The sequence below is a fragment of the Lolium rigidum genome, chromosome 7 (assembly GCF_022539505.1).
Source record: "Lolium rigidum isolate FL_2022 chromosome 7, APGP_CSIRO_Lrig_0.1, whole genome shotgun sequence".
Taxonomy (NCBI): Eukaryota; Viridiplantae; Streptophyta; class Magnoliopsida; order Poales; family Poaceae; genus Lolium; species Lolium rigidum.
In genome coordinates, this window is record NC_061514.1 from 65,044,830 (window position 1) to 65,115,429 (window position 70,600).

Consider the following 70,600-nt stretch of genomic DNA (forward strand, 5'->3'; position numbering starts at 1 on the left):
TATGGATCATGTTGACCTGTCTGTGTGGCTCTGGGAATGCTTCGGCTGGTACATACTCGTCTCTTTCCATTGGTTCGTACGGCTCTGGTACATATGGTTCTGGCGGATGTCCGTAAGACCTTGCCCTCTTCTCCATCATGTGAACTCTTGATATAGCTTCGGCCCTAAGATCATCACAGAACTGTCGAATCTCCAGGAAGTGACGACAGTTCCTCAACAGGTGGCTGGATTTCTCTCGACCATCCTTTGGATCACTGTAGGAGTGGAGGTAACATGGTGCCTCGAGTTGCTCCGTAGCCGAAAGGTACGGAGAACGGGTGCGTCCCCTGATTGATGACGTGTCGTGGCATCCTTGTTCGAACTGGCGAAGGTGAGCTGCTGTTCTCCCTTCCTCCTCGCGGTGCGAGCTCTTTCGTCTTTTCCTCTGTCCTGCCATGACGTCGAAACTTCCTCGGTTGCCCTCTTGTATGCTCCTGGGTGGAACCTTTAGGGCCGCTGTTGGAGGAACGCCCTCCTAAGCCGCGACCTTCGGGTCGGATACGCCGTCCCTAGGGAGGCGAAGAAAACCTCCAGAGTCGATGATGAAGTGGACACCACCGAAAGTAGCATCCATGTCGCGAGATGATCTCTCAGGGATCAGGTGAAGTGTTACACGATTCGGCACGAACTCGAAGGACCCACAGCGGATCGAATCTCTTGGTTCAGCTGGTGTCGGTGATTCGAGTAAGAACGCCGCGGACGTGACTGGTACTGCCGATGACCTGCCTTGTGCCGACAGGGTCCCCACAGACGGCGCCAATTGTCGAGGGTGCTCCTCGGCAATGCCCTCCGATAGGGGCTTAGGGTTAATGGAATCCTGCAAGCTGACACGAGACATCGGTTCACAGACAAGCGGGGAGAGCGATTTACCCAGGTTCGGGGCCCTCGATGAGGTAAAACCCTTACGTCCTGCCTGTCTGTTCTTGATTATGATGATAATGGGTTACAATGGGGTGCCGAATAGTTCGGCTGAGATCTCGTCGAGATGGCTAAGCGCTAAGGTGACCTAGCTTTAAGCTTCTGTTGGCTAAGATCGCTAAGATTGATTGTGTCCCTCGACAGCCCCTCTCCTGGCCTTTATATAGGAGGCCAGGTCTCAAGAGGTCTAATCGAATACGACTAGGTTTACAGTAGATCTATCTCCAGACTTTCCTTGTTCGGCTCCTTCCGCGTCTTGTACTTCAAGGAATCTTCCGTTGCACCGTCCTAGCGGCCCATCTTGCCGTCGAGTGCCTTCATGGGCCTCCAACTAGGAAATACAGGATATGATAACATTGGTTACCCGAAGGGTAATTCCCACGTCAGTGCATGTAGTCATTGTAGAGTTCAACATGAGTGAAAACTCTATCGTGGTTCAGGGTTTCATGGCCTTGGATACATCCTATGAATCTTGGTATGGCACACTTCTGATTTTCATATAGAACGAGAGCAACTGCGAGCAAGATCTCTTCATCATCATTGGACGACTTGTCCAAAGATGAGTCAAAGCACTCGTTTGAAGATGAATATTTTATGTTCATCTTCCTATGTGTAGAAATAACATTGAAATCACAATCACCATATATGCGAAAAAGTAGATATCCAGGAACTTTGATGGGTATTTTTACCTAAAAATGGTGGCTTCCGCAAATGGTCGAACATGCTGCATCCGGAGCACAGACCAACAAAGTTTGAGGCATCGGAGGTGTCTCAGGCTCCGTGCGGCCAGGGCAAGGTAGACTTCTGGCGGCAGTGGTTGCGATGGTCAGAGGAGGGGTGCAGTGGTGGTTCTTGTGGCGGGAGAGGTGAGATCGATAGTGCAGCGGCCGGGGCGTAAACGGCGAGGGAGCAGACGAGTGCACCTCTCACGAGGCCCAAAAAGCAGAGATTGACGGCGGCGAGTTCTAGTATTTTTTTCATCGGTGGCGCGACGCGGGGATGGCGAGGGAGGGGTGGTGGCTGGTCGTCAGAGCAGTTGTGGTGGTCGGGGAGATGGAGTGTTTGGTGGCGAGTAGGGACTGTGTGCGTGAGGCTTACTAGTGGGGCCCGTGTGAACCAATTCAGACAACAAAAACGGACCACCAGCCCCCATTTCCATCCCAAATTTGGGGACAAAATGGGGGCTTTCAGCCTGTCCGCCTCCTCCCCGGCGAACACATGATCGGGGCTGCCGTTGGGAGCTGATGATGGTTACTAGCAGCGCTAAAAATATCTTCATATGTTGGGACTCCAAGTGCAGAGTGTTGTACAATATCTTCTCCACAAGGATTACTCAGGGGTTTATATCGAACTCTTGGGGAACTGGACAAAGAGTATTCTCTTCTCCCTTCTTCTAGCAATCCTGCAAGTAAAATAAAAGCCTTGTGTCCTGAACTCCACCGTGTGGTTGTCAAGCACAAGGTTTCGCGTAAGTAAATAGACACAAGTAGAAATAAAGCAAATAAAACTAGACTAGGTAAAATAACTAAGTAAAAAACTGTAAAGAGGTTGATCGTTTTTGGTATTTTGGATGCAAACAAGAAAAGTAAATATTTTTGTATTTTCGGATTAAAATAGTGCAGTAAAATAGAAAACAAGATAAAAACAATATAAAGGTGTTTCTTATGTAAAAAGTGGACCGAGGTTCATGGGTTCACTTGACTATTCTCTCTTTAAGTTGTAGTGGATAAATAACAATTCATCAATGAGATATGAAGGTGCAGATAATAATATGCGTAATATCAGAATTAATATGGGCATCACGTCTCTCCTATACTCCACAAAAAATAAATTTCATCAATCTTGTATTAAGAATTAACAGAGCATAGTCACAAGTACTTTAACATGAAGTTTAAATATCAAATATGCTACCTTAAACAAACAAGATCATCACTAATGTTAGGTGACGAAAATAGCACATGCATTCACTTTATCCCTAGTGAGGTAGCAAAAGAAAAGGCAAAGCCATAATAGATCTTGAACATATTGTCACTATCGAGTCATTAAAATCATGCTACTCCATCTAATACACACATCACCACACACACACTCTTGTATAGATGTTGGATCAGAACAAATACTTAAGAACGTGGTATATAATATGCATATATCAATACATCTTACACATAATATGATCAGATCTCATAGCACAATATCATAGAATAAGGATCCACCACATAGGTATTACAAATATGACCATAATCATGTTAGGCAGCTCATATGGCAGTAAGAACTAAGAAGAACATGAGAGAAATAGATCAAGCTACTACCACAAACCCGTAGTCCAGAGGTGGATTACTCTCCCTTGATCATGGTGATGATGATGAGGACGTTGGAGAAGGTGGAGATCACTCCGACGGTGATCCCGACGGAGTTTCCCCCTCCAATCTTCTCTGTTGCAGCCTCCGTTTTCTTGTTTCTGTGTTTCTGCGACTCTCTCCTTCCAAGAACTCTTTGGGGTCATATATATAGTGAATTTTAGGTCAAAATACGTCGGTGGATGAAAGAATCAGGGCAATCGGACGATCGATGGCCGAAAGAGGTGGCGTGGCACGCCCAGCAAGGTAGGGAGCGCCACCTAGTCTCTTTCGGACCTCAGGCCTCTCCAGTTATGCTTTCAGGACCCAGGGTGCTTCTCCCGATGAAAAAATGATGCTCCAAAAATCCCACGTCAATTTGACATCGTTAGGTCTCTGAAAGTGAAAAATACGCAAAGTAGAGTTTTCATGTTTTGCAGAGTTATAAGCCAAATAAAGGGGATCATTGTTAAATCCCCATAAATCAATGTAAAACATGACATTATCATCATATATGTTGAAAATATATGGGAATTCAATATGATAAAGGACAAAGTTCATGTATGCATTTTACATGCATCAGGAGCCCAATATGCCTATATGTACGCCTCACGAATCATTTTGGACCAACAGGGCGAGCTTGGTGAGCCCCCTTGGAGATGCTCTTAAACAACTAGAACTCGAGAGCCCACATCGATTCATGCCAAATAGATGGACCCTTCACGCCGAAGGCATAGTTCCGGTTTCGAAGGCGAGACCCTGAGGAGGAAAAGGGAAGGACTTGCGTCGACAAAGGTCTTGGCGACCGGACCACGCGGCGCAGGTTATCTGACATGGGCATGACCCTTCGAGTGCCCACTGTTAACCTACCTGGTGCGGCGTAAACCATAGGACCACCTGATGACTTGCTAGAGACCACGAGGCACAAGATGATCTAACAACAATGAAGCATTCAAGGGTCATATTCCTGGCGTACGGAACAAGGACTTGCTCAAGACAGGTAATCCTAGAATCTATCTTCAACTTAAAATCGACCCGGACACGATACCTATGACCTAACCTCATATATAAAGGTTAAGAGGGTCGTCAGGAGAGGGATTCAGATAGATGGCAATCTACACCAAAAATAGCCATCACGTTGACATTGTAATCTTCATCAATAGTCAGCATCCGACAAGCATGAAGTAGGGTATTACCCTCCGGAGGCCTGGACCTGGGTAAATTGTGCCTTCTCCTTGCTTGTTAGATGGTGAACTCGCAAGCGCGCCTCTTTCCCTAAAACCTAAGTCCATCAATCACGGGCAATTGCCGGGAATACACCACGTCATCATCGTCGTCAGACACGACACAAGGCGGCGGCTCCAATGACTTTGCCGTAGCATAATTCGAAGATGATTCAGACAAATTGTTGTTTCTTTGAGTCAGCGTCGATGGCTCTAGAGGAATTTTTACGGTGACCCTCGTCTTCAGTGGTGTTCGTATGGTTTGCGTTTGGTAGCTAGGGTGGTTGTGCGTGCACTTGCGATGGTTGTGTTCCATGACGAACATCGAGGATGTTTGTGTTGGTTTTCCGCTAATTAACTGACTAACTCTCTTCTGCTTATTAATAAAAAAATGTGAAAGTCTTTTGCCTAGTTGTCTTAGAACAGTGCAACACAACCAAAGAGTTACACTTTTTGACTCAAAAAATGCAGCGCTTTTTTTTCTTGTGACCGGGACATAACGAATTCCTTGTCAACAAAACCGTTTAAAAAAACAGAGACTACTGGACCTGGCTGGCTGGCTGCTTGTCGACGAAAATCAATCAACCAAACAAGTGAAAATCGTCTAAAATGGAAGCCCTGCGGTGGACGGAATTAAGGTTTGGAGTGCCCACGGCGGAGAGGTTGCGCATTGATGGGACGTGTCGCCGCGATTTCGGCACCAGCAGGTTCGCGTTAACATCCACCCTCACCGTGCACCCACCGCCGCCATTACTCGGCGCACGGGCCCTCCGTTTCAGCTTCGAAATTTTCCTCTCCTCCGTCCTCCGTCGCGCTCGCCGCGCACGTCGCCTTTCCGATGAGGACACGGGTTTCACGTACCCAAAAACCTCTCTCGTGCCTCGTGCCCCAGGCGCGCCTGAAACTGAAAAGGATACCAGTTCAGCTCCCACGGGATTGTTCGTGTCAGATGCTTCACAGAATCGGAATTTTGAACCTACTCCAGACAGTACTTGAAAGAAATAGTGCCGGTGTGTGAAAGAACATTCAAAAAAAGTGCGGGACAGAACAAGGGAATCCAGCGGATTCATCAATATCAGGCAAAGATCGACGATTTCTCGGAAGCAATCTAGCTACGCTACCACATTGCTGTAGAAATTTTGCTGCCACGTATGACATGACGCGGGGGGGGCCGCTACACGCGCCACGCCGGCGGAGGCTGCGGGCGGCGGCGAGGCGGCGTCCTCTGCCTTGGAGCCGCCGCCGTCTGTCTGCAGGCGTGCTGCTCCCGTGGCTGCGGGTCGGCCGCGGCGAACACCTCGTCCCAGATCTCGGCGAAGGCCCTGAGGATGGCGTCGTGGTGTCGGGGCGCGTTGAGCGCCAGGAATCGTCGCAGCAGCTCGCGGAGCTCGTCCCCCGCCACGATCCCGTTCTCCACGATCATGTTGAGCATCGACCGCCGGAAGTCGCCCAGCGGGTCCTCCGACTGCTTAACCACCGCCACGCTCCCGTCCAGCCTGTAGTTGTTGGTGTTGCCGGTGCCGTCGCAGCTCCTCGCTTTCCGGTGCTTCGGCGGCGTCGACGCGCGCTTCGTCGAGTCTTCTATCTTCTTCTTGGCGCCCGCATCATCCTCCTCGGTCTTCGCGCGCGGGAGCGGCTCCAGCGGCGGCGGAGGAGGCAGCGGGCGAGGTGGCAGCGGCGTGAATCGCGGGTCTCCTTCCTGTCCGTTGACTTTGTCGACGCTCCTCGCCCTCCGATGCTGCTGGGTCAGAGATGGCGGCTGCGGCCGCGGCGGCGAGAAGTCTCCGTGGCCTTCTTCTTTGATGCTGGGCTTGTCGTCGCCGCGCACGACTCGGCGCTGTGGTGGCCGGAGAGGCGGGGGCGGCGGTGGAGGAGGAGGAGGGGACGGCGGGGAGAAGTCCCCGTGGCCTTCTTCTTTGATGCTGCTGGGCTTGTCAGCTCGACGCTGCAGGGGGCGCGGAGGCAGCGGCGGTGGCGGCGGTGGGGCGAAGTGATTCCTCTCGGGGCTCTTGCGCGCGCAGGACGATTTGACGCTCTGCTCGAGCTCCCGGAGCTCCCGCAGCAGACCAGAGAAGCTGGGCGTGGTGGCGGAGCTGGGCCGCTTGAACTCGACCTCGTCGCCGTCGCCCTCGGCCTCGGCGTCCTCCCAGAGGAAGGAGGAGGAGGAGGCGGAGGGCACGGTGAGCGTGCCGGTGGACCCCGACCCCGACGGGTGCGTCCTGGCCCTGCGCGACGTGGCCGTGGTCGCCGTGGACGCCTCCGTGCCGGACCGCGGCGAGGAGGCGGCCACCGCCACCGCCACTGCGACGGCCTTGGGGTCCTTGCAGCCGCAGCCGAGCGCGAAGCCGACGCCGCCGAAGCGCTTCCTCGCCGCCACGCCGTGGCTCATCCCCTCCGTCGCGGCAGTCGCTCACTCGCAGTGGTGATCCTGGACGGTGGCCGTGGCTCACAGGGATCTTGGACGGTGGCCGTGCTTATATTGCAGAGGCGCTGGCATACAGCTGCTCTCACTTCCGGGCGGGTCAGCCTAGTTATGAAGCGAATGACGAAGAGTTTGCGAAGCTGCGTCCTGTACCACATGTACCGGCTACGCGCACACTCGTAGTCTCATACAGTGTACCACTATACGTGACGACGTACACCGTCCGTTACCCTTTCGCTTCAAGACAGGATCAGCAAGCTAAATTCCGACGGACAAGGCCGTGAACCCAAACAACTGCTGCGACGAACAATAAATACGCACAGCACCAAGATTAGCTGACCGGCCCCGCTCCTCGTCGTCGCAGCTCGTCCTCATTAATCCGGCCAGTGAACCGTATCCTTCGGCCAATTGTTGGACAGGTACAGGGGAACCACCTCTACAGAATACGTGTACAGTAGCGCCCGTCGCACGCGCGTATGATACGATACGATTGCCCGCTCGCATGTGCAAAAGATGGTCCTTGCCGTGAAGAAGCATAGATGGATGCGCATTCTTCTGCGATGGCGCAGGGGATAGATAGATTGTGTGCTCCGATTGTTCCTTCTTGGGGTCGGATCAGGTAGGAATGGAATGGAGAGGGTGAGCCGCCTTTTGCGAGTTTTGGACGCGCTCCCATGTGCTCTTTGTTTGGCCTTGATCGACCGAATCTTCCCAGCGTACGTGTACCCTCTACAGGTACAGGCTCAATAGTCAATCCAATTATCGAATCGAAGTGATTCTGATTTTTGAAGATATTACTATCTTAATCAGGCTGTTGATTGCAGATTTTGTATCGGCTAACGGCGTGTGTCGGTCCACTCTCCAGTGTCATGGACGGCCCAAGACTTTGTCAAGGTTATTCAAAACAAAAAACAAAAAAAATACAAAGACAACAAAATAATGAGAAAACCAGGGTTTGAACCTACTCATCTCCACATACTCAAAATACCATCATTGTGTCAACTCATGGATTGAATTTAATACAATGTGAACGGAAATATATAGTTGTATCATATAATTTGAAAAGTTTGACAAAAAAAATTATATGCACATCCATATCCATGAATACATGTAGACCTGCGCATGGCCGATGCAAGCTTAAAAACTGACCAACACCCAATAAACTACTGAGGCTTGTATTGGAGCAGTCCGTGGAGATGCTCTTGATCACAAGGCCGTTGATTGCACATTTTCTATCGGCTAACCGTCTCCCGTGTCACAAATCCTACTGGTACTAGCCACTAGGATTCGTTGATTGGCCTACGCATGTGTACACATCGCTCTCGCGGCATGATGACCTCGTCCAATGCACTTGCGGTAAGAGCATCCCCACTCGTCTCCCCGACAAGGTTCCCCGAGTGACAATTTTTCCATCCGGACAGCGTAATTCGGTCCAGTCGCGCCCCCGGTTTCTCGATTTCGTCCGGATTTGGGCCTAAATTCATCCGGCGAGCCCATGCCATCCCCGGTCCCCCGAGGCGCGCTCGGGGACTCCGGACGAAAGAATTTGGCGCGAAAGGGGCTTGTGGACCCTTGTAGTCGGCGACTGGACCGCCAAATCCTGTCGATTTCCCTCCAATTTGCTTGCATATGCCCATTCTCTCCCGCCGAATTTGTGTAGCCGTCTCCATTCCCCTCCTCCTCCTCTTTCTCGTCCACCACCATGCCGCCGAAGCCGAGGAAGTCGCGACCGAAGAAGGAGCGGCCGCCGGGTGTGTCCAACGCACAGTGGGCGGCGGACGAGCTCCGGCGACAGATCGAAACAAGCGCCAGGGCGGAGAGGGAGAAGAAACTCAACGCGAAGAGGGCGGCATTGGCGGCTGATGGCGTGTAAGACACACGTCCGTTGGAAACCCCAAGAGGAAGGTGTGATGCGCACAGCAGCAAGTTTTCCCTCAGTAAGAAACCAAGGTTATCGAACCAGTAGGAGTCAAGGAACACGTGAAAGTTGTTGGTGGCGGAGTGTAGTGCGGCGCAACACCAGGGATTCCGGCGCCAACGTGGAACCTGCACAACACAATCAAAGTACTTTGCCCCAACGTAACAGTGAGGTTGTCAATCTCACCGGCTTGCTGTAAACAAAGGATTAGATGTATAATGTGGAAGATGATGTTTGTTTGCGAAGAACAGTAAAGAACAATTGCAGTAGATTGTATTTCAGATGTAAAGAATGGACTGGGGTCTACAGTTCACTAATGGTGTCTCTCCAATAAGATAAAGCATGTTGGGTGAACAAATTACAGTTGGGAAATTGACAAATAAAGAAGGCATAACAATGCACATACATATATCATGACGAGTACTATAAGATTTAATCAGGGCATTACGACAAAATACATAAACCGCTATCCAGCATGCATCTAAGCCTAAAAAGTCCACCTTCAGGTTATCATCCGAACCCCTTCCAGTATTAAGTCGCAAACAACAGACAATTGCATTAAGTATGGTGCTTAATGTAATGAACACAAATATTCTTAGACAAAGCATCGATGTTTTATCCCTAGTGGAAACAACACATCCACAACCTTAGAACTTTCTGTCACTGTCCCAGATTCAATGGAGGCATAAACCCACTATCGAGCATAAATACTCCCTCTTGGAGTCACAAGTATCAACTTGGCCAGAGCCTCTATTAGCAACGGAGAGCATACAAGAACATAAACACCATATATGATAGATTGATAATCAACTTGACATAGTATTCTATGTTCATCGGATCCCAACAAACACAACATGCAGCATTACAAATAGATGATCTTGATCATGATAGGCAGCTCACAAGATCTAACATGATAGCACAATAAGGAGAAGACAACCATCTAGCTACTGCTATGGACCCATAGTCCAGGGGTGGACTACTCACACATCGATACGGAGGCGATCATGGCGATGAAGAGACCTCCGGGAGATGATTCCCCTCTCCGGCAGGGTGCCGGAGGCGATCTCCTGAATCCTCCGAGATGGGATTGGCGGCGGCAGTGTCTCTGGAAGGTTTTGCGTATCGTGGCTCTCGGTACTGGGGGTTTCGCGACGAAGGCTTTAAGTAGGCGGAAGGGCGGAGTCGGAGGGCTGACAGGGGCCCCACACGCTAGGGCTGCGCGGCCAGGTCCTGGGCCGCGCCGCCCTAGTGTGGCGGCGCCTCGTCGCCCCACTTCGTTTCCCTTTCGGTCTTCTGGAAGCTTCGTGGAAAAATAAGACCCTGGGCGTTGATTTCGTCCAATTCCGAGAATATTTCCTTTGTAGGATTTCTGAAACCAAAAACAGCAATTTTCTCTTCGGCATCTCGTCAATAGGTTAGTGCCGGAAAATGCATAAATATGACATATAATGTGTATAAAACATGTGAGTATCATCAATAAAGTAGCATGGAACATAAGAAATTATAGATACGTTTGAGACGTATCAAGCATCCCCAAGCTTAGTTCCTACTCGCCCTCGAGTAGGTAAACGATAACAAGGATAATTTCTGAAGTGACATGCTATCATAATCTTGATCAATACTATTGTAAAGCATGTGAGATGAATGCAGCGATTCGAAGCAATGGTGAAGATAATGAGTAAACAAATGAATCATATAGCAAAGACTTTTCATGAATAGTACTTTCAAGACAAGCATCAATAAGACTTGCATAAGAGTTACTCATAAAGCAATAAATTCTTAGTAGAAAGCTTTGAAACAACACAAAGGAAGATATAAGTTTCAGCGATTGCTTTCAACCTCAACATATTTATCTCATGGATAATTGTCAACACAAAGTAATATAACAAGTGCAACAGGTAAACATGTAAGAATCAATGCACACAGTTGATACAAGTGTTTGCTTCTAAGATAGAAAGAAGTAGGTAAACTGACTCAACAATAAAGTAGAAGATAGGCCCTGTGCAGAGGGAAGCATGGATTACTATTTTTGTGCTAGAGCTTTTCATTTTGAAAACATAGAAACAATTTTATCAACGGTAGTAATAAATCATATGTGTTATGTATAAGATATCCTATAAGTTGCAAGCCTCATGCATAGTATACAAATAGTGCTCGCACCTTGTCCTAATTAGCTTGGATTAACATGGATTATCATTGCATAGCATATGTTTCAACCAAGTGTCACAAAGGGGTACCTCTATGCCGCCTGTACAAAGGTCTAAGGAGAAAGCTCGCATTGGATTTCTCGCTTTTGATTATTCTCAACTTAGACATCCATACCGGGACAACATAGACAACATATAATGGACTCCTCTTTAATGCATAAGCATTCAACAACGAGATAATATTCTCATAAGAGATTGAGGATTAATTGTCCAAAGCTGAAACTTCCACCATGAATCATGGCTTTAGTTAGCGGCCCAATGTTCTTCTCTAACAATATGCATACTCAAACCATTTGATCATGAAATTCGCTCTTACTTCAGACAAGACGAACATGCATAGCAACTCACATGATATTCAACAAAGGTGTAATAGTTGATGGCGTCCCCAGAAACATGGTTACCGCTCAACAAGCAACTTATTAAGAAATAAGACACATAAGTACATATTCTTCACCACAATAGTTTTTAAGGCTATTTCCCATGAGCTATATATTGCAAAGGCAAAGGATAAAATTTTAAAGGTAGCACTCAAGTAATGTACTTTGGAATGGCAGAAAAATACCATGTAGTAGGTATGTATGGTGGACACAAATGGCATAGTTTTTGCTCAAAGATTTGGATGCACGAGAAGAATTCCTCTCAATACAAGGCTAGGCTAGCAAGGTTGTTTGAAGCAAACTCAAGTATAATATAGTGCAGCAAAGCTCACATATGAACATATTGTAAGTATTATAAGACTTTACATCGTCTCCTTGTTGTTCAAACACCTTAACCAGAAAATATCTAGACTCTAGAGAAACTAATCATGCAAACCAAATTTTAACAAGCTCTATGTAGTTCTTCATTAATGGGTGCAAAGTACATGATGCAAGAGCTTAAACATGATCTATATGAGCACAACAATTGCCAAGTATCAAATTATTCAAGACATTATACCAATTACCACATGCACCATTTTCTGTTTCCAACCATATAACAATGAACGAAGCAGTTCAACCTTCGCAATATATGAACATTAAGAATAAAGCTAAGAACATATGTGTTCATACGAAACAGCGGAGCGTGTCTCTCTCCCAAACAAAGAATGCTAGGATCCGATTTTATTCAAACAAAAACAAAAACAAAAACAAACAGACGCTCCAAGTAAAGCACATAAGATGTGACGGAATAAAAATATAGTTTCACTAGAGGTGACCTCGATAAGTTGTCGATGAAGAAGGGATGCCTTGGGCATCCCCAAGCTTAGATGCTTGAGTCTTTTTAAAATATGCAGGGATGAACCACGGGGGCATCCCCAAGCTTAGACTTTTCACTCTTCTTGATCATATTATATCATCCTCCTCTCTTGACCCTTGAAAACTTCCTCCACACCAAACTCAAAACAAACTCATTAGAGGGTTAGTGCATAATCGAAAATTCATATATTCAGAGGTGACATAATCATTCTTAACACTTCTGGACATTGCACAAAGCTACTGAAAGTTAATGGAACAAAGAAATCCATCAAACATAGCAAAACAGGCAATGCGAAATAAAAGGCAGAATCTATCAAAACAGAACAGTCCGTAAACACGATTTTTTTTAGGGCACTTAACTTGCTCAGATGAAAATGCTCAAATTTAATGAAAGTTGCGTACATATCTGAGGATCACGCACGTAAATTGGCAGATTTTTCTGAGTTACCTACAGACGGGGCGGCTCAATTTCGTGACAGCAAGAAATCTGTTTCTGTGCAGTAATCCAAATCTAGTATTGACTTTACTATCAAAGACTTTACTTGGCACAACAATGAAATAAAATAAAGATAAAGAGAGGTTGCTACAGTTGTAACAACTTCGAAGACTCAAATATAAAACAAAAGTGCAGAAGTAAAATAATGGGTTGTCTCCCATAAGCGCTTTTCTTTAACGCCTTTCAGCTAGGCGCAGAAAGTGTGAATCAAGTATTATCAAGAGACGAAGCATCAACATCATAATTTGTTCTAATAATAGAATCATAAGGTAACTTCATTCTCTTTCTAGGGAAGTGTTCCATACCATTCTTGAGAGGAAATTAATATTTAATATTACCTTCCTTCATATCAATGGTAGCACCAACAGTTCGAAGAAAAGGTCTTCCTAATATAATGGGACAAGATGCATTGCATTCAATATCCAAGACAACAAAATCAACGGGGACAAGGATATTGTTAACCATAATACGAACATTATCAATCCTCCCCAAAGGTTTCTTTATAGCATTATCAGCAAGATTAACATCCAAATAACAATTTTTCAATGGTGGCAAGTCAAGCATATCATAGATTTTCTTAGGCATAATAGAAATACTTGCACCAAGATCACATAAAGCATTACAATCAAAATCATTGACCCTCATCTTAATGATGGGCTCCTAACCATCTTCCAACTTCCTTGGAATAGATGTTTCAAGTTTTAGTTTCTCTTCTCTAGCTTTTATGAGAGCATTTGTAATATGTTTTGTAAATACCAAATTTATAGCACTAGCATTGGGACTTTTAGCAAGTTTTTGTAAGAACTTTATAACTTCAGAGATGTGACAATCATCAAAGTCTAAACCATTATGATCTACAGCAATGGAATCATTGTCCCCAACATTTTGAAAAATTTCAGCGGTTTTATCACAACCAGTTTCAGCAGTTTTAGCAGTTTCAGGCAATTTTGCACGCTTTGCACTAGGAGTAGAAACATTGCCAACACCAATTATTTTACTATTGATAGTAGGGGGTGCAGCAATATGTGAAGCATTATCATTACTAGTGGTGGTAATAGTCCAAACTTTAGCTACATTATTCTCTTTAGCTAGTTTTTCGTTTTCTTCTCTTTCCCACCTAGCATGCAATTCAGCCATCAATCTAATATTCTCATTAATTCAAACTTGGATGGCGTTTGCTGTAGTAACAATTTTATTATCATTATCCTTATTAGGCATAACTTTCAATTTTAAAATATCAACATCAGAGGCAAGTCTATCAACCTTAGAAGCAAGAATATCAATTTTATCAAGCTTTTCTTCAACAGATTTGTTAAAAGCAGTTTGTGTACTAATAAATTCTTTAAGCATGGCTTCAAGACCAGGGGGTACACTCCTATTATTGTTGTAAGAATTCCCATAAGAATTACCATAACCATTACCATTATTAGAAGGATATGGCCTATAGTTGTTACCGAATTATTCCTATAAGCATTGTTGTTGAAATTATTACTTTTAATGAAATTCACATCAACATGTTCTTCTTGGGCAACCAATGAAGCTAAAGGAACATTATTTGGATCAACATTAGATCTACCATTCACAAGCATAGACATAATAGCATCAATCTTATCATTCAAGGAGGAGGTTTCTTCAACAGAATTTACCTTCTTACCTTGTGGAGCCCTTTCAGTGTGCCATTCAGAGTAATTGATCATCATATTATCAAGAAGTTTTGTTGCCGCCCCCAAAGTAATGGACATAAAGGTACCTCCAGCAGCTGAATCCAATAGGTTCCGCAAAGAAAAATTCAATCATGCATAAAAGGTTTGGATGATCATCCAAGTAGTTAGTCCATGGGTAGGGAAATTCTTCACCAAAGATTTCATTCTCTCCCATGCTTGAGCAACATGTTCATTATCTAATTGCTTAAAATTCATTATGCTACTTCTCAAAGATATAATTTTAGCGGGAGGATAATATCTACCAATAAAAGCATCCTTACATTTAGTCCATGAATCAATACTATTCTTAGGCAAAGATAGCAACCAATCTTTAGCCCTTCCTCTTAAGGAGAAAGGAAACGATTTTAATTTTATAATGTCACCATCTACATCCTTATACTTTTGCATTTCACATAGTTCAACAAAATTATTAAGATGTGCAACAGCATCATGAGAACTAACACCAGAAAATTGCTCTCTCATAACAAGATTTAGTAAAGCAGGTTTAATTTCAAAGAATTCTGCTGTAGTAGCAGGTGGAGCAATAGGTGTGCATAGGAAATCATTATTATTTGTGCTAGTGAAGTCACACAACTTAGTATTCTCAACAGTACCCATTTTAGCAGTAGTAAATAAAGCAAACTAAATAAATTAAATGCAAGTAACTAATTTTTTTGTGTTTTTAATATGAGAACAAGACAGTAAACAAAGTAAAACTAGCAACTATTTTTTTTTTGTGTTTTTAATATAAGAGCAAACAAAGCAGTAAATAAAGTAAAGTAAAGCAAGACAAAAACAAAGTAAAGAGATTGGATGTGGGAGACTCCCTTGCAGCGTGTCTTGATCTCCTCAGCAACGGCGCCGGAAAAAGAGCTTGATGGCGTGTAAGACACACGTCCGTTGGGAACCCCAAGAGGAAGGTGTGATGCGCACAGCAGAAAGTTTTCCTCGATAAGAAACCAAGGTTATCGAACCGGTAGGGAGTCAAGGAACACGTGAAGGTTGTTGGTGGCGGAGTGTAGTGCGGCGCAACACCGGGGATTCCAGCGCCAACGTGGAACTCGCACAACACAATCAAAGTACTTTGCCCCAACGTAACGGTGAGGTTGTCAATCTCACCGGCTTGCTGTAAACAAAGGATTAGATGTATAGTGTGGAAGATGATGTTTGTTTGCGAAGAACAGTAAAGAACAATTGCAGTAGATTGTATTTCAGATGTAAAGAATGGACCGGGGTCCATAGTTCACTAGTGGTGTCTCTCCAATAAGATAAAGCATGTTGGGTGAACAAATTACAGTTGGGCAACTGACAAATAAAGAAGGCATAACAATGCACATACATATATCATGATGAGTACTATGAGATTTAATCAGGGCATTACGACAAAGTACATAGACCGCTATCCAGACATGCATCTATGCCTAAAAAGTCCACCTTCATGTTATCATCCGAACCCCTTCCGGTATTAAGTTGCAAACAACGAGACAATTGCATTAAGTATGGTGCGTAATGTAATCAACACAAATATCCTTAGACAAAGCATCGATGTTTTATCCCTAGTGGCAACAGACACATCCACAACCTTAGAACTTTCCGTCACTCTGTCCCATATTCAATGGAGGCATGAACCCACTATCGAGCATAAATACTCCCTCTTGGAGTCGAAGTATCAACTTGGCCGGAGCCTCTACTAGCAACGGAGAGCATGCAAGAACATAAACAACATATATGATAGATTGATAATCAACTTGACATAGTATTCAATATTCATCGGATCCCAACAAACACAACATGTAGCATTAAAAATAGATGATCTTGATCATGATAGGCAGCTCACAAGATCTAACATGATAGCACAATGAGGAGAAGACAACCATCTAGCTACTGCTATGGACCCATAGTCCAGGGGTGGACTACTCACACATCGATCCGGAGGCGATCATGGCGATGAAGAGACCTCCGGGAAATGATTCCCCTCTCCGGCAGGGTGCCGGAGGCGATATCCTGAATCCCCCGAGATGGAATTGGCGGCGGCGGCGGCGTCTCTGGAAGGTTTTCCGTATCGTGGCTCTCGGTACTGGGGGTTTCGCGACGAAGGCTTTAAGTAGGCGGAAGGGCGGAGTCGGAGGGCTGACAGGGGCCCCACACGCTAGGGCCGCGCGGCCAGGGCTTGGGCCGCGCCGCCCTAGTGTGGCGGCGCCTCGTCGCCCCACTTCGTTTCCCTTTCGGTTTTCTGGAAGCTTCATGGAAAAATAAGACCCTGGGCGTTGATTTCGTCCAATTCCGAGAATATTTCCTTTGTAGGATTTCTGAAACCAAAAACAGCAGAAAACAACAACTGGCTCTTCGGCATCTCGGCAATAGGTTAGTGCCGGAAAATGCATAAATATGACATATAATGTGTATAAAACATGTGTGTATCATCAATAAAGTAGCATGGAACATAAAAAATTATAGATACGTTTGAGACGTATCAGCGGCGGCGGACGAACAAGCGAGGAAGGTCTCCATGGCCATGAGCATGGGCCATCCTCGCGGCGGCGGCGGCGCCGCCATGTTCCCCGGCCAGTGGCCGATCCAAGGTACAACCACTTCCCCGTCGGCTTTCTCCCCTTCGAGCTTCTCGCCGTCGTCGCCTGCCATGTTCCAAGAGGCGACCTACGGCCAAACGTCCAGGTTCACGTCGTCGCCGCCCGATCTCGCCGGCGGCAACCTGGACGAGGGCTTCTCGCCGGCCCTGCGACGAGGGCCACTCCCGTTTTGTGCGACGGCGGCACCGAACGACGAGGTGATGAACGAGATGATCAACTCCGGCTCCATGGCCGCCGCTGCGACCCCGGGGTTCTTCACGCAAGAGGAGGCGAGGGCGACATCGACTGTCGCGGCGCGCAACCAGTACGTGGAGGATGTGGCCGACGGAAGCCAAGCCGTCGAAGAAGAAGAGGAAGAACCAACTCAAGCCGGGCTCGCCGACGCCAACCTGCCGAAGGCAAAGAAGAAGAGGAAGAAGGACTCGCCGCCGGCCGAACCGCGCATCAAATGGACGCCGAGGGAAGAGAAGTGCCTCGCTGAAGCTTGGATGACCGTGTCCATGAACGGCATAACCGGGGCGAATCAGAACTACGAGACATACTGGCTTCGAGAGAAGCAAGAGTTCGACGAGCGCAAGCTCGTCGATCCCTACTTCAACAAGACGATCATGAACCAGGGAGACAAGGCCATGTCGACGCATTGGGGGATCATACAGACGGCGTGCAGCAAATGGCACGGCATACAGGAGGAGGTCAAAAAACTGCCGGTGAGCGGCGAAGACTTCGAAGCCAAGGTATGCATACGCCGTGGCTCCTCCGTCGACCCTGCATGTACTGATCGCCGTGAGCTGACCCATATCGACGCCCTATTTTGTCGCAGATGCGCCGTGCTTTCGACATGTACCACGACGACACCGGCTTGACGTTCAAGTTTCTCAACGTCTTCTCCCGTATCGAGAAGTGCGAGAAGTGGACGGAAACCCGCACGAGCCTCTCGAAGAGCAAAACCGAACAGTACAACCCCGACGCTCCGGCGCTAGGTTCGTCGGATGGCCGCCCGGAACTCGGCCAGAAAAAGCTCAAAGATCTGAAAAAGATGGGCAATCCAGCCGAGAGGCTGCATGCGTCGTTCGACAAGTGCTGGGCCGACGCGAGGACGCACGCCGTCGGGAGGGACGACAAGTTCGACGTCAGGTGGAGGGAGATGCTCGCCAACCAAGGCGCCCGGATCGCCCTGCTGAAGACGACGGCCGCGGCGAAGAAGAGAAACACAGAGTTGGCGTTTCTGATGGGCAGCAACACATCCCTGATGGACGAGGAGACGAGGATTTGGTACGAGGGTCACCGCACCGATATCCTCCGACCCACTCCGGCCAGTGCTTCGCCCTCACCGCCTACGACGTCGACTGTCGCCGCTTCGACGTCGACTACGGCCGCCGCGACATCGGCCGCCGCTTCGACCACGGCGTGTGACGAAATTGGGCCGTCAGACACCGCCGTGCCAGACGGACTGCCGACGCCCCTGTTTCAGTGTAATTTCCCTCCGATCGCCGATCTGTGGCTGATCCTTTTGCTGACCTGGACGTATTTGTAGTGGGACAACGTTTTGTTTGAATTTCAACTTTGTCCGGCGAACTCCAGGTGGACGACTGGGAATATGGTTCTCCCCACGAATTAATTTGTCCAATCCGACAGTTGTTTCATCCAGATTTCGGTGTGAGGAGGCCAAACGAGTGGAGATTCTCTAATACCTTGGTTCTCCAATCTGAAGAACAGCGGGCCGGTTCGGTAACATCGTCATCGCTTTCGTTTCCGATCATGTGAAAAGGCAGACACAGGCGTAATAAAACCAGCTTCCATCAGGCAGGTCGAGCTCCATTCACTGCCACCGTCCGCCAGATGAATACTGCTCGTAGCCAGCGGCGAGCAACGTGAGATTGTACGAGCTCCATCAATCTCTCCGGTCGGTCAAATCAACCCAAGACCCATAAAAGTCCCTGAGCTGCTGCAGCAGCTCTGCTCCCAGATCTACCATCTTCCTTGAGCCGGCCGCATGCAGAGATTGTGCTCGATTGCTTCTCTACCAACGCGGCCGGATCCTCCGATTCAGTTTGACCCCTATATATATTTGACCCAAATCTCATGATGACAAAAACGGATAGTTAGAAGTGTTGTGACGGAAAATACCATGATGAACCCGGGTTCACGTGCATCCGTTTTCTTTAATATTGTAAAATATGCTATTTGACAATCTTAAAAATAAAATAATTTTTATATGTACATATTGTATTGATACTTACTTGTGTAAGTTTTGACAGATAAATCTGCACAAATAAGTGTCAAAATAGGATATACATGCGTGCAATTTTTCAATTTTTTCTGAAACTTTGAAGCAATTTTGGATTTTTTTCATAATAGGATGCACGTGCACCGGCTTGGGTCATAATTCATAAACCACGAACTACATAATCATTATATATTTTAATTTAGGTATCAAAAAGATGCATATATGTGGTGCAAGTCTGGAAATTATAGCGTACAAAATAGTATCATTGAGCTATAGGACCGTATGCGTCATGAATAAGAACACAACTTCTCTCTTATTTTTCTGCATAGAGAATATCATTTTGTTAACTTTGTTAGTAACCAATGTGTAACATTTCACATTCATGATTTCTTTCAACCTTTTCTCAAGTTAAAAAACAATTTGTGTTTCATATACCTAGTTTTTCAAAAAGAATTAAACAATCCACATGTGTAGAATGATAGATAGAAAAAAACCAAAATGATTTATTTTTGTCTATATGAAAAATCACAAATAGATATATGTATCGTTTTCATTTTGTGAACGACATACATGGTAATATATTTCGCCACTTTCGTGGTAAATCATTCTGTCATTCCCAATGTCCAGTTCGTAGGACATTTTAGAAGTTGCAAATTATAAAACCACATCACATAACTGGTGTAGGGTTTATTTTAATTAATTATAGATAACGTGTTCTAAAATAATTTCATGAGGGTTTAAGTCAAAATTAAGCACCATAGTTCAAGGTTTAAAATATACTTTTCTTAATACATAATGCCATGTATGCCTGGCTTGCATGAGCATTTACTATATTTTACTCTTTACCAGTTATGAGAGAACGATACAAATATAAATGAAATATTAAGTGTATGAATTGATTTTTGTGCTTTTGCCTTTGCAAAATACTACAATGTTCTAAAATATGCAACTTTTTATAGGCTAATGTTCAACGCCGGATAGTTTAATAATTGTCAGCACTAGTGTAGCTATGTAGAAGTTGTGGGGGGGGGGGGGTGGGGGGGGACCCCCAACTTTTAGAAAATTAGTGAAGGGAAGGCTTTTATTAGAATTTTTTGAGCTTTTTGCCCCCCCCCACCCCCACCCCGGATTTCCTGGCAAGCTCCGCCACAGTCCAGTGACTATCAGCATCGACCACACAAGGAGATTAGTCGATTAGATTTCCTTTTTATTTTAAAAGATAATTTACGACATGTGCCATTTAGTATCAAACAATTACAGCTTGATTGTCATTAACAGAACTAGCTCCATCCTATAGAGGGATGAAATCAAATATGATTCATATTTGCACTATGTACAACAACCTAGATGGTACTAACAAATTCCAACAATAAGTTCCCCGTGCTTATACATATAGACATATAAGTGGTACTGATCACAAATGAACCTCTAGTTCACGGAGTTCGGTTACATTTAGGATTTGCAGCGATTTAAAATGCCTTTTTGAATTTTTTGTCCCCAAGTGAATAGGGCTTGTGTTGTGTGCTTCATTATAGAAAATCCACGTTCTAAAATGACAAATGACTAGGGACCTGGATCTACAAAAATGTGTTGCTGCTCCTCCGACATGCATGTCCTTTAGTAGCATCATTCTACTACTAGCGTTTGACTATATCTTGCCGATCTGAAGAGCAGTTCGGTTAGGTAACCAAAAGACACTATGATGGCATGCACCACATGACTTTATGCTAGTGGTACGAACGGAAAGAACATCTATATAGGATATAAAATTCTTCCGAGTCGTCCTGCTGTTCTACCGTGTGTCCGCATCTGCACATTTTCTCGCGTCCACTGCGACGGATCCCTGTTGCGCCCATGATGGTGCCTGAACGTCGAAGAGGATAAGCACGACTCAACGTTGCAGGTAGTAAATCAGCATGGTCAGTTACTCAGTTAGCCTTCTTTAGCCAGAGCAAACACTGGCCTGCGCTCGTGTGCAGTGCATAATTGCTCTGGAAAGCTAAGCAACCCATGCTGCCATCGCATGATGGTGTTCAGTCAGCCATTGACTTTTTTTTTACAGGCCCGTCTAGAATTTTTTTTATTTGTTGTGAATAAAGGGCAATTTATCTTTTTAGGCGAAGGGAAGGGCGGAAGGCCCAGTCTCCAATTCACTGAAAAAATAAAGTATGCCAACTCGGGCCTGTTTGTCGTGTTTTCCTTTATCGAACCGTTTAGCCGGCCCAATCACCACAGACTAGGCTCGGCCTGCAGCAACATTTTAATTCATCGTGCTTAGCCCGTTGAAATCCTGTTCGCACTGGGCCTCCCCTCCCCGGCCCAAAACTGTCGAGCCGCTGATACGGTGCTCGGCTGCTCGCGTACAGCGGTGAGCGGCGACGGCTCCAAGCCTCCAACCCACCCGTCTCCGCACCGGCTCCGGCCACCGCAGCTGTCCCATCATCACCATGGCTAAGGCTCCGGGTCGTGCCGCCTCCGCCGTGCGGCTCTTCGACGCGCACTGCCACCTGCAGGACCCCCGCATCTACGCGGTCGCCCCTTCCCTCATACGCGCCGCCACAGACTCCGGCGTTGCCCGGTTCGCGGTCAACGGCACCTCCGAGGTACGCTCAGCTCTATCCCTGCGACCCTGCCTCTGTCCGAGAACGCAGGTAGCCTCTCCTCCCTGATTCTCTGCTTACTGGCTGTATGCAGAAAGACTGGCACCTAGTGAAGCAGATGGGCCAGGAGCACCCGGCCGTCGTCCCCTGCTTCGGCCTCCATCCATGGCAAGATTCCCTGCCCGCTTCTCCCGGCGTACCTGCTGCCTATGCTCTGTGGTTTTTGAAACACTGAATTTGGTAGGTGTGTGCCGGAGAGATCGCCCGATTGGATGGATTCGCTCCGGCAGTTCCTCTCAGAGACTCCGGAAGCGGCTGTTGGGGAGGTGAGCTTTATCGGTCAATTTAATACTCTTCCAGGTTAATAGCTAGCAATAAAATTGCGGTAATACCTAATAACCTGATCTCTGCAAAGTGCAAACCAAAGCTTTAAGTTCTGTAGTAGTCTAAATTATGATCAACTTTTTCGAAAAAGCAAATTATGATTATCTAATTTTGCAAGTCATATAGTTTTAATGTTTTATCGGCAATACTCACTCCATTCCGGTTTATTAAGGTATTACACAGTTTGAGAAAAAAACTTTGACTACTAATTTGGTCAACAAAATATAAGATATATACCCAAAAAATTATACCATTGGAAACTTATTTTGAATATCTCATATTTTATTGACTAAATTAATAGTTACTTTTTTCCTCGAAATGTGTAATATGTTAATAAACCGGTATGGAGCTAGTAGTATTGTATCTTCCACATCTGCTTTACTGTAATTTTAAAGCTGAGAAGGCATTTTCTGAATATAATGTATTAGGGCCTTCAAACTTGGTCTGAAATCAGGGCCTCATATGTTTCTTTTGGCACGAGCGATTATGAGATTTGTTCAATTATAGCTTGTTATGTGTCACTGTTGTGCAGATTGGTCTGGATAAGGGATCACATGGAAAAACTATTGACTTTGGAGAGCAGGTTTGTTAGCATGGACCCATCTGCACCTCATGTTGCATATATTTTACAAATAAATTCAGGTACATAATTTGATGGATATAGCCATTTTGATGGAATAGGGAAAAATGTAGTTCTATCATCAAGATGTTAGGTTAGCAATTTTCAAATGAATCTTGGATGAATATCTAATTAATTTAACAATATAATCATATTTCATATATGCTACTTTACTCAATAGTTTAAATGAAAAATGTGCAGACGACCCCATTGATATTTGGATTCTGTTAGGGAAGATCAATAGCTTTAAATAATTTATTAACTCTAACGAGGGAATGATAGCACAAGTTACGGAAATACTTCTGTACTTACACGCATGGGTGTAGTTGTTTCCATCACCATCCGTTTTGCTTTGAGATTCGGGTAAAAGGAGGAGAGAGAGAGAGAGCTATTTTTCCACCTAGCACGACAAGCCGGAATCTTGAGGAATAAATTGACGGCACATACCACACCCACACCCAGCGTGTGTGTACAGAATCCACTCTCCGCACGTTATTGTTGATCTTATTGGCCTCGTCGTATAAAAAAATATCATAGTGGATGGGTATTAGTTAACCTCTAAATTCTAATTTTCTTATGATAGATCATTGACATCAAGGTTGGTGTTAAACCTTGTTGGCATTGCAAAAAATGATTATAATAGAACTAAAAATTGAATAAGAAATTGGCGAGAATTGCTAGCAAAATGTTGAATTCTAAATAATATTTTTCAATCATACATGCACGAAAAAACCCAAAAAATCCCAAAACATAGAATTTTTTATTGCATAAGTAGATATACTCTCATTCTATGTATACTTTGAAGACAATGCATGGTATGAGGACAAGTTGCTAATTTCGAAGGAAGAAGAATCATGAACAAAACAAATTTTTAATTGTTATGAGAAAGGGTTTGATTTAATTAAAATTCAATTTACTCCAACGTCGGTTTTTTCCTATTTAAACAAAGAAGATTACAAAACATATATCAGTAAATCAATGATGAACAATGGTAGCGTTGTATACAAGTAGTAGCATTAAAGATCATAATTTAAATTTGTCCCATGTTTATTTCTGCTTTACTAGAAATTTTAGGACAAGTATTGTACAAATGTTGAAATGTGTCTTGCAAGAACGTGAATCCAACATAAATCTTATCCCGGGTAAAGGTAGACGATTCGGATGACCCATTCTGACGAAAACATTCTGACGGAGATACTCTTGAGCGACGGTGAATATCCCATCGAAGAAAGAAAAATCCCCATGATGGACCTTGAATAGCATATTAGATTCCTGTCATGAATGACAACGACATTAGAGGTCATATTAGGTCTTCAGCGAGATCAAAAAATCAGAATAGATACACGTCAACATTAAATTCCCCCGACGCAGTGATATGCTCCGGCCTACATCACCATTCACGCGAGCCAGTATTATGGAATTGACAAATCTTTGAACGGTTCTTCTATTGTTCCACCCCTATTCAGAATAACTAGGGCATAAAAGTAATATCGTCAGTAACATCTTCATGAAAGAACTACATTTTCCCTATTCCATCACTGCAAACTTTAATTGTGCTGTTTTATTTTTAGACCTCAATAACGGCAGCATAACAATATTTAACTCAGGTTGAAGTATTCCAACGACAACTTGAGCTTGCTAAAGAATTGGAGAAACCTGTTTCTGTTCATTGTGTACGTGCCTTTGGTGATCTTCTGGAAATACTAAAGTAAGGAATATTTATTTGGTCTTTCTTATCCTTTTGTTTCCTGTATCTAGCTATGTACGGGAGGTACGGATACTTTGTTTGTCTAAGTTAAAATTGCAGCCTGTAGAAAGTAGATTATCCATGATATGGCATACACCAGGTTCTTAGTAGGTCTAGACTTTTTTTTACACACATTGCAAAAACCTTGAAAGCAGTGCTCGTTCTAGATAGAAATGTCATACTGAAATTCAGGCTCCATACTTCTAATCTACTATTGTGGATGCCATGTAGTTTCACATCTCTTAACTGTGTAAAACATTTTTGGCTGCATGCAGGCGAACTGGGCCTTTCCCATCAGGTGTGCTGTTGCATTCTTATCTGGGGTCTGCAGAAATGGTGCTCGGCCTTGCAAATTTAGGTTGTTACTTTTCGTTGTCAGGTTTCCTTACAGGCATGAAATCCACGAAGGCAAAGAAAATGCTCAAAGCAGTAAGTAGGTTATTTCCTTTTTTCCTGGGAGTGGGTATGTTAAGTCGATTATGCACCATTCCATCTCACAAGGATTTAACAATGAATTGCATTTATATTTGTCATAGATACCCTTGGACAGAATTTTGTTAGAGACAGATGCACCGGATGCATTACCAAAGTTGGACAATGTTTCTCTAGTAACAGTCCCTGTGGACACTTCAGATGCGGATACTGAAAAGTGTGACATCGATTCAACTTCTCCGGCAGTTAGCACTTCAAATGAGTCCCTGAACCATCCATCTAACATCCACATTGTAAGATTTGTGCTCTGATGCTTTTGACTGATAGTTTGTTACTAAATCTTCATGGTATATGATATTTCTTGCTCCGCCTTGTCGCATAAGCTCCTTGCTATTTCTCCTATATTGAAACAGTTTCCTAATGATCAAAATATTCTTGTCTCGACTAGTGTACTAAGGTGTCTATGAAGAACAAAACCTTTCTAGGGTATACGCAGTATTTTCTCTGAGTACTATTTCAGCATTAGCTTATCCTGTTTGGAATAATGTCATTGTAGTGATTAATGTTTAGAGATGCACAATTGCCTGTGAATGTATGTGCTGCTGTTTTTCTATTGCTTTAGTGATCCACTATGAGCTTTTGAGCTCATGGCAGTCTGGCACAGTGTCACTACTCCGTGCGGCTTCCATCTGTCTAAGAATGGCTTGTTTACTTGATACAGTTTCCCTCAGACAAATGAATGACGGATCAAGGAAATTATTCTAATGAATTGTGCCTCATTTCCATGTTCTTTTCAGGTTTTGAGTTACGTGGCGTCACTGCTTGAAATGCCAGAGGCAGAACTCGCCGAGTTGAGCTACAAGAATGCTAGCAAGCTATTTTCCTACCCTGGATCAAAAGTTCATCTCTGAAGCCAAAACTCTCTGATTGGGGTGGCCATCCAATATGAACCATGATCTTCTGAATCCTGGTTTGTCCTGCCTCTGGATATTGCCTGTATATGTGTATTTTGGTCGTGGTTAGTCTTAGACTAGGGAGTAATCAGTGAAGAAATAAGAAGGCGGCTAATAGCTACTTCTGCCATGTTGCCAAGTTCCTTTACACCGGGTAGTTTGTACTTTGCCACTCAGTGATGACTGTATAACAAATTTGGCCGACAAACCAGCTAGTGTTCCTATACATGTACTGAGCCATCAGAGTCTTATGTATTCTGGATTCTGGATATGGATGGGATGTCTAGCTTGTATTGCACCCTCTTGTCATGTCGAGTAAATCATGGAATCTCTTATCACAGACCGTGTTGAGCATTGTGCGCGGTGACTGGATCCGAACCTAACAATAACACGTCATCTGCTTAATCTAAGATGACAAGATAACAATAGGCTTGTGTAGTTGTGTGATCCTCATATGATAGGTTAAGCCTCCCTAGTTCCAGTTCCAATACCGAAGCCTTATCGTTAGTTAATCTACCACCTACCTAAGATAACGCCCATTGTAGAAGTAGAACCACGAAAGCATTGGCTGAGTGGAAACTGTCCCTATCCGGCAAGAGAGAAAAGACATTTTCATTTTCCTGGGGCACATTTGCCGATCAGCTCACATAATGCACGTCCACTTCCTGATCTGACCGACGAGACTGCGCCGACCACGACCAATGGAGTGTGGCGGCGTAGGATTCGGCACACGCTCGCTTTAGACTTTCGGTACTATGATCGATCGAAAAGCTAGCACTCAATCGCCGCATGCATCATCAGTGGAGGGGAGAACCTATCTTGGAGATGTTTGCGCGTGAACAAGAGCAAGAACACAACGCCTGCAACCTGAAGCAACAGTAGTGCTGATTATATGTGTACTGTCTACATATCTGGTTCTGGAATGACCAGGATGCAGCAAGCAAACTAATTATACAAGTATACTACGTGTGGTACTGTGCATGGAAGAAACGAGTAGCTAACTAAGCTCCTGGATGTTCACTGGGCGTGGGAGTCGTCTCGGCTGGGCGGCGGCCGCAGCGGCAGGGGTCGGAGGCGAGGAGGGAGAGCCAGGCGAGGATGGGGGTGCCGAGGAGGACGAGGCCCGCCGGCACCATCCAGAGCCTCGCGTGCGACGAGTGGAACGCCAGCGCCCACCACACCAGCAGCGCGGCGCCGCCCAGCCCCACCGCCACCAGGCACGCCACCGTTCCTGCCATGGATGATAACGGCGACGCCTTCGCCATGGCGCCGTTGGCCGCTGGCTTTTGAGGCTCCGCGGCCGCTCCGTCCATGGAGCTAGCCGGAGACTGGATTTACCTGGCACGGCCGGCCGTCAGTCACCAGATCGATCGGGTCCAAGTGTTGTATGCATATATAGCCGCGTGGCGTGGCTGGTATGGAGACTGCACCGGCGGCGGTGTGTGCTCGACTACTCGTGTCGCGTGCCCATAGAATAGGCCGACGTGCTGGATTACATGTAGCATACGCTGCTACTTGCTCGTGCAACTTCTGCAGACTGCAATATTCCTGTCGCTGGTCTGCTTTGTTTATCTCGTCAACCAACCAAAGATCTTCTTTCCGCCCTTCAGAAAAGACACAAAATCAGCCTAGAAATTGTTCCTCATAAAAGTCGCCGCCACCAGTCGCATTCTACACGTTAAAGACGTGCGGTCCAATCTAGTTTTGCCCCATAGAAAAATGTTCAAGATGACGATGAAACTACGGCCAGCCAGCCACACAGACATTCCATGACTACACGGTGGTGCACGCACAGAGATCTCTTCCTTCCTTCATTTGTGCTTGTCCTGGAACAAGGCGCGGACGTTGACGGGCGACGCATCGGCGGCGCCGCCGTCGACAAGCCTGCCGGCGACGATGAAGTTGACGGCCTCGGTCGGGTGGAACGCGTCCCAGAACACGTACTTGGAGCGGTCGTCGCACAGGGTGGAGCTCGCGTTGGCGATGCCGATGCACAGGAACGGGGGGAAGCTGCCGCCGCAGCAAGGGTCCAGAGCGTTCTCGAAACCTGCAGCCCATACATGCCACAGATCCAAGGTTCATTTCAGTTCAGAGAATGCGAGACTAGTGTACTCAATTTCTGCATTTTTTGCTGCTTTGCAAATTGCAACACTGCATCTACGTACCGTATTGGCGGTGCTGCTGGATGATCTCCATCACGATGTCGTGCGTGTTCGTGTAGACAATCACGCTCCGCGGACCCAGCTCCTGGTTCAGTCTGCCGACCATCCTCTTCAGTTTCTTGTTGTAACCTTCGCAGAGCTTGTTCGCGGCCGCTGAGCATTCCCCCGCAGGGATGAACTCCAGAGCACGAACGTAGGGTATGCAGCCCAGCGGCCCGATGTCGGCGACGACAAATTTTCTAGCCCCCAGGTCGTTCAGCCGCTTCATTTTGGAAAGAAAATCGCAAGATCAGCTTCAAATGAAAAGCAGACTGAAGAAAATTCAGTAGCTACCTACGACACTCATCAGATGGTACTAAGAAATTAGTGGCACTACCTTCAGATAAAATGCCAACTTAGAAACCAAGGCATCCTGGAAAACTGCAGGATCAGGCTTCTGTCCTCCGAAGAAGGGTACTGAAGGTGAGAGGAACTCCAAAATGTCATTGGATCCAGCTGCTACCGTGAACATCGCCTTCTCTAAAAACTCCGCTGCAGCTTTCTCTCCCATGGTCTCCACTATCTGCGCTCTGGTCTTCTCAAAGTAGCTGATTTGCTGTCCTAGTGGCACTCTTCCAACCTGCCAACCAAAACAAACATTCAGAAACAAAGCCAGCTGCAGGGAAGTCATAGCTAGTCAGCAATTCACATACATAAAAAGAGCCGGTCTCGTCGAAAATGCCAGAAGAACCAGAAGCATAGTTGACTCCACTGCTGGTCACTCCAGTGCTTGAGTTCGGAGCCAAGTAGGGAGGAGCAAAGTTCTCCTGCCCCAAGGCTTCACCTGCGAGCATTGCACAACGAGGTGTTCGTTAGATCAGGCATGGACAATGCAAACACAGCTTCTCATGCAAAATCACACTTGATATTACCCATGACATCTGCAATGGTCCTCCCATTTGTGAACCTCCCGGTTGGCTTGCCACCGGAGAACGAGAAATCGACGCCGTATGGCGGGGCATTGGCCTTGGAGAGGGTCACAAGATAGTCATTGTTTCCTGCATCGACGAGGGAGTCGCCGAAGATGAAGAACGCTTGTGGCGATGCTGGAGATGGGAGAAACAAGAGCAGCAGCATTGTTGTGAAGAGTGGAGAGCAGCAAGAGAGAGGAAGGACGGCCATCTTACGTATGCTGCAACCGTGGGACGTTTCTAGGATTGCATATATCTCGTGCACTGGGCACTGGCATGCTTGCTGTGCCTGCATTGTACCATTTGACATGGTCATTGTTTGACAGCTTCAAGAGAAGATTCGAAAAGTCCCCACTGGACTGACACATTAGATCTGCATGAAAAGATTTTCAGTTGGGAGCAGTACAGGCCAGCAGTCAGACACAGTTCTCAGCATGTTAGGTTAGTCGTCTAAAATAAAGAAATGAAATATGTTTACGCGGCTATGCTGACAATAGAGAATGGCACAATGCATCCTTTGTAGAAAAGAAAATGAGCTTATCAAGACAATAGAGAAGGCACCCCTCCTGAAAAGTGGCATAAATGTACATCCATTTACTGACACTAGTTGCATTGTCTTGCAGTGTTATACAACAGCATATATCTGTCAATTCATGTAAAGAACAATGCAGACATCACAAGCTTTTCAGGTAAACAGTAGAGTCAAAGTTCACTGTGACTTCCATTCACTTATAAGAAATTAAGTACAACATGCAATCTTTCCGACATCTTTCAGACGTTGCCGTCAGCAGTAAACGATTATAATGTACACTGAAATCTGCAGTACCTACGCACTAACTGGCTAACCGTTTCTACCCACACAAACTAGAGGAGAGGCCGACCAACTAGACAAAAAGGCGAAAAATAATTCCATTACCAATTACATACAATCTCACTATCATATCATACCCAAGCTTGTCTTGCTTCTCTGGTAGCATCAAAGGCAACCACGTCTGGAGCCTTCCTCAGGGACCTATTCAGCTGAAACACAGGGTGCCTGCAAAGCCTCTCAACACCTTTCCTAAAACTAAATCTTTCGAACAAGCCTTCCGCATTTCTGTTAGCAAATTCTTTTCCGGAACTGTTGACTCGGTTATTCGAATCATTAGCAAACGGAGAAACACCACTGTAACACTTATTGTGGTCCATATCACACTTGTTCTCTTGTCCTTCTAAATGATTTTTCGAACTATCATGGAGGGCTTGTTCAGCTTCAGATAGGAACCGGTCCGAAATAGCCTTGTCAATCATCGGGTGATCAACACTCTCCTGACTTGTACGAATGCACGGTTTCTGCAAATTCTCTGGCATCTGAGTTTCATCTTGGTAATTTGGGGAATCAGAGCATGACTGCAACGCCTTGGGTGCTGCAGCTGCCTCTTCTCTTCCCTTTAAGGTCTTAACGATCAAAGTCCTGAGGAAGTTCATCACCTGAACTGCATGCATCAGGGCAGTTAATGGATCGGCCATCTGCAAGAGAAATACCCTGGGATTAGTGTATTTGTGCGTGCAGGGTATGCTCTGCAGATACTAAAAATGAATATTTCCAATAACCTGAGTCATGTTCGGTGCAAAAACCATAGCGATGTTTCGAGCATTCATCTTGTTGTAGTTCTCAAGCTCTACAACATCGGCCATCAAATTAATTGCCCAATCAAGCAATGCTGCTTGCACTGGTGGTAGCATACAAGCAAGGAGAGCACACTCCTCTTCTGTGTTGCAGTGAATTACTTGTTCTGGTGTCAGTGAGTCCAATATTCCTGTTGGAAGTTCCCGAAACCATGCCTACAAAAGAGAACGACAGATCACAAAATGATGTGTAAGAAAAATTGTCAAATAATGTGTTCAAATAATGCATACATCCAAGCCATTGCCCACAAATAAAACCTTATTCATTTTCAGTTTCATGCTGTTATTCAAACTTAAATGTGTATTATTCCTTCCTGACTATGTTCGAGTTGCAAAAAGAAGGGGACATCTAATGCACACGGCATATCTATCTGCTAGCCTCAGGTATTTCTTGAAGTTGAAAATAAAAAGAGAGAGATTGTTGCAGTTAGTAATACTGTGGAAGTTCTCAGTACCTTTATCAACCCAGCCAGGCAGTGTAAGTCAACTTCATCCGGAACCACGCCACTGTTCAATTGGTCCCTGACACAGACCTCTTCACTATTTTCTCCGTTAATTCTGAAGATCCCTTCAATCTAAGAACACAGTGGATATACATAAGTATTCTGAAAGCTTGAAACTGACATTTCAATTGCTGTTTTTTATTAGCTTGCAGCTGGACATACCTTAAGTCCCTCTCGTAGATACAATTCCCTCTGCATCATCAACAGTATTATGGGCACACTATTTCCTCTTTGATCATATGAACATTGCAAAGAAGTTGGTGAAACTCCGAACACACTTGCACTGCACACAGAATTTTAACTTGAAAACGTTAGCAACTAGCACTAAACAGTAGTTTGAAGGATCATGTTTAAGGTTTACATGATATTTGGTTGACACTTCACATCCAAAATGTCTAGTTCAGGTGAACATAGCAGATAACTTCTTTCAATCTGAAGCAACAATACAAAAAAATTTAAAAAGCTGGGCAGTCACGGCAGTATGACAAGGTTCATATTCAGTAGCTCATCTAACTGGGTCGTTAAGAAATCTTGACATCCTGATTTGATCTTAGCAACCTAAAAAGATGGTGTGAATGGCGTTTATCTATGCAAAAAGTATAGAAAATCCCATACTAAGTCGGATGCAAGTACAGCTGACGAGATCAACCTAATCCAAAATATAAGATGGATGAGAGATACCCCTGAGCTGCCCATGCTGGCCAGGTCAGCCACCTAAAAAACCACTACTATTTGAGGGTCAGCACATAACAAATCTGGCTACTACGAAGTCCAATAAAGAGCTCAACCGTTAGCCATGCAACAGAATCCCACAATCAAACTTATTTCTCTCATATGCCCTTGTGTGCCCTTAGAATTGTGTGCCCACATGGCCACATATCTTTAGAGCGTCCAGTTCCGTGCCTATGCCAGGAGAGACCAGCCAATATCACACAAAAAAATCAATAAGCCTGTTTAGGAGCCTGTAATATACTTGTTGGCATGATATATAACCCTGTAATATACTACTCTTGATTTAACAAACTTGTGATTCAAAAGGCACCACTTGTCATGTTTTTTAGATCCACTTGTCGAACTAGTTAATTAAACATTTTTGAGCGAATTCCACTGTTTGTGCCCTGCATCATCTGTGAGTGCGCAGGCATAACAAGAGAATAGCAAAACACAGCTCATTCCTGAGATCACTGTATTTATTTCAGGAACTTGCTTAGGAGCCTTCGCTTGAAGCATTAGCCGTACCTAAAAGTTCCGTGCGCTACTGAATTTATTTGTTAGTGATTATTCACAGTACTTATTCCAAAGAAAATCTAGTACGGAGTATGATAAATATCTTAATTGTGTCGAATTCTAGTGATTAAGATTCCCGGCCACCGAAAATATATTCAAGATATCCTTATAATTATGTCAAATTCCCGAAATGAAAACTCGTAATCACCCCGCAAAATATTTTGGGATGCGCTGAAAAGTACACCGCAATAAATACACGGTCCCGAAAGGCAGAAACAAACAAGCAAACAAAAGCATTGCACGAAGCTTTGTTTCGATCACGAAATTCGCCGAAACGATAATAATCCCCTTCACCGCAGCAAAAGAAGCAGAACCAGGATAATGAACCACACGACGGCGGGCTGGCAGAGACAGAGGAGAATAGAGGAGAGCTTGCTGACCTGACGCTGGGCGTGGGGCGGGGCACGTCGGGCTCGAGGTCGGCGGGGAGGCCGAGGAATCCGCCGAAGCGGTCGAAGGTGACGTGCGCGACGTGCCGCACGTCGACGGGCCCGCCGATCTCCATCCCTTCGTCGTCGTCGCTGCCGCTGTTGTCGCTGTCGTCGTCGTCCCCCGCCGCGCCGGCGCCGCACATGACGAGCGAGCGCCGCAGCGCGCTCACCACCGCTCCCACCAGCCCGCCCGCCCTCCCGGGCTGCAGCGGCGTGGGCGAGGCCGTCCCGTCGCTCTCCGCCTCCTCCATGTCCTCGTCCTCGTCTTCGAACTCTTCTTCCTCGTCGTCGTCTTCGTCTTCCTCCTCCTCGTCGTAGGTGCGGGACGGGGAGATCCCGAGGCCGAAGCGCATCTGGAAGGGCGCCATGGCGGAGGCGGCGGCGGTGCTGGGCTGGTTGGGCTGGGGCGGGCGTGTTCCGTAGCGGGAAATGGAAGGCGTGGGGGGCGACGCAGGCGGCCGTGGTGGTCTTTTGCCCGGTCGCGTTTGGTTCCCGGTTTTTATAGCGGCACTAGTACTCCTGCTGTTTCTGACCCATCCCTCCAGTCAGTCGGCTCTAATCCGATTGTTATTAACCACGTTGCTGGTCTTACCGGCTGGTGATTACGCCCACGTCGCTGCTTTGGGTCGTCTCGCTTTGTCACGCGCGCGATCGCGATCAGGCACTGCACGCGACGCGATTGGTATCGTTTGTTTTGGAATGCAAATGGAAGTGGTTGGATAATGGTGGAGCGATTAGTTAAATCACGGAGATGGTTAGTGGAGCGGAGTGGGGAGCAGCAGCGGGTCGGTCGAGCATGTTGTGCGTGCGAGAGATCTTTACAGCCTGTTGGCAGTAGTGGTAGTTACGGCCGCGCAGGCGCAGACTTACCACGTGCCCCGCGTCGTCGACTCGTTCGCCGTCGCGCCCGTGCGGGGCAGACATGGAGTGGCGTGGCAGGGTGGGCGATGGGATCGCCTACCCGCACGATGCCGGTTTGGTGGCCAGCGTCGCTGCGCCTGCCCGCCGTGGTACGGGTGCGGTTGCGGGTTTCGTACGTGCGCGCGGTGGTCGGAGGCGTACGTGAACGTAGGCGTCTCGGCCGATCAGTTCTCGGTACGGAGCACGGGAACGGGGCTCTGCGATCCGTTTCTCTTTACTGCCGTGCTTGCTTCGGGAAGGCCAGTACACGGCTTTCTGCAGCTAGCGCCTCCATAAAAGATCATCAATCGCGACGTGACAACCCGAGCATGTATCAGTCCGGTCTTAATAGTACGGGATATTACAACTTTTCCCAAATTGTACATACAGTAGCTCAAATCTGCATAATAGTACTTTCTTCGGACTAAATACTTTTCGCACTCTTAAGCAAAACATGGATTAAAATATATCTAGATTTACCAAGTCTGTGGCGACTATTTATTAGAGCATCTCTAGCAGATCCCGCAATTGCGTCAAACAATATCATTTCTTGAATGTGCTGTTATATTGCCGGATTTATTGTTTACGGTTTTGTTTTGAAATACGCCTCGTCCAATCAAATCCCATAAACCAAAACCGTAATATAACGTATTCGTTGGCCGCGTCGCAAAAATCACGTTTACTGTGACATGTACTCGCGCTTTTTACATATCGCGATTTGCGGGACATGCTCCCAGAGATGCTCTTAGGTTATACGCTCATATTGTGTTGAAAAGTGCGATGCTAATTACGATAGCATATACTAGCTTGTTACAAAAGGCATCTCTCTTCTCATTTAATGACATGTCATGTCACCGAAATGTTTATGTGACATTGTATGTGGTTCCATTTTACTGTTACTCCTACTATGAGTAATCTTACAAGTAAAATAACATCCAATAGAGAGCATGTCTGTTTTGTTTTTTTGTGTTCTTATTGACAAAAACTAGACCGTCAATTAATATGGAACAAAATTTACTCTATAATGTAGATTAAATCATAATGGGGGAAGTAATATACAAAATATTTTGTAGTTTAGAATGGAGGGAGTAAGTAAGTACAAGTACAACTCAGTCAATCCAAACCTGGAAGAGTTGTTCGTGTGTCCCCTCTTGTCCTCCCGAGGCCGCCCGTCAAGCAGTAGCCACTTGACACCCAAAACGCGCCCCTCTCTCTGCACCACAACCCTATCATGACAATGCCCTTGCCCAGCCGCTCACCATTGGCGGACCATCTGACTCGGCCACTGCTCGCCATAGGCCAGTCCTATTGTCAACACCCTTGTGCGTGGCCGCCCACCAACAATGACGTCTAGGACTTGTTCATCCATTTGCATGACTGAATTCGAGGTACAAAACTCGGAATATCGGTCATTTACGTCGCATGGATATTAACTACTGACAATTGTATGACCATTGCCTCGTATCGTACTTAGATGGACCTTAGGAGCTCGATCCATCATTTCTACAAGAACGTCATCGACATATCGTCAGATGATCACTCGGATAGTGATACCAAATTAATGATGGCTGCGACAGCTCTCATCCATGAGAGCACCGAGAGGCAGAGGCCACAATTTACAGGCTCGACAAGGCCACCTAGGTGCAAAATCAAGTGTAATCGAGAAGCTGGCTACAATCAACTCTTCAAAGACTACTTCAACACTACTAATCCAACCTAAGAAAAAGGCATATTCGCCACTTTCGGATGTTTAATAAAGTTGTTCTTAACTATACTCGAAGAAGTGAGGGACCACGACTCATACTTTGAATGCAAAGCCGATGCTACTGGTAAGCATGGCTTTCTTACAACAAAAATCTTCTGCATCTATTCACATGCTTGCATATGGAGTTTCTGATGATCTTGTTGATGAGAACTTGCGCATGAGCGAGACCATATGCCTTGAATCGACGCAAAAGTTCAGCAAACCCCTGATTGCGATGTTCAAGCATGTTTACTTGAGAGAGATAAGTGTTGTCGGTACTGCACAACTCTTGTTGATCAGTGAAGCAAGGGGGTCATGGGATGCTTGGAAGCATGGATTGCATGAACCGGGGGTGGAAAAACTATCCATTTGCTTGACAGTGCAGTATTGCAGCCGTGTGGATGGATGCACTGTCATTTTTAGGTTGTTGCATCACAAGATCTTTGGAATTTGACACTCTTTCTTCGGCATGGCAGTTTCTTATAATGACATTAACGTGGTCTAGCGCTCTCCGGTATTCTCTAGGCTGGCGAAAGGCAATGCTCCAGTGTTCAACTATGAGATAATGGACATGCATGCAAGTATGCAACAAGTGAAAGGATCTTATGGCACCTAGAGGGGGGTGTGAATAGGTGCTTTATCAAATTTTAATTCCTTTTCCAATTTAGGCTTGACACAAAGATAAATTCTTTAGATATGCAACTCTGTGAATTTACCTAGATGATAAGATACAAACAAGCAATGAACAATACATGATACAAGTAGTAAAGTGCGGTAAAGGATAGAAGTAACCGGGGTGGAGCACGCGGAGACACAAGGGTATGATTTCCCGTAGTTTCTTCCTTGTAAAGGGAAGTACGTCTACGTTGGAGGGCTGTGGTGCCACGAAGGCCTACCAACGCCACAAAGGCCTCACCATATTCTCCGGTGAGCAACGCCTCGAAGGCCTAGCCCACACTCCACTAAGCGGTTGCCTTAATGTCGCAACCGACGCCTTTACACCAAGCTTGGGGCACGCATCCACATCCGAATTGAACGCTCCCAAGATGTAACCACGAAGCCCTACACAAATATTAGCTTCGAGGTCACCTCACAAAGACAAGTTATCAATAGTAATGAAACAACTAGGGTTTCTAAGAAACACTAGCACAAGGGCCCTCAAGTGAATGAGGGGGAAATGAGAAACACTTTGGTGAAGTAGTAAATCGAGGTCTTCTCATTCGATTCTCCAAAGATCAAGAGCTTTGAGTGGTTGAGGGAGGAGATCAAGTGATTCTTGTGGCTCAACAATGGGGAAATCTTCTTTTGTGGACGAGCAACCTTCTCCATTTGGGAAGAAGGCTATTTATATGAGTAGCCACTCAGATATAACTGTTATGCATTTTTTTCCCGTAAGACCAGAAGTACCGGCCAATGTGGTCGGAACGACCGGTCAGATTCCTTGAACAACTTGGCAGGAAGATCCTCTCGAAGTTCAAACTCCGGGCGGAAGTAGGGCGGTAGTACCGGTGGCCAGTACTACCGGCCAAGTACCGGTGCTACTTCCGGAAATGCATAAAACCTTACTGCTTGTGTTCTGCGTCTCAAACGCGGTTTCCGGAAGTAGCACCGGAAGTTGGGCGGTAGTACCGGTCGCCTGTACTACCGGTCAACTTCCGCACTTTGCCTTTCTGAGCGTTGTGTTGATGCTGCTGTGGTCAGAATCCAGCCGGAAGTACCGGCGGCACTGGCCGGAACTTCCACCCATTGAAAAAAACACAACATTTCTTCCTCTTGATTGATATGTCCAACACCACTATATGTAACATCTTTCTACAGACATTTGTACATCAACACACATAAACTGGTACTTGTGTTGACATCAAATACACAAAACCCATTAGGGTGGGAAATATTCTTTCAACAAGCACTATTATTTAACTCATGGGCTCTATTCTCACTGGTTGACACTTGTGAAGACAATCTGTGCTCCAGAAGAAAAGAAAAAAATAAGAGGTTTGACAAACACCAAGAAGCTATTAAGAAGGATGTGTACATGGCATGTTGGTGTATTTCAATCTCGGTGAGCTATTGTCCGGCATCCTGCTAGAACATGGAGCACTGAGTCCATGTGGAACGTGATGACTCCTAGCTTGTGTGATCATGCAACATGATCTTTGAGAATGGGAACATCTATGAGCCTCCATGACCAAGGGTGGGAATTTTAGAGTGAATTGGTTGAGCCGCAGCCTGGGCCAGCAACGTTTGAATAGTTTCTTGATGTGCATTATAAGATCCGTAATCGCCATACTCATGATGACTTCCAGTGGAATTGATTGACCATCAACGGGGACCGGTACGTATCCAGTAGTCATCTCATGTCATTTCATTTGTTACACTTGCTTGTGAACTACATTTAGTTATGACCTATGTTGCTTATTTTGTTGTTAAATTATCTAAATTAATTTTGTTGTAATATAATACTATTTTCCATTCATATTTTGGCCAACTAGATGAAATGGGTGAAAAGGACAAAGGTCGGCGTGGACCAAATGAACGGACAAGAAGGAAGACACTGCCACAAATCTATTCGTAACACGGCTAAACAAACCAAAATCAACATATTTCATGTCTAAAATAGGTCGCGCCGCTCAACATGGGGCTAGTTTTTGGCTCGGACCAATTGGAGGTGAGGCATTCATGATCTGCTTCTCTTCACTGCCTACTTGGTCGGGAAGGGCAAGTCCACCGCTTTTCCAGTGTGCATTGCTGGGCCACGCACGCAAGCTGCACCTCCATAATAAGACCATCAAATGGCGACGTGACAAGCCAGGAAGCGCGTACGCCTAGCTAGAACGCCATCAGACAATGTTCACGTATGTGTGTACCAGTGTACGTGTTAACTAGCGAGATCAACCACCACCACCTGTAATCCTGTATACGTCTCCAGCTCATAGCCGCTCCGCAAAGCAAGAGCGGCCCGGCCGGCCGAGCGAGCACGAGCTGACGCTCTACACACCCGCGGGCCGCTCTCCGACGAGCACAAGAGATACGCCGCTACAGGGCAGGCAAACAATGTTGTTGATCCGTATGCTCTCGTGTTTGTTGCTTTGCGTGAAAGGCGACGGTGTAGGCAGGACCACGCGCACGTACGCTTAATTCCTCCTCAAGCTTAGCTAGCTTGATGACCGCGGTGTTGCAATTGTTGCGTTGCCTCCTTCGGTCTCCTCTGGACAGCCTCTAGCGCGCACGGCGCACCAAGGAGGCAAGGACCATTAACGCAACTATCACCATAATTCATACTTGTGCTGTACTTGGCAGGTCGTGACTGACACTTGATCATTTTGTTTTGGAATATGCAGCTATCCAACGATAGAGATGTACGGAGTAGTATGTATGCAGAGTTAGTAGTACTTATCATCTCCAAATTAAATAAATACTAGGAGTACTAGCTTCAAGTTAATCATGTCTCCTCTCCGGTTAAGACAGAAAGCTCCTGTAGAGTAGAGTAGCCCTAGTCAAGATCATGTATGGTGAATTGGTGTCGGAGGCGAGAGTGAATAGATGGAACCCGGCGGCATATGAACCCACGTTAACTCGGCTGTTGATTGGTCCAGCGATCTTGTACAAGGTCCACTGCCGCATGTGAGATACTACTCGTATACGATTACATGTGTGTGTGGACCTGCCGAAATAAATGAGCTCGCAGGCGCGCGCAGGAGAGCATAAAGTTGCAGCGCCGCATGTGTTTGGACCTGCGCGAGCTCCTGCACGAGGGACGTCCCACTGCTAGCCCTATGTCGAAGTCGAGGACGTGGATGCAGGCGGAGCCGCGGAGGTCGTCGAGCACAGCCTGTACGCAGGTGAGGTGTGCGAACTGGAGCACCGGGGACATCTCCCAGAACGCCTTGTCGGCGCCGAGCTTGAGGACGACGTCGTAGGGCGTGGACGCCGGCGGCGCGGGGGCCTCTCCAGTGGGGGAGAGAGCAAGGAGCAGGGCCGCCGGCGTTCGTCGCGGAGGACTCCAGCCGGAGGGAGGAGTTCGGGCACTAGGCCCGCGGCTACCTCACGTGCACGCCTCACGTCCTTCTCGTCCAGCCTCGCCGACCCGGCTCTCCTCTCCATCAAGGACGCCCTCATCGTACGTGCCTTCTGTTGGCGGCGTTCGGCGGCTACAGGACGCTGCGGTTGGTGCGGAACGCGCGTCGTCAAGAACCGTGGGCCAAGCGGCCGCGGCGCTGCAGCCGTCGAGCAGGGCGGATTCGTGCTCTGAACCATGGCGCCCGGGATGTGGTACGGGTACGTCGAGCGGCAGGAAGGTGCACGCGGGATGCAACGGCCGCCTCGTCTGGCGCCAAACCCCCTGGACAGGCTAACACAGCACGGCGGCGACGACACGTCCGACTACTGACACAGCGAAGCGGCCGCTGACACGTACAGCGCAGTGGCAGCCAGCCAGCCATGTTGTGGACCGCGGCGGCGTGGCGCACCCCGTCGCGCAGCCGGGGCCCATGGTGTGGCGACCGTCTCCACGTCGCCGTCAGCGTGCACGAATGCGCGGTGGTCCGACCCCGACTTGGAGAGCAGCCGGGTCTCATGCAGCACGCGGTTGGCCACGTCTGGGGAGAAGGTCGCCGACAGCTTCTTCACTGGAAACGACGCCGCCATACGCGCATGCACCGCCCGCGCCTGCCAAACGCGCCCGCACCGCCCGCACGCGCCTGCCGCCGCCCGTCCTCCTCGGCGTCGCCTGGCCACGCATGTCACCCGCGCCTGCCGCCCGCGCCCGCGCGCACATAATGCCGCCCGAGCCTGTCCTCCCCGGTGTGCTCCAGCTGCAGGGCGGCAGAACGGCGTGTTCCAGCAAAGATCTCCATGGCAGCGGGGACGACGCAACGGCGTGCTTTAGAAGAAAATATTTTGGGGAAGACGAAGGAGAGAGAAACATGATTTGGGGGGACCAAGCTTTAAATTTCTTACCTTTTTCTCTCTCCCGACTGGTCCCATTCCCTGTATTTATACTTGTATTGTTGTTGTTCACCCGAGTATCAAAAGCTATGTTGCAGGTCCCACCAATTCCTCAGCCAATAGGAGATCGAGTTGAGGCCGGTGTATGTGCCGCCCGGTTCATCTCATGATTTCCCTGTCGGAGGCGTGCTTCTCCTGCCGTTTGCCGTAATCTATAATATTTATATCATGTGATATACTCCTATATGCATGCACTAGGAAATTTGCCCATGCGTTGCAATGGGAATAAAAGCAATCTATTTGGGTTCAACTTCAAATTTATATGTTGATGACGGGTGTCAGGAGCGGGGAACATGTAAATTTAGTAAATTTTGTTTATGTCGGCTTATATTCCTTCTGCGTGACCATGACGCAATGGCAACAGAGGACGACGTCGAGGGATGTATCTGTTTGAGACTTTGAGTAGCCCACACCTGCACTCCGTTGAAACCTAATATATTCAATCTGTGAAGATTCTAATCTCATTTGCAAAAGTTCATGAGTTCTTCCCCTTTGCCAATAACAAATTGAGTGAGCGGCAACAATCTTGCATTATAGTTTCACCATTATTATAGATCCACCATTAATTTGATTTGAATGTACCTTTGTTACGTGGAGCCTTGAACCATTCTCTATGCATTTGCTACAAATTGATTTTATGAAATATTTTTTAGGCCACACAAGTTTTAGTAGGGGAAATACTTTTTTTAAGAGTACCTTATATTTAATCTTTATGTTATTTTCACTGCATTTTCTCAAAAAAGATGCAAGCATTCGGGCTTTATTGGATGTGTACCAATATTTTCAAGCACAGTGTTAGGAAAAGTAGAGAAACCCATCACGCGAGTATACATGCACCATGGTGTATCCTGCTTAGATCTGAACTTTGCAAGCAAACTCGAACAGTGTGAAGCCATCGAATTCGTGTCACGCGGTCAAGGTCCAACACCAATGCGAAGGAAAGAATTTGTAGATTAAGAAAGGAAAGAAAATGCTCCAGTTCTGAATATTCAAATTTTTTCTTAACCCCTAGAACGCTGATCTGAACATTGCTAGCAAACCCATTACGGCAATATACATTCAGAGAGCTGGTACATCACGTGACCTCGCTGGCGAAGTACTGGAGCGAGAATGAGGCAAAGCGGCACTGTGGCGGCGGCCGCCGACGACCTGGGGTGTCGTGGTGGCCGGAGACTGCGCCACTGTGCTGCTGCTGGCGAATCCGGGTGCGGGCGGCAACCTTCCCATCGAAGTGCATCCGAATTTTCCATCGATGAGCTCGGTCCCGCAAGGCCGCGTCTGTCCGCCGTCCATCCGTCCGTCCCTGGTGTCAAAGGGGCGCCGCCTCCTTGTTGTCGCTGCCCGCTGTCCGAACCGGCGCTGCTCTCCGGCGCGGTTGCTCCACTACTGTGCCTCCCCCCGCGCGACGAGTAACCACTCATCCTCTTCTCTACACGGCGGACCGGGTCTGGACGGCGTGCTGTTTCTGTTTGCTGTCCCGGCCTTTTGTACGGCGGGCGAACCGGGTCAGGTCGAGGATGAACTTCTCAGGGAACCCAACGGGGAGAAGAGGATACGGAGCGGATGGGTGCCTAGACCGGCCAGCCGCAGATCGAGGTGGAGAAGCGGATGATATCCGTGAGGCCCCTCGCCCTCCTCCCTGTCGTCGTGCTCCTCCCCCTTTCCTTAATCCTCAAGCCCTTCGCCCAGCCCCTACTACACGCGCGGAGCCCCGACCCCGACCGCCGCCGCCGGTGTACCAGACCACCCGCCACCGCGCGCCAAATCCAGGATTTCGGCCGGAGGAGGACCAGGCCCTGGGGAAGAATCGCGAGCACCAGGCCCTGGGGAAGAATCGCGAGCCGAACCGATTTTTACCTCAGCATCATACGAATCGGTAGGTTGGCATTAGTGCGTAATATGTATTTTGGTGGGAGGGTAAAACGGTCCAAAAAAATGTTGGACGAAAATTTTGGCAGAAACCTTAGCTCCTTTATTATTAGGTATAGATTGTTAAATTTTGGGACATAAAGTGCTAGCTGTACGACCTTAATATCCTACCTTAGAAAGATCAGTATAGTATCTTTTTGTTCTAAAATTAAGGGCATGTTTGGTTCCCAGCCACACTTTGCCAAGCTTAACTTTAGCAAGTGTGGCAGCCACAAAAGTGTGGCTAGGATTTTGGAAGCCACAAAGTGTAGCAAAAGTTGGCAAAAATTTTACTCTATGGCAAGTGGGCCATATGGATAGTGAAGTGTGGCAGCTCCAAAGTGTGGCAAAAACCAAACACATGCCAAATTGCCAAACTTTGGCTTGGTAAAGTGTGGCTGAGAACCAAACAGGCCCTAATTAGCATGTGAGTAAACAAGATGCGTCCAGAACGCTGCATGCATTTTCTAATTTTAACCGAAAACATCGACAGCCCAACTTACCGTCGTCATGTGCATGCAATGGATATTGTTGGTAGCTTAGCTCTATTGGTGCACCTCGTCGTATGTGGAGGTGGCTTGTCGTGTCACTTGTTTTCTGTTTTGACCGACCGAGCGCCACCTCGATTGGTCGACAAGACAAAGTCTAGCTCCTAATATATACTAGTATCTCGCTAAACTAATTTGTTACAGTATATTAAAATATATAGCCTAGCCCTTTTCAACAGTTTGAACTTCTAAAAAACTTAGCTAGTGCATCAATCTAATATGCTATCAGAGCCAGGAGGTCTTAAGTTCAAACCCCGGCTAACGCACTATTTAATCTACTATAAATAGTTGCAGCCCTAATTACCCACGTCTAGTGTCTTTCTGTTTTTTACAATTAATACCATATATATTTATAGTAACAAATAGTACATGGTAGAGATACATGAACTGACTCCAACGATTACAAAATAAAGTCTAAAAGATAGTAATAAATCTTCAAGGTCTTCAAATTCTTTCTTCCAGAACACAATCTTTTACTCTTCTAAAGGCAGTCAAAGATAGATAACGAACCATAGACCTGTAAATACGGACGAAAGTTCTCCCATAATTTTTTGAGCCACCATGACAAGGATGTGTGCACGCACGCAACCATTAAAGCAGTCATTCAACATCGGCAAGAGTACCAACACCAGTATATCAGGAAATAACAACCGACTATAGTGTCTTCCTGTTTATCCAGCCTAGACGTCATTTGTCCAGCTTAGACGTGAGGGAGAGTGTTAAAATATATAGCCTAGCCCTTTTCAACGGTTCAGACTTTTGGAAAGCTTGACTAGTGCATCAATCTAATATAATACCTTTCCGTTGGTTAACGACAACCTGCTAGCTATATAGTATATATCGGTAGTAATTTTACGTGGGTTTTAAGCATCGCATGTGGACGCCGGTCGAATGGTCGGTTTTGTTATACCTAGATCAATCTAGGTGCAGATCCTATACCGGGTACTACCATCTCTGTAAATTAATGTGCAGGTTCGGTTCATGATAAAGGGAACATGAGTGACAGAGAGACATAGCTTCTCCCTTTGAGGAGGAACCTGAGGACATCGACATGGTGGCGACGGCGATGGTGTGAGGTCGAGGCAGTGGTGGCGGCGGAGCTTCCCGTCGGCACAACGCTAGACCTAGATCGGTAGGTGGTGTCGGTGGGGCGCAGGCAACGCAGTTGAATCTCGTACCGCGTGCCGCCGGCCCCCACCTGTCTTTATAGCGCTGTCTACAGGGGCCCACCAACCATAATGGGTTGGGCGCCCCCAGTCAGGACGCATGTCAAAAGGGGCCAGGTGGGCTGTTGGGCCCAATTGGGAGAGAGATCAATCTAACAGGTTTATCCGTCGATACGGCGTGTGCCTCTCTCGGATTCCATGCGTGCTTTAACCTCACCTACACGGCTACACGGCGATCGTCCGTTATGGCGTCGCTTTGAGTACGTGTTTGCTTTTGCAGGTATCGTCAAGTTCAATTTTCTGCAATGAGAACGATGGTGGGAACAACCAGGAGGCGACGCAAGAAGCTACAAAACCCATCTAGGGTTCCATCCTCCTCGCCGGCGATACCGCTGGTCCGCTCCACCTCCGGTGGCCTTGGGGCCTTGGAGGTGTGGTGGATCACGGTCCCTCGCCGGCGAGGAGTTTTCATCCTTAATTTAGTTTGCTTTCCAGTCTTTTTCTTGGGATGGTGAGGCGGCGACTACATCCTGAAGTTAGAATAAGGTCCTCCCCGCCCTATCCTCGCTCCGGTGTGCATCAAGCGCTGACGGAGGGCGCGTGGAGTTGTGTGCCCGTTGGATCTTCTGGGATCCGGTCGGTTCTCGTGTTAGTTGGTGTGGTTTCATGTCAGTCTCTTCCGATCTATGGTTGTCATCATTGGCGATGGTTACTGCTCTGGTGTGCTGGTTCTTTGGGACCTTAGCACGACGACTTCCCTTCTGTCTACTACAATAAACTCTAGTACGACAAGCTTTGTCTGACTCCGGCGATGGAGGGTCGAGGATAGCGGCGCACCTTCGGCTCGTGCTAGTGTATGTAGTCGTCGCTAGGTGGTCCAAGTACCAATTTGTATTTTCTTTTACTTTTTGAGCTATTTGTACTACTGTTGATGATTATTAATAGATCGGTGGATTTCTCGCGAAAAAAAAAGAACGATGGTGGGAACTGAGAACCGACAGATTATTACGAGCTGCTTGTTTTAGCTACGTACAATCCTGCCGAGCACGTACAGGAGTTTCAGGACAGTTAGATCGAAGAAATTGTCCAAACAGTTGAAATCGTGTAGGTGTAGATAGATTTTTCGGTGGCACAATGATGCGTCTCGCGTCGTTCGGCTTGACAAGGAGCATGTTTCCTTTGGTGAAGTCAAATTATTCCTTGGCAGGTCGTGACTGACACTTGGCCATTTTGGAATGTGCAGCTATCTAACGACAGGGATGGATGCAGAGCTTCGTATCGTGTCTCCAAATTAATTAAACACTACTAGCTTCTAGTGAGTTAATAATGTCTCCCTCTCCGGTTAAGATAGCAAGCTCCTGTGGAGTAGAGTAGCCTAATCAAGATCGTGCATTGTGATGGGGCGTGCATCTCTTGCCGCTTGCCGTAATCTATAATTTATCATGTGGTTATATCCTACCTTGATAAAGATCACTACAGAATCTTTTCGTTCTAAAATTAGCAGGTGTGAGTAAACAACGACAGATATGCGATCGAGAACATTGCATGCATTTTCTATTTAACCGGAAAAGAATCGACAGCCCAACTTACCGTCATGGCGTCATGTGCATGCATGCACATTGGTAGCTTAGCTCTGTTGGTTCATGCCGTCGTGGTGGCTTGTCGTGTCACTTGTTTTCTGTTTTGACCGAGCTAGGCCACCTCGGTCAATCGACAGGACAAAGTCTACCTACTAATATATGCCTGGGCTAGATTGATTAGTTACTGTACCTTTTCCTTGGTTAACGACAGTCGACAGCTAGCAAGTTAGCTAGTAATTTTTACGTGGGATCTAAGCATCGCATGTGGACACCGGTCGAATGGTCGATATATACCTCTCTCCATCGGATTCCATGCATGCTTTAGTTTAACCTCACCTCCACGTCGTCCGTTAGGGCGTCGCTTTTGGACGAGAAAGGGCCGAGGTGACGACTCAAGCTACTACGTGTTTGCTTTTGCAGGTATCGTCAAGTTCAATTTTCTGCATCGAAAATGATGTTCAAAACCTGCAGATTATCACGAGCTGCAGCTTGTTTTAGCTACACAAAACCCTGCCGATCCGAGCACGTACATGGGTTTAGGACGGCGACAACAAAAAACTCTCCAATCTGTCAAACAGATGGAATCGTCTAGCTTTTTTGAGAATTACCACACTTCATTGACAATAAAAAAATTCATTACAAAGTTTCTAGCGAATGCAATCCGGCGTAGAATTTTTGAAAAGAGCAGAAACTAGAAGCTCAGCAGAGCGAGCCAAAGTACGCGCCCAAATATTAGATTTCCCGTAGATATGCTTAAACGAAACGAGACGAAACCACTAGTAGAGATTTTGATATCATGTACCACCACCCCAATATGACTCATGTCCACCTTTGCAGCTTGAAGCCGAGGAACAAGAAACATGCGATTAAATGCCACAATGATCATGTCTAGACCTTCTTCGATTGGAAGGGTGGGCAACGCGATGCATCACCAACGCTTCAACAAGCGAGGAAGGAGCTCACTGCAGGCAACAAGGCACTCACCATAATGCCAATTCCCATCCAATGAGTAGAGGCACAGATAGCTGCATCAACATTAATATACATCAATAAAATTCAAAATTTGAATTCTGAAACACAATTAAGCATAAATTAGATTAATTAATTAAAAAAATCTCCAAATTGAACTCTAAGATAATTTTCAAATATTTTCTAACTCTCATGAACCAAGTTTAAACATAGTTGAAACAATAAAAATCATTTAAAAAATCACGAAGTTTCAAAAGTTGATTTTCAAGAATTATCAAAAATCATTCGATGTTGGTCCCATTTTGAAGCTACCTTCATTTTAAACTCAAACATTCAAATGGTTCACGAATAAAACTTCTGGCTGAAAACTTACATAGGTTTTAAGTTTTAAACAAGATGTAATAATGTGCAAGGAGAAGGGATCTGGCTCACACAAAAACAGTAAAAAAAAGGAGAGGAGGATGTCTCGTGCACGGTAGAGTAAAAATTGTAAAAAAAGTGAGATGGAAGGTGGGCCATGCAAGTACTACGGTTTTCTGGAGGCGTGGTGGACCACGCCCCCTCGCGACTGTCCCATTCTTTTATTTAGGTTATTTTTCAGCGTTTTTATTGAGGAATAGTGAGAGGCTACATCCAAGTCAGAATAAAGTCTTTTCTTGTCTTATACTTGCTCTGTTGGTGCGTCTAGTATCGATGAGGGTGCACGAAGTTTTGCGTCTTGTGAGCTGCGCAAAAAAGGGGGTGTCTATGGTCCGCCTAGAGGCAGGCCGCCCACGCTTTCCACGTAGAACTCTCCTTCGCGGGGAGACCCAGCCTGGGGAGGATCCCCGGACGAAGACCGCCTGCGGAAAAAGACACTCGTCCCATTGCGAAGACAGGAGTAGATGATGCCTTGCCAAAATAAGTCTGCAGGCTTCAGCCACCCGTCCTGCGCGGCAGGATCCTCTCGCCACACCAGACACGTGTCGCGACCCGTGCTACGTGCCCTTGCAGTACCTTGTGGTGACCTCTTGCTTGTATAAAAGGAGGCCCAGACTGCGAGAGAAGGGGGAGGATCGGCCGGAGAAGGGAAGAGAAGGACATTGTAAGGAAGAAAAGACCACCATATTGAGGATAGTTATATGACGTAGGGCTTAACACATCGCGGCCTGAATCTGTGTAAAAATACCTGTGTATATGTGTGATTGTGATCTCCGATCTAACATTCGCTACGGCTCGCTGCGGTCCCCACCCCCCCCCCCGCCGAACCAAAAAGGAGAGTCTCATTCCCCGGTGTCGGAATCCACGACATGACACTCCCCGCAGATCTCCTAGGATCTAGTCGGTTTTCGTTTTTGCTAGTGTTGTTTCAGGTCTGGCTCTTCTGATCTACGAGTCTTATCTATGGCAATGGTTGTTGTTCTGGTGGGATGTTCTTTGGGGCTTAGCACGACGATTTCTTGTTTGTTTTCTACAACTAGCTCTATTACAACAAGTTTTGCCCAACTCCGATGACGGCGGGGCGAGGACGGCGATGTGCATTCAACTCGCTCCAGTGTTGTAGTTGTCGCTAGGTGGTGTCAAGAACTATTTATAATCTTTATTACTTTTTAGATTTTTTTTCTACTATTATGGAGTATGGACAATTATCAATAGATCGGTTGAATTTTCAAAGAAAAAGAAAAGGCACTAAGATTTATTTAATTCCCCCTTCTTCATGAAAAAGATATTAGTATACTCTAGCTTACATTTCATCACTCTACGTACACTCCTTGAGTATTTTTCTTACAATGCCACTAGCCGACAGGAAATCAAGTATGTTAGCTCTAATAAAAACATATATAGCAGTATTAAATTTCGCGCAACAACTGAATCATCCAAAAGCTTCACACGACGAGGACACATGAGGAATTAATATACTCGTACCACAGGCCGTAAGGTCGGAAGAAAACGATCGTGCAGGCCTAGCTAATTAATCATCACAGGTCGCAATTCATCAGTGCTACTTGGGTCAGGACACACACAAGGCAGGCAAATCCTGCTTTGGGGCCTAACCACCATACCATATATCATTTGTAAAACCAAATTAAGTGCACACGATAGAGCCCTCACGAGAGAAAGGAGATGAAAAAGGAAAGGAGCAACCACCGGCGACGTACGTGCTACCTGAAGAGGATGTGCACCTAAAAAGAGAGACGGTCGATGCCAAGAAAAAGGATAAGGTGCGTGTAGCACGTAGCGCATGTTGCTTAGCCTCCAAACAAGTCCATTTCAGGGGTCTTGGTGCGTCGCGTGCTCGGCGCTTTCGGCTTCGACAAGCTAACGGTCGCCGGCGTCGGGCCTGTCGATTCCACCGATGTGGCCTTGCCACTCCCAACAGCACAAGAAGCTTTGTCACCCGGCGATGCCAACAATGAAGCGAGGACGACGTCACAGGGACGGACGACGACGACGCAGCCACACTGGAATTAGTCGATGGTGTTGTCCCGTGGATCGGTTGCCAGAATGACATGACGGTGAACGGTTTGATGGCGCGCATTTTCCATTTTTCCTATGCTGTCAATATGTGGTCTATGATTTTTTTTTTCAAAAAGCTAACCCAGGTAAAGTTTGATCAAGTTTATTAAAAAAATATCTATATTTACAATGCCAAATGTATACCATTTTAAAGTACACATCATGGTGAGTTTAATGGTATTGGTTTGGTATTCTGGATGTTGATGTTTTTTCACATATTTAAACAAACTTTAAATCGTTTGACTTCTGAAAATTTATATGCACTACAATATGCAGTTGCACTGAGGGAGTATGCATCAATGCATGCATGATATTTCTTTTGGCTTTACCCCAGTCGGGTGGTAGGATATGGGCAGGGACGGAGCCAGGATTGAAACATGAGGGGGGCGAACTGTGTTGTGAACTTCATGAGGGGGACAGACATGGATAAATCAGCATGAAAAATCAGTTTAAGTGCCTACTATTCTTCACAAAATCTCAACCTTGGGGGGGGGGTGGGTGGGGGGGGCCGGGCCCCTGCAGTCCCCCTTGTCTCCGTCCCTGGATATGGGTTTTTTTTTGCGGGAGGATTTTGTTGTTGTTGTTCGTTAGGCCAGAGCTGGTAACTTAGCAAGCAAAAAAGCTGTGGGACCCCAGCCTTTTGCCTGTTACTAGCCCTTGGATCGACCGTTTCCTTTTACTGAGTACCACTGATTAGTCAGTGCCTTTTATGGTCATGGTCTCATGGTCAGAGAGACAGTTTTGGACTTTGGTAGATGGCACTATGGTAGAACACACATGTGTAAGTTCGGCTAACTGGCACAAGGCTTCTCAAGTCTGAACAGGTCGACGGGTGAAAAGTACTGGACCGATGCAAGTGCGGACGTGCGTGTAAAGCTGGTGCAAGATTAAAAATTGGCAGGCAGGTCAGAATCAGATCGGCTTGTTTCGTTTCTGTTTCGATGTGATGCAGTATTGATGAAGACTGATGAAGACTACTCTGGAGTCTGAGCTCTGTACCGCTGCATAGACATGGGTAACATTCAGTAAGTAAGGAAGCTAGGGGGGTTGACACTTTGGAGGGTGAAGGAGGTAGGTCAGGGATTGATGGCGAGTCCCAACAAAAGTTTGTGGAACCTTGTGAACTCAGCAACTGCTATACAAAATCCTATACTGACTGGACATTATGGCAAGGCTACACTAATGTAACTGAACATTTATCCCAAAGAATTTGTCGGCTTCTCTTTTACGACTAGCCCAAGGTAGATCATGGACCATGGATGGGGAAGCCAAATGTTGGATCATGCGTCGGCCGAAGAGAGAACACATTTTTGCAGAGAAGAGTGGTTTCGCATTCACTTGCCAGAATGACAGTAGTATAGTACTACGTACAAAACAGCAGGAGCAGCAACCAAGCCAGCGTGAATGCGTGATGATGGATGCTACTACTGATCTAGCGAGACGCTGGATCTCGGCGGAGCTTCCAATACAGAGAACCTCCCAACAAAGGCAATAAGTAGTTTGGGAGTTTAGGAGGGTGTTACCACTCTGTTTCTGTCAGTTAAAACCGGGGATATCATAGACCTCAGCCACGGTCGGATAACAAAACTTCTCCTATAATTCCATTCACTGGATATTTTGATGGCATGAACTTCATTTACATCACTACAAGGCCGGTGACATCTCAGTAGCTAAACACAAACCGTTATTCTGCTGGCATCCAAACACTGCAACAACGACGTTAACGAACATTATTATTTGTCAATAGAGGGGCATAATATATAATCTTCCACTAACCGGAGATTATGGGTAAGCCACTCATGTTGTCTACGATATAGATGGACCATGCATTAGCATTTGCGGAGACAGAAATTCAATTCGGCTCCCGGGTGCGTATGCTCCCACTACCAAAAAATCTTATTTCGAAGTGTCAAAAAAATTTGACAAAAAATTCTACATGTACATCTTCATAATATATGTGCGTTCGTCAAGTTTCAAGAAAAACCAACATTTTTTGTGGACTATGTAAAAAAGAGAAATTTTATCTTGTAAAAATCATTATTTCTAGCACTAAGTTTTGTCTTTTTTACACACGTCACGTGACAAGTTGATTTTTTATGAAACAACTTTGTAAGCGTGTAGCACGTGAATATGTACGTGCGAATTTTTCGTTTCAATTTTTTTGAAATTCAAAATGTGTGTAAGATGCATTTTAAACTAAAGGGAGCATATGCTCCCATGTTCCAATACATCACTCCCTTGCGGAGAAGTATTCTTTTCGTTCCAGAAGCCAGTACAAAACAGCAAAAGCAGCGACCATGGCAACATGATGATGGATACTGATCTAGCAAGACCCTGGATCTCGGCGGACTATCATTTGCCAACCCCCAAACCAGAGCTTTCAATACCGAAAAAATACCGAGAAAGGGAGGTAGGTAGTCCGAGAATTGGGAGCCTTGGTGTTACCACTCTTGTTTCTGTCAGTAAAGACTCGGGGAGACCATAACAATTCAGTCACAAACTTACAATTAACAGAACTTGTCCACATCACATCAGTCACCGATATTATTTTGATGCCATGAACTTCACACCACAGATTTAAGATATTTCACTTAGATGCATCAATCTCACCACCTGCTCATAGCAATATACTGACGTCGAAGCACTGCAACGATTTCGTTTAATCAATACTAGTAAGATACAGGTACAGTTGGCCTGCACAACTGCTCTCATTTGAGTAATCAGCATACTGCCAGGGCTTTTATCATAACCAAACTCTCAGTGGCTCAGGGCCCAACATTGATTTCACAACTAATCTTAAAAAAAATCTCGCCTGCCACTGAGTTACTAGTTTATGTCATATCATAGCTTTGATTTATAAGATAATATCTAATGCAAGCAGTCAGAAACTGCAATCAAGAGACTGAGACCAAAAAATAAGAGCAGACTAGAACAGAATATCAAGAGTTGATACACCACCGGCCAAAAGCAAGAGCTAATCGTTGAGACATGTTTTCTACTTGATAAATATAGATTTCGATCAAGTTAAGCATTTATACACTTAATTTCTAACACACTGCTGCTGATTCAGATGTATGCAGAGTGAAGATGCAAAGTGTCTACAGCTACCACATTGAACAGACAACCTTCCAGCAAGATAGCAATGTTTGATTGCAAGTTGTCCGCGTAGTAACAGATAGCAGCTAGCGCTTCAAGGAGTAGCTCTTTCCAGTGAACGCATTGAACTTCGGTTCTTCCTTCTTCGGAGGTTCAGGCTCCTGTTGGCAGTAATTTGATAGAAATCAGCTACTGAGGTCAGTAAAGTAATCAAAGTTTTCAAGTTAGTAGAAGGCATGTATCCAAGTTTTCTGATAGCTATCTTATTGAAGGTAAACGAAACAAAATAGCGTAACCAAAACTCTGCTCAGTACAAAATATCTCATCTTCTCAAGGAAATGTCAAACATAATTAGCAACCTTTCGATGAATTTAGTTCTTGCATATAAATGAATCTGAAATCATATTTAGCATCTGGAATTTGTCTTGGAGCACACTGAATTTGAAAGGTTTAAGTCGCCAAAGTACAAATTCAGTAGAGAAAAGGAGAATATGAACAATTGAAAAAAATGCAGGGTGTTGTTGCAGTGGAAACTACCTTTTGTGCTTCTGTTTCTTTCTTGTTGCTTGCACTTGAACCAAAAACAAGCTTTCCTGTTTTCTGGCGAGTGGAAGTGCTAGCTCCAGAAGGTGCTGCAGTTTGCTGACTTGCCCTTTTGTTTGAGTCTGAAGTTGCAGAACGTGCAGGCGCAGTAGACGAAGAGACTTCAGGTGCTTGTTGTTTTGGGCCCTTACCATCCAAACGCTTTCCAGAACCAGTAAATGGTTTGAATTTTGGTTCATCTTCAACAATAGCTTCTTGATCTGGAGATTACAAAAATAAAAGGTTGATTTTTAAAAGGGCATCACAACTATCTTCAGCCACATACAGAGACGTGGCATAAGATGTCCAACAATACTTTGAAGCAGACAATAATAAACATAAAATACAGCAAATTGGTCGGCAATGTAAGATATTAGTTCCATTTCAGATGGCAACACCAGTAAACAGAGCTGCACAGCTATACAACTATGCTACACAGGAACAACAATTTAGTTTAACAATAAGGTAAAAACAAAATTACGTTCATAATATGATTTTTTGACAAAAGAAAGTACAGACCTTCAGCAGGTGCCTTGCTTGCAGGAACTATGGGTCGCTGTGGTTTTTCAGGCTCCTTATAATCGAGAGGGGGTGCAAAGTCCACTTCACAGTCTGTCTCAATAATGCTAACTGCAGAAGCAGGCTTCGCTTCAACAATATCAATATAATACTGTTTGTTGTTGTAAGCTACCATGATGCTGTCGCCCGTCGTTAAGCAAGAGAAATTTCTTAAAGTTTTCTCTAAGCTGCAAAGTTCACAAGCACATTAATTAATGACAATTACAATCAATGAAAAATGAATTAAGGGACTTTAACAGACAACTCTAGCGCGATTTTATAACTTTAAAGAAAAAACACAACTTTATTAGTCATCAACATGGTGAATGGCAAAAGGAATGAATAGAGTTGCTACTAACATGGCTTTGGGATTTGAGATATCCAGAAAATCAGTTGTGTGAGGTTGCAGCTTCACATATGTACCCTTGGGAAGGGTAGCATTCTTGACACGCACAATATCACCCTCTTGAAGAAGCATGTTTTGCATCATCTATACATATAAATGAGAGAAGAATTATACAACAACAGTTGGGATACATTTCTGTGGTAATAAAACTAAAGAGAGCAGTAAGAGAATTTCACTTATAGCACATACCCAGTAGGGCATGATGATCATGCCTTCTTCTGCTACAAACTCCAACACGCCACAGTGTGAAATCCTATCAGTGGCACCATTGTGCAGCTCAAATAGCATAGGATACTCAATGTGCAGGGAAGCTATTAAATCCAAAACCAAACAATTAGAAAATGCATATATTCTACAAGAGTGGTCGAAGTCGACAACAGGAAGCTATGAAGTTCAGGTGAGGGGGACTTAAGCTTACCCAGACGATCTAGAGCAGATGGTGGCATTATTACTGTATTGGCAAAGATAGAATTCTATCAGAGTAAGTCATACGGAAATTTTAGAATAAGAGAAGAGAGTAAGCTCTAAGACATACCTTTGTCACCACCTTCCAGATGTGGCTGGAAAACATTAAAATTCACAAAGATGGTTAAGTACAATTCAGTATGCAACACTGTTAGGTACTAGCAGGTGAAATTGATACCATAAATAAAATACCTTGTCAAAAAAGGATGCTGGGTAACAGCGATACGTTTGCTCAAAATTACTTCCATGGTAACCATATCCGGAGTAAAACTACATCAATAAAAAAATGGGTAAGTTAAGCATATGTGAACTAGACCAAATATGAGAGGAACACACTACTGATTTGGGCAACTGCTATCTGTAAAAAAAAAAGCTGTTGGAAGCTAAGAATGAAAATAGATTGCAATATAAGAATTACAAACACCATAACTATTATGAACATAGTTAAACACATTGAACATGCAGATATGTGCATTCACAATTCAATTGTTGGTGTGAGGATCTAAATTACTTTTGCAAAGCATCAAGCAAACAATGTCAATCATACATGCATGAAGGAAAGATCCAGTGATTAATAACTAAGGTTAGAGTGTATTATAGTTCAAAATATCTTGTATTAATATCAGTTGGGTGTGAAATTCAATTTTTGGGTGATCCTTTTTAGTTGAGCCAAAGGTTATCTATGGATCAGCTATTATGAATATGGCCAGAGTGACAATGACTCAAACAACTGAACTTGAGAAGAATACTTTAAAGAGTGGTCATTAACAAGCTTCATCTATGAATGCCACACATGACCCCCTGATCTGGAATCACTCAACTTTAAGAGACATAAATAAGAACTGTATACATTATTGGGTGAATCACAGAGCAATGTAGAAACTCTATACGGTGAAACTATGGTCATGTGTACAACCTAAGTAGTTTTCGAATATCATATTCATGCCATTGAGTTGCATAAGAAATTTCAAGGGCAGTGGAGGTGATGCATACCATTTTGAGTGGAGCTTTGCTTCTACTTCCCTTGGACCTGTTGTTATCTGAAAATAACATGGACGAGTATGAAGGGAAAGTATTGGAGCTGCAGAAGCTAATGTACAAGATGGTAACTTTTTCATCAAGTGAGAACTATATGTTGACAAGCAAACTATTGGAGTAACACTATTAGGTCGAAGGATCTCAACCGAATTTCCTAAATTCTCAGCAAGCTCGAAATTTTACCCCAAAACGCAAACCGTGCACCATCAGCAGTACTGTTATTATCCATAATAAATTCGCAACATACAAAACCCAGAACCGAAACGCAGAGAAGACAGTGGCACGCTATCTAGTACTAGTGGCAGATTTTTTTTGTTTATCCCACAAGCCCTGCTCCCAAGCTAACATAACATCCTAACAGCATGAACAGATTGATTCCAGCCCAGCACGATCCAGAACCGTCTAGGGTGGCAGATCTAGACGGTGTGCCGGATGTGCGCCGGCGCACACAGAGTTCACGGCCGTCAATCAAATATTCATACCTCGGAAACAGGACAGATGGCCAAGATTGCGGACGGGGTTGAGACAGCAGGGACGCGACGAAGATCGGGAGGGAACAGGCGATGGCGGCAGCTTAGGTCTGACGGTGCTCAGTCAGCGGTGACTCGATCAATCAGTTCGGCGGGCAAGGAGATCGAATCGGGGCGCCAGGAGGAGATCGTTGCTGCAATCACCGAAGGGAAAGCTGCGCTATATAAAAGAGTGAGGAGAGACGGATGGGAATTCCGAATCGAAACGGGGCGAGGTCTAGGAATGATTCCGAGATGCGGACGAACAAGATTACCCACGGAAGAGGAATATTGCGATGGATGGCGTGAGGTTTCCGCGGAGGAATCTACCCCTCCAAGGGAAAAGGATGCGAGACGAAGGGAGAAGAGGAGTCGGAACTGAAGACAAAACAGACTGGGAGGAAGCCAGCCCAACGGGCTCCTATGCACGGGCCGCTTTTATCATAGCCCATTAACACATGTACAGTTAATATGGACGTATCTTACCCTCAAAAAAGGGCGTATCTCGAACTAACATGGACAAATATGGATCCAGAAAAAACAGACAAATACTCCCTCTGATTAGATACGTTCATATGAGCGACAATTAATATGGATCGGAGTGGTATCCGAATTTATATTTATCATGTAAAGTTTAAAAACATATGGAAAATATATACTCCGAGTATTAGTGACAATTATCTAAAATGATTTTTAATTGTCTACTTCGTAAAAAGTTTTTATCTTTATGTTTTACTTCCTCCTGTTGCGGCATGTGTCCCCTTCTGTCAATGACATGCATCACTGTAAGTTGATTACGCATGGCCACACCGTGGCGGAGCTAGCATGTAAAGATTGGGTTCAAGTGTACCCAATGGATATGTGCTAATCTAGACTACATTGTTACTTAGCAGCCGTTAATCACTTGCTTTATTATGGTTTTGTAGAGATGAACCCATTAATCACTTCGCCCAGTGGCCACCTCCTCTTGGCAGGCTCATTCCTTCTCCTCTCGTCGCTGCGAACAAACGCCAGTTCTCCACTTCGTCGTGGCTGAGCTCCACCGAGAGAATGTTTTTTCCAACCGGGGACTTATTTCCCTTTTCCATTATAAGCATAACGGAAATACAGATGTTCAGATCCCACAGCAAAACGTGAACAAAAGGAGAACAAAAGGGATAGGACATGCCCAGCAAAGGAAAATGGAATGGTAGGAAAACCCGCTGCTTGATCTCGGCATCGAAAACCAAGCTACGGGGCAAAAAAAACTACCCTACACTACACAGGTTCAAATGGTGCCACACTAATCCAGCATACAGCCAGCAAAAGCGAACAACCATAGCAAAAGCTTTTTATCCCTCAACTACTGCAAAAGCTCAACAGCAACAACATGAGGTAATCAGTCTCCACCATTTGTTATCATCAACATCCCATGTCTTGCAGTTGAAGTCCCCGGAGCCATCGCGGGAGGCGCATTGGAGTGAAGCGCAAACGCCCGCTGGAGCATTTGGTCCGCTCCCAGTTTGATCCTCCTCCCGTCTTCGCGCCCGAACAAACCTGCCCACAAACCTGCCCAGTATTGTAACAAGGAACAGATCATAGCAATAGTAACCAAAGGGGAACGAACAACAACTTTCTCAAAAGTTATTTTGTTTCTAACATTCCAAATTCCCCAGCAAATGGCAGCAAGAAGCAACATATGGAATCTTCTCCCTCGAGGATAAAACTTGTAAAACCATGCCACACTTTGCCATAAAGAAGAGGGACACAAAGAAGTTCCCAGAATCTCTCCGAGTTTGCCCTAGACCACCTTGGCATCGGAGCATTCAAAAAAAAGATGAGTCATAGTCTCTTCCTGGTAACAAAAGGAACAGAGAGGAAAACCACCCCCACTTTCGCTTTTTAATATTTGTCTCTAGTCAAGATAGGATTTTGAAAGAGTTGCCACAAGAAAATCTTAATTTTTAAAGAGATTTTTGCTTTCTAAATCCAATTATTATGGCAATGTTGTATGTCAAGATTTCCACCGAGAGAATGTTACATGAGAAGAAAAATATTTGTAGGCAAAGGAGGACCTGGCCGGGGTGACAAGGAGAAAGAAAAGAGACAACAAACACGTGCACTCTAACAAATAGAACCCACCTACAGAGGTAAGTCCATGACCTACGGGACTTTTCTTACGGGCTGGTTTTACAGGACGAGGTGGAGGAGCTTGGCTGGTGCAAATCTTTCCCATTCCATGATTCTAGGAACCGTACTCCCTCAATGATTTCCCGCGTCAATCCGTAAGTTAGATTTTGTAAGTAAAAAACAGCCCGTATCCGTAGATAATACCATTACTCTAAAAAAAACGAGGCACACGGATCAGGCAACTCTTTTGTACTTTTCTTCACAAACTCTCGAGGGAAATTATAGAATTGTAAAATTATAAATAACATTTCATCACGTCGGGGATGTAGCTCAGATGGTAGAGCGCTCGCTTAGCATGCGAGAGGTACGGGGATCGATACCCCGCATCTCCATTTGATTTTTATTTTCTTTCTTTCTTTCTTTCTGTCATTCTGTGTGCTTCTCATGTCCTCAACTTTGTTGCCCATTTTGGACTGCTCTCCATTTGCTTTTGTTTTTTCTTTTTTTTCTCTCATTCTGTGTGCTTCTCATGTCCTCAACTTTGTTTCTCATTTTGGACTGCATTGCATGAGTAGCCAAGATGTTTCTATCACTTTTTTTCCGTTGCAGTGTCGAACAAAAGCAATTTTTTATTAGGATACGAAATTCAGAAATATAGCAGCGTCCCAGCCGGCGGTGGAACCCATCGATTAACTGAAGTGAGGGGTCACGCCTTGAAGCCTCTGTCAGCTTAAAACGGTTCTGTACAGGCTCTAATTTTCTCAGCCACTCTTTGAGTACGCAGCTTTCCATTACCATTGCGTATAGCTTTCCAGAGGTGTGCCAAAAAGTTAGAGCAAATACAGTAGTGTTCAGAACAGATTGATTCTCTATCAAGGAAGTCAAACAACCACTGCCAAGCATTATTCATAGACAAGCAAAATAACTGTGCATTTCCCTACTCTACTCTGCATCGATCCACCATTATTTGTTCTCACATTCGACAGCTCCAACAAATCCCCATTGCGTTTTCCGTTGAGAATGGTGGTATAGATGATGACATCATATTAAGCACGTCATATTGCTATGGATCATGAAAGAACAACATGCAATTTGGTAAAATGCAAAGAAATGTATAGATTAGTAGCTTTCTAACCCCCTCACAGAAAGGGTTAATTCAGTATACCACTGCCAACTTTGTGTCTATGTAAAATGCCAATGTGAACAAAATTAAGCACAATGTTATTGTCAACACCTGGATACTTTGATATATCCTGCTGTAGCAGTGGCATATACTTCCTAGAATGCTTGCGGTTAAACTTTGACCAATATTATACAAACAAACAATTAGGTTGGCAAGTTGAAAATAGCACTATTAGAAGTGTTGCGGGAAATATTGTCATGATACTTTTTGTACAGTTTTTTGATAAAGGAAATATGTTAATATCAAGAAGATAAAGCTAACATATATGTATAAATATTAATGGTAAAAAATATACCTTACTGACTTGTAAAACGTATAAATATTAGTGATGATATATTTACAAACATAGAGCATATCAATGTTCTTCGAGGCATTCACCTCATTACAAGAAAATTAGAGCAACAGGGACCCTATTTACAAGAAAGTATATCAAACATATGTCATGTAGAAGCTTACACCTTCCCATTCACCAAGATGACACCATGCAGTGTACAAGCTTGAGATACAGATTTTATGTGTCTGTCTTCAGTTATAATGAAGGTCCCGCCGGATGATTTCTCAAACAACCTGTCGAGATACATATGAAAAGCAACATAGCAGAAGGGCAACCAAGTTACTGACCATCGAATATCTATCTTTTACCATTATGCAAGCTTCAAGGTACAAATAAATATAACCCAAGGGAAAACGCACTTGCCCATATAGTACTGAATCTATATATAGCAAAACTGCAGGCTCTTCTCAGTTCGCTTACAGAAGAAAGCGCATATGAATATCTGCTCATTTTCTTGATGGTTCTTGATAGATTATTGCTTGACTGGATTTGAATTTCACAACAGCACAACTGAAAGAAGTAATGCAGACCTTGTTTCTAGATGATTTGGAGCCAGTCCGAAAAGTACTAAGCCAAACAAAGTATATAGTCAACCAATAATAGACTTGCAAGTCTTTCAGAACCATTTAGCATCTACATAATCGACCAAAGGAAGACACGATAAATGCAAGTTAAATAAATTACACGGATACTGATAAACAGAAGAACTGGTTGCCATGTAGCATCCGTCGTGGCCACAACCAATGATGCAGGTGTAGAGCAGCTCAGGCACTCGTACTCCCCAACCTGCCCACCTTGCTACCAGAAACAACTGCCTTTGCCATTTGCAATACCAGCAGACACCATGACTCTCATGATATCTCTATGATCGCATTCTTCAAGCTTCAGACCAAAATAAGCTCCAGTTCGCCTTCTCTTCCGCCGAGCAGGTCCTGGGAACAAGTTGCATTGAATCGCGACCCTCCATCGCGGCTCACAAGATGGACCAAGGATGGAGGTAGCTGGCGGACCATGGATAGATCTTGCGGCTCGAGGACGGACGCTGGACGTCGGCGTCATGGTTGAGGACGACGGCGAATGGGAGGGCAGGACCCCCTTCTTCCTGCTGGAGATGGAGATGGGGAGCTTGTGGCGGCCTAGCACGAAAGGAATAGAGATTCCCTAGCCACTTTTCATGCAAAATGGTTCACCTGTTAATCAATGGAAAAGAAGAAACACAATGTCATGTATGAGACATGACAGGCTGACTGCAGTTTGCATAAGAAGAAAATGATTTAGAGTCGTGAAAAATATAACTACCTCAAAAAAAAAACATTCTGATATCCCTAGACAAAAGTAGTTCCCAATCAATATTTATGGAGCCTTGTGACCAGCAACTAAAAGTCGGCAAAGACATCTGAGTGAAAAGGTTGTGCCACAGCATCATCGGACTCCCTGAGAATTACTTTTCCACTCGCACCAGCTTCTGCAAGAAATAAGAGGTCTGCCTTCTGAATGCCGGGCGCATTGGATGGAACTAAAGTGGGAGTAACCAGTATCATTTTATGGAGAGAAGTAGCCTTCCTCAACAAGAAACACACTAGCTGCAGCTCAATGTGGTTCCAGTTGAAGTTCACAATCTTTACCACCTTAAGGTTTTCTAAACCATTCTCTGGCGGCTCAACCCTCACATAGTCAAACGGATCCACCAAGAGCTCACTGGGGATACTAGGGAGCTGCAAGAACAAGCCGGAATCATTTAGATGCATTATAATGCAACAAGAACGCATCAAAGTTTCAATGTAACAAAAACGAAAAACTGGCTACTAAGCCTTTCATAGTATAAAATGTGGAATGGGTGTTAAACCTGCACAAAAAGCCTCTCGAGGTTAGAACATTGGCTGTTCTTGAGGAACATGTAGATGTTCGCAAGGTCAGGGGCCCTCATTTCTAACATGAGCAGCTGTAGTTCTGTCATGTTCTTAAAAAAGTCATCCATCTTGACTGGTTCGGCGTGCAGAATTGCTATAGGCAAGGAAGACACGACCTACGATGGCATTCAAGGTTAACAATCGATCCATGAATCCAAAGATAGCATAACAGAATAAACTCCAATAGAAAAGATCAGAAGAACATACAAAGAGGACATTGCTGCAGATAGTGAGCGTGGTGAGTTTGGAGCATACATGGCTTTCAAACCATTCACTGAACACCTGATATAGTCACAAATTTCATATGAGTTAGATAATCATGCAGGCAACAAGGGAAAAATCGAAGGACTCCTATGAACCTTTTTGCAGATGAGGACATTGCCGCTTCTTTGGACGCCAAACCGGATGTAGAGGTCAGCTAAGCATGCGCCGCCGGGGAGATAGAACGACGAGAGGAAACCGCCGCTGTAGCGAAACGACCGGAGGCTAGAAACCACCGCGACGTCCACCTCGACGACCCTGCTGCACCCTGCGATAGTGATGCTCCTCAGGTTCAGCCTCATCCCCAACGCCGCCGTCACAGTGATTCGGCGGAGGTCGTCGCAGGAGTGCAGACCGAGGACGCGGAGGCGGGGGCACAGTGCCAGCATCCTTGCCAAACCCCCATCGTTGATGCGGACGGAGTGGAGCCGGATGACCTCGAGAGCAGAGCAGGGCTGCGTGGCCCGGGAGTTGAGGCCGGAGACCTCGATGCCGTGGAGCGTGAGGCACGCGAGGGCGGGGCTGGCCGCCGCTGCCGAGAAGGGGAAGCGGAGCGTGGCCGGGGAGGGCGGGCTCCGCAGCTCGACGTGGAGGTCCTCAACGCCACAGCCGGCGGCAGACTCAAGGTAGCGGCTGAACCGGCGGGCGCTCATGGCCGGGGTGTCGACGACGAGGGAGTAGCGGTCGAGGCGCCCCCGCCCCTGGGATCGGCGAAGCTCAAGGGAGGCGAGGAGCTTCTTAGAGCAGGGGGAGGAGTAGGGGATGAGGTGGTGGTGGAGCGAGGAAGGGTTCCCGTCGTCCTGCCACCGGCCCTTCCAGAGGTGGCGCCAGGAGCTGGAGAGGGACGAGGTGACGATGGCGGATTTGAGCGGGAGGAAGGACAGGATGCGCTGCTGCAGCACCTCTGGCAACGCCGAAAGGTGGTCTGGTGCAGCAGTAGCAGCAGACACTGGCGCGGCATTGTGTTGATTGGGCTCGTCATCTGCGGGCAGACGCAGCCTCTTCACCGTGGCGTCACCGTCGGGCTGAAGCGCCATTGTCAGTATCCCACTTCACTCTCCAGTCTCCAGTCTGAAACTGCTGCACCCTACGTAGCACAGCCATTACCCGTTAGATACTGGATGCAGGTACATGAAGAACGAGGAAGACCAAAGAGCTAATAGAATTAAATCACTGAATTAAAAGCATGGTATTCCTTCAGTTGGAAAATCAGGTGGTATCCTTGTTGGGGTGAGACAGGAACCTTGGAGGTATCTTGCGTAAGAATCAGTAGGCATATTGTTCAGTTTAATTTGTGGTACAAAAAGAAAAAATGTTAGTGGGCCAGCTCATGAAAAGTTAAAAGAGGATTTGCTTGCTGAGTTATCCTCTTCGTGCAATGCTGTTCAGATGCCCTATATTATGGGAGGTGATTTCAATATTGAGACAGTGGGGAAAAACAAGATTTGTTCCTTGCCACATTCTCCTGATATCTTTAACTCTGTTACTCACACCCTTAATTTGAGAGAGATTTATATATCAGGTGGTTCTTTTACTTGGTCTAATAATCAGTCTCCTCCCTCACTTGAAAAGTTGGATAGATTTCCTATGTCTTCCAGTTAGGAAGATTTGTTCTCTATGGTAACTCTTAGGAAAATTGTTAGGGCGCTCTCTGATCATAATGTGTTGCTTTTAGATTCTGGTGAAAATATTGCCAGAAAAAATAGAAATGAGTTTAGATTTGATATATCTTGCTTCAAGAATTACAATTTCTTACGTATGGTGAAGCATATTTGGGATAAACCTGTTCACTGTCATGATCTTATTGATATTATAAATATCAGGTTGAAGAGATTTAAGAAGCATTTTAAAGGGTGCGGTGCAAATATTTTTGGTAATATGAAAAAAGGAAAGGAAAAAATAGACTCTTGGAGGATTTGGAGAAACTTGAGCTGTTTGAGGAGAACAATGAGTTATCCGGATAACAGATGTTGGAAAAAAAACTAATATCCTGAGTCAACTATTGGAAACGTATGCCATAGAAGAGTTATATTGGCATCGAAGGTCAAATAGAAGTGGTTATTACAAGGGGATCTGAATTCTGCCTTTTTTCATAGAGTAGCAAATGGAAAACGTAGGAAACACACTATGCATTCTTTGAATGTTCCTGGTATTGTCATTGAGGGGACAGTTGATGTTTGATCTCATGCGACTGAATATTATAAAGAGTTGTTTGGGCCTGCTCCTGGTATTAAATGATAGTGATAATGTGGATTTGACCAGAAGGTTCACAGTACAGGAAGTTGAACTGCTCTTTTCTCCATGAAATTAAATAAAGCACCTAGTTCTGGTAATATCCCTATTGAATGTTTTGAACATTGTCGGGAAACTGTTCAACATGATATTATGTATATGTTTGAACAGTTTCATAGGGGGGAAACTTGATGTTCAAAGGTTAAACTATGGTGTGATTACTTTATTACCTAAATTGACTGATGCCAATAAGATTCAAGAGTTTCGGCTAATATGCCTTCTTAGATGTATCTATAAGCTAATAACTAAAACAATCTCTCTAAGATTGGATACATATGCTACCAAATTCTTTAGTGTTCAACAAAGTGCTTTTATAAAGAGAAGGAATATCACTGATGGTATTATGTCTCTTCATGAGATTTATTCATCACACTCATGGTAAAAAGCAAGTGGGTATTGCTTTGAAGCTCGGCTTCGAAAAGGCATATGACAAAGTAAATTGGAACTTTTTGTTGCATTTCCATAAGGTGAGGGGTTATTATGAAGTATGGTGTAATTGGAAATACCAAATCCTTCATAATGGTATTGTCTATGTTAAGATTAACAATGTGATGGAATCTTATTTTCAGAGTGCAAAAGGGGTCAGGCTGGTGAAAACAAAAAAAGGTGATTCAAGCACAAAAAAATGGTTTGATTGTAGGCTTGGCACCTGGCTTGATTCCTAATGGTGCTGCAATATTGCAGTATGCATAATGGTATTGTCTATGTTAAGATTAACAATGTGATGGAATCTTATTTCAGAGTGCAAAAGGGGTCAGGCTGGTGAAAACAAAAAAAAGGTGATTCAAGCACAAAAAAATGGTTTGATTGTAGGCTTGGCACCTGGCTTGATTCCTAATGGTGCTGCAATATTGCAGTATGCAGATGACACGGTGTTATCATTACACATGACCCTGAAAAAGCTGTGAACTTGAAATTACTCCTTTACTTGTTAGAGCTTATGTCTGGTTTAAAGATAAATTTCCTATAAAGTGAGGTTTTTACTATTGGTGGGGATAATAATATCACAGGTTTTTATGCTGACATGTTCAAATGTCAAGTTGGAAATTTACCTATGAAATAATTGGGAGGTCCTGGGTTCAAATCAGCCTCCTTGCATAATAAAATGCAAGGGAAAGGCTGCCTAGAAATACCCTTCCCCAGACCCCACAATGTGTGGGAGCTTTCAGCACTGGGTACGCCCCTTTTTTAAATAATTGGGAGTTCCTGTAACTTTTGCTGTCCGTGAAAATATTGACTGGGATTATTTAGATGAGAAATATATTAAAAAGTTGACTTCATGGATACATGATAATGCCTCATCTGGTGGTAGGTTGACCTTACTGCATACCTGTTTGACAGGGATTCCATCCTATTATATGTCAATGTTTTTGTTAAATATGACTTATTGAGAAGCTAACTGAACACATGAGGAGTTTTGTCTGGCAATGTAAGAATAAAAAAAGGAAGTATCACATGGTTAAAGGATTTGTAGGTCTAAATCTAAAGTTAGTTTGATGTGAAAGATCTTAGAAAAAAAATCTGTTTATTAGCCAAGTGCTGGTGGAAATTGAAAACTGAGGAATGTTTATGGCAACAGATTGTGAAAGCAAAATATTTGCACAACAAAACTATTGCCAATGTTAAAACCAGGTTTAATGATTCGCTTAAACAAAGGTTATCTGATGAGATTTTGGAAAGATCCCTGGTTGGATGGAGCAAGTTTACAGGAAACCCTTTTCTGTTTGATATTTGTCAAGAACCGGATAAAACTTTCATCCAATGTGCCCAGAATAATTTCAATGTCCATTTCAGGAGAAGAATGAATCATAATTTGGCAGTTCAGTGGCAATATATCTTAAATAGAGCTCAATCTATTCCTATGTCAGATATTGCTGATGGTGTGACCTGGTCCCTTAATAAGAAGGACACTTTTACTACTAAATCTATGTATAAGCATTGGGAAAAAACATATCTGGTCCAAATTACAAACGGATTTGGAAGCAAAAATTCCCTTGAAAATAAAGATTTTCCTTTGGCAAACTACATATAATGCTATTTTGACAAGGGGTAACTTGAAGAAAAGGACATGGACTAGTAATCTAGCTTGTTCTTACTGTAATCATGATGAAAGTAGGAATCACTTGTTTTTACTTGCCCTTGTGCACGATTTGTTTGGGGAATCATTGGGGCAGTGCTTCGGATTAATCCTTTCCTAATACTGTGTGGCAATGCTTAACTTGGTTGCATGTATCTTGGACAACCAGAAATAAGATAACTTTTGAACAATATCATTTGAAATCTCCTGTTGGATTATATTCACCGTTTGTGCTTTCCTCAAACACTGGCAGCATGTACAAGGACGAAGAGAAGAGTAATATTTGTGCAGGTGCTGAACAATTACTCCAGAAGACACAGGATTTTGCTGGGGAGCAGAGAGAATCTTCTGGGATGGCATGGCCTCTCATGCTGGAATGTTGATGATCGAATGATAATTGGTGGTTCCTGAGTAGTAGTTTGTGCCTTTTCTGTTTTTGTTTCCTAAAACTTATTTGGTTTTGTAATATGAACTTGTCGAGATCGAGCACTCACAGCAGGTTTCCTGTTCACGTCCTCAAAACGAACTACCTTTTCCTTTTGTTTAATTTGTAAAATAGTCGTTATTCTCGTTAAGCGATTAATGGAAGGGGGTAGCCCGTTTGGAAAAACAGATCTACAGGGATATCCAGTATGAGTCAAATATAACAAGTTCATTCAGTGATTTTAGGCATAGTCTAAGATACAAGCCATATTTTGCCTCACATATAACAAGTTTTTATCCCGTGATTTTAGGCAGATCTACTGGAATATATCTATATTACACTGGATATCCCCAAATTTCTTCCAAGATAGAGTTAGCTACATCGTCTACACACTACTAGTCACTACACACTTAGAAATCAAAATCTGGAATCAGAAGAGGGAATAAACCTGCTCGGGGGCGTGCGTGCCCTCTTTAGATTTCTAGAGGTTGCTTCTTCCTGGGCTCAGCATGAATCCAGTCGGCTTTTTCGTCGGAACCCATCAGCCATTCAGAGTTCGAGAGGCAGTCAGGCAGAGCTGGGCGGGGCGTGAGGCCGTGCGGCCCGTGTCGTGCAGGCAGGAGGCAGCCAGGCAGCTCACGCGGGCCGGCTGCCGGGAGAGAGGAGGCGCACGCGCGGGTGGGGCATGGCGGGGACGGGCAATGGGATTGCCGGCCGATCCGTGGCGGCTGCCGGCGGGGCGCGACGAGGACGGCCGGGCGGGATTGGCGGCGGCGTGGCGTGGGGAGTCTAGGAGGAGCTAGGAGAGGAAGGAAGGATATTGCAGTTTTTCTTGGCTATGGAGTTCCCCGTTCCCACGACAACGGCTACTACTGATGCGGGTGTGTGTGTCTCCTCCCCTCTCCCCTGGCCATCTAGTATTTTCTTCTTGGCTTGCTCTGTACTCTTTCTGGGTACTACTCTCTAGGAAATTGATTCCTGTAGAGGCCTGCTTGGCTTCTTGGGATCTTGTCTGTGCTAGTATCTTTTTGACAAATATCAGTCTGTTCCATAATATAACTTATTTTGGCAAATTAGAATAGTAACGGCCTATATTATGGAACAGAGGTAATACTTATAGTCGACACCAGAATTGGATTGGCAACACACGACTTAATCTGCCTCTGCCTCTTAGGTTTCTGTATACAAAAAAACCTAAAATTCCTAATAATAAACCAAAATCTCCTACACGATTAGTTACAAAAGCTTTTTGACAAGCACTCGCGGCGATCGGTCGTGTAAACCAAAAGCCTATCAATAAATAGGAACACATTCCCACGAGTTCCCAAAAAAAATAAATTTGTATCAAATTGGAGCTAGTAACCAATCCCAACATAGAAGTAGTGAAAAAACTTATATAAACAAAAAATCTCAAATATCCTTCATCGTGAGACATATAACCATCACTATAAATAAGAACCAGGATTCCTGAAAAAAAATCCTTCAAAAATATTCTTACAAAAAATCGAACAATTGAAAGAAACCAAATCATACTGAAATATATGAAAATCCTACAATCAAATGAAGGGAATCAAGACGGACAGATGTGACTGACAAATGGCTGCATTTCTTCCATGACTCCATGTACATAAATTGTTTTGTTACTTATTCACAAGTACTACTGTGCTGGAATTTGTGGGCATTTGGTCTTTGGCCCATGGCCCATTATCAAATTCTGAAACTCACATGGCCCATATCATAAATCAGTGGCAGCACAAGTGGGGGCTAAAGTTTAGTCCCACATTGCTAGTTGGGAGAGAGTTGGAGTGGTATATAAGGTGGGCTGTTCTAGTCCTAGTAAGTGAGTGAGAAGAGAGAGAGCCCTCGCGCACTCCTCCTCCGCCGCCCGCCGCGCCGCGCCGCGCCGCGGGTTGCGGGAATCTCGCCGAGCCGAGCTTATCTTTTTGCTGTTCGGGAAATTAATTGTGTAATCAATCACAATTATGAGCTATTAACGGACGCGTTAACTCAGCCGTTTTCGTTCCGGTTTTTCTGGATCGAGAACTCGTACGTGGGCTGCGTCCCACGACCTTCCCGAGCCGCACTATATAAGCGCGGACGAGAACCCTAGCCTGTACGTGCCACATATGCGACTACCTGTTTCCGGCTCATTGCGCCGCCGCCTTCGTCTTCCTCATCCCGTCCGTCGGCGTGCACCGACCGCCGGGACAGAGAGGCCTCCGGAACCCCGCCTCTCGTGAACCCGTACGGGTGAGGGGCAATCAGGTTTTTGGGGAGCGCTCCGGCGCGACTATCGGCGAGCACGACGTCGTCTTCGGACGACGAGTTTCTCCACACCGACAACTTCTTCCCGGACCTCGCCGACTTCTTCGACAACCTCAACATGGGCGACAACGACGCTGCTCGTGAAGTATGTGATCTTGTCGTTTCTCTTTCGGTTCGTTAGAGCTTCTTGTTCTAGTTTCTGTGGTAGATGCGATCGGTTTGTCTTGTTTAGATGTGATCTGTTCTACCTTACTAGTCTACACGATTAGTTTACTTATTGTTTTCATAATCATGATTTATCAATTACTCGTACGGATTATTTCATATGGATATTTGCTTATATATTCAACAATCCAAAAACCTGATTATAGGCAAATCAATTCAAGCAGCATTGCTGCCGCTACTCGACCTCCCTCCTTTGATGGTATGCATTACAAGAGGTGGCGCACAAAGGCGATCCTATGGTTTACAAACCTAGGCTGTTTTAGCGCCACACATGCTAGACCTGAGGGGCCTCTCTCCGCAGAGGAGCAGGGAAAGTTTGAGAAGGTCGACGCCATGTTTAAGGCGGCCTTGTTCAGCATTCTTGGGGACAACATTGTTGACCCGTACATGGCTTTCGACCATGGTAAAGATGCGTGGGATGCGCTCGAGGCCAAATTTGGGGTCTCGGACGCCGGCACCGAATTGTATGTCATGGAGCAATACTATGACTACAGAATGACTGATGAGCGCTCCGTGGTTGAGCAGGCTCATGAGATTCAGTCATTTGCCAAAGAACTTGAGCAGTTTAAGTGTACCTTACCGGACAAATTTGTGGCCGGTGGCATTATTGCCAAGCTTCCTCCTTCGTGGAGGAACTTTGCTACTTCTCTGAAACATAAGAGACAAGAGTTTTCCGTTTCGGATCTCATTGGCTCGCTTCATGTGGAAGAGAAGGCGAGAGCAAAGGACACACGCGCTCGTAGTTTTGAGGGAGGTTCTAGTGCCAATGTGGTACAGAAGAAAAACTTCTAATCTCACAAGTCTAAGAATAAGAACAATGGAAAAGGCAAGTTTGACGAGAAGAACAAAGCCTCCAACTCAACCAACTTCAAAAGGAAGACTCCTTATAAGAAGAAAGGGAACTGCCATGTTTGTGGTGTTCCTGGACATTGGGCTCTCGATTGCCCGAACGCCATGATCGGCGTGGGAACAGCGGCAAGTCCGCAAATGTTGTTATTGGCGTTGATACTCGAGATGAAGGACGTTGGGTACGGTATTTCCCCTACTGTCCTTTCGGTATGTAACTCTCCTCGATTGGTGGATAGACACCGGAGCCAATACACATGTATGTTCCGATATGTCTATGTTTTCTTCTTATCGAGTCGCAAGGACTTCCTCCGTGCTGATGGGAAACGGCTCACGTGCTTCGTTCGTGGTGTTAGTACGGTGGATCTGAAGTTTACTTCGGGAAAAACCATCCAGATCGAAGAATGTGCAGCACGTTCCCTCTATTAATAAGAATCTCGTTAGCGGATCGCTTTTATGTCGAGATGGTTTTAAGTTGGTGTTTGAGTCCAATAAAGTTGTAATTTCCAAGTGTGGACAATTTGTTGGAAAGGGTTATGTGTGCGGAGGCTTGTTCCGCTTATCTTTGTCAGACTTATGTACTCAAATTGTTAATCATGTTTGCAATGATAGTGAGTCCGATATTTGGCATTCACGACTTTGTCATATTAA

General features: G+C 45.3%; 5 protein-coding genes and 1 non-coding gene across 7 annotated transcripts; 2 read left to right on the forward strand and 4 right to left on the reverse strand.

Annotated features, from left to right (window-relative positions):
- Positions 1-5,690: 5,690 nt before the first annotated feature.
- On the reverse strand, positions 5,691-6,905 carry LOC124671460 (transcription repressor OFP7-like). The gene is made up of 2 exons (XM_047207828.1): positions 6,497-6,905; positions 5,691-6,400 (listed from the first exon to the last, which is right to left on the reverse strand). Exons 1-2 carry the CDS (start codon positions 6,903-6,905, stop codon positions 5,691-5,693), a joined length of 1,119 nt encoding a protein of 372 aa, XP_047063784.1.
- A 14,842-nt stretch (positions 6,906-21,747) lies between these two features.
- On the forward strand, positions 21,748-26,385 carry LOC124678309 (uncharacterized metal-dependent hydrolase BUsg_343-like). The gene is made up of 8 exons (XM_047214215.1): positions 21,748-21,918; positions 22,010-22,083; positions 22,160-22,241; positions 22,832-22,882; positions 24,526-24,626; positions 24,941-25,094; positions 25,202-25,390; positions 25,895-26,385. The coding sequence occupies exons 1-8, from the start codon at positions 21,763-21,765 to the stop codon at positions 26,006-26,008; spliced, it is 921 nt and encodes a 306-aa protein (XP_047070171.1). The 5' UTR covers positions 21,748-21,762; the 3' UTR covers positions 26,009-26,385.
- Positions 26,386-27,861: 1,476 nt separating this feature from the next.
- LOC124671461 (GDSL esterase/lipase At5g41890-like) lies at positions 27,862-29,478 on the reverse strand. The gene is made up of 6 exons (XM_047207829.1): positions 29,379-29,478; positions 29,124-29,297; positions 28,905-29,035; positions 28,589-28,831; positions 28,216-28,474; positions 27,862-28,097 (listed from the first exon to the last, which is right to left on the reverse strand). The coding sequence occupies exons 1-6, from the start codon at positions 29,476-29,478 to the stop codon at positions 27,862-27,864; spliced, it is 1,143 nt and encodes a 380-aa protein (XP_047063785.1).
- A 381-nt stretch (positions 29,479-29,859) lies between these two features.
- Positions 29,860-33,424, reverse strand: LOC124675398 (rho GTPase-activating protein 4-like). Its single transcript, XM_047211474.1, has 5 exons — positions 33,001-33,424; positions 31,496-31,616; positions 31,286-31,405; positions 30,756-30,986; positions 29,860-30,671 (listed from the first exon to the last, which is right to left on the reverse strand). Exons 1-5 carry the CDS (start codon positions 33,417-33,419, stop codon positions 30,105-30,107), a joined length of 1,458 nt encoding a protein of 485 aa, XP_047067430.1. The 5' UTR covers positions 33,420-33,424; the 3' UTR covers positions 29,860-30,104.
- An 18,848-nt stretch (positions 33,425-52,272) lies between these two features.
- LOC124676485 (ubiquitin fusion degradation protein 1 homolog) lies at positions 52,273-56,379 on the reverse strand. 2 transcript variants are annotated; one of them, XM_047212534.1, is made up of 11 exons: positions 56,299-56,371; positions 55,997-56,178; positions 55,470-55,516; positions 54,669-54,746; positions 54,547-54,571; positions 54,430-54,462; positions 54,201-54,322; positions 53,965-54,095; positions 53,567-53,793; positions 53,003-53,268; positions 52,273-52,626 (listed from the first exon to the last, which is right to left on the reverse strand). In XM_047212534.1, the coding sequence occupies exons 3-11, from the start codon at positions 55,470-55,472 to the stop codon at positions 52,552-52,554; spliced, it is 960 nt and encodes a 319-aa protein (XP_047068490.1). In that variant the 5' UTR covers positions 55,473-55,516; positions 55,997-56,178; positions 56,299-56,371; the 3' UTR covers positions 52,273-52,551. The 2 variants fall into 2 exon arrangements, with proteins under 2 accessions (XP_047068490.1, XP_047068489.1); XM_047212533.1 differs by having other exon boundaries at positions 55,997-56,379.
- Positions 56,380-58,451: 2,072 nt separating this feature from the next.
- Positions 58,452-58,524, forward strand: TRNAA-AGC. Its single transcript has one exon. It is a non-coding gene; the product is annotated as a tRNA-Ala (tRNA).
- The last annotated feature ends 12,076 nt before the right edge of the window (positions 58,525-70,600 follow it).

Bases quoted from the DNA above. Each gene is read 5' to 3' on its own strand.
- LOC124671460 (XM_047207828.1), bottom strand. From the start codon at position 6,905: ATGAGCCACGGCGTGGCGGCGAGGAAGCGCTTCGGCGGCGTCGGCTTC. The intron at 6,401-6,496 runs CGCCGCCACCGC...TCTCCCCGCCGT, and splicing joins GAGGAATCACTTCGCCCCAC to CCCCTCCTCCTCCTCCACCG.
- LOC124678309 (XM_047214215.1), top strand. From the start codon at position 21,763: ATGGCTAAGGCTCCGGGTCGTGCCGCCTCCGCCGTGCGGCTCTTCGAC. The intron at 22,242-22,831 runs GTGAGCTTTATC...ACTGTTGTGCAG, and splicing joins CGGAAGCGGCTGTTGGGGAG to ATTGGTCTGGATAAGGGATC. The intron at 25,391-25,894 runs GTAAGATTTGTG...TGTTCTTTTCAG, and splicing joins ATCCATCTAACATCCACATT to GTTTTGAGTTACGTGGCGTC.
- LOC124671461 (XM_047207829.1), bottom strand. From the start codon at position 29,478: ATGACCATGTCAAATGGTACAATGCAGGCACAGCAAGCATGCCAGTGC. The intron at 29,298-29,378 runs GTAAGATGGCCG...TCCCATCTCCAG, and splicing joins GTCCCACGGTTGCAGCATAC to CATCGCCACAAGCGTTCTTC. The intron at 28,475-28,588 runs GTAGTGCCACTA...TCCAAAATGAAG, and splicing joins AGTTGGCATTTTATCTGAAG to CGGCTGAACGACCTGGGGGC.
- LOC124675398 (XM_047211474.1), bottom strand. From the start codon at position 33,419: ATGGCGCCCTTCCAGATGCGCTTCGGCCTCGGGATCTCCCCGTCCCGC. The intron at 31,617-33,000 runs GTCAGCAAGCTC...TTCTGTGTGCAG, and splicing joins CGCCCCACGCCCAGCGTCAG to TGCAAGTGTGTTCGGAGTTT. The intron at 30,987-31,285 runs GTACTGAGAACT...TCTCTTTTGTAG, and splicing joins GCCTGGCTGGGTTGATAAAG to GCATGGTTTCGGGAACTTCC.
- LOC124676485 (XM_047212533.1), bottom strand. The intron at 54,096-54,200 runs GTATGTGCTATA...TTATATGTATAG, and splicing joins TGATCATCATGCCCTACTGG to ATGATGCAAAACATGCTTCT. The intron at 53,269-53,566 runs GTCTGTACTTTC...TGTAATCTCCAG, and splicing joins AAGCAAGGCACCTGCTGAAG to ATCAAGAAGCTATTGTTGAA.